Genomic DNA, 72,089 nt, shown 5'->3' with positions numbered 1-72,089 from the left:
AGTTAGTGGATTTATATGCAAAAAGTGAAAGGGAAAATAATAGTGAATGGAAGGATTTTGCAACATACTTGATGGTAGAAAATTGTTTTGATTTGGGATTTGATCAACGTGTGTGTACTTATTGTTGTTGCAAATTAAATCAAAACCAGATGCCTGCTAGAGCAGTTCATAATAATCTGGAATTGGTTGAGATTCCTTCTGAATTGAAGGATTTAAATACTTATGAATCTATTTTGATTCAAAGTATCCATCCCTTTCAGGCTATTGTAAGAATGGAGCCATAGACAGGGAAATTGCCTCCATCAGATTTACAGAGAGGATTAAAGGGAAGAGTTGTTTATTTGCCTCTAGATTTGAAGAAAAACATTAACACAATTGGAGTAGAAAAAGTGGAAGAGGAACCTCTGGTTATCTTAGTTAATGGGGTTCCGACAAAGAATAAGAAAATATGGCAAGATTTAGTAGATGTTAGGAAAGTTAAAAAGGCAACATTGTATTTGAAAAAAAATAATAAATACTATAAGAATGTATATGTTGCAGAAGAGGAAGTAAGTGAGGAAGAGGATAGCGATTTGTGTGCTGGTCAAATTGAGAAAGTAGAACCCTCTACTAGTGAAGAAATATATGAACATTATAGTGTTCATCCTTTGCATTCCAAAGAAGTCATGGGGAATGCTATTGAGTTGTTTCAAATTAAACAAGCCAAAGGGAGTCCCATTAGTGTTTGGGAGGAAAGTTTGGAAGCTCGGTGTTTCCCACAGCTTTTTCCAACAGGTCAGGGAGGAAGATATGATGAGCGACCTCATCAAATTCCTGCTTCTGAATACCGGACTTTGCGATTGTATGCAGGAGATGCTAGGTTTCGACAATGCATTCCCTATTTGTTTCATCTCCTGTTTGAAAGCGATCTGTCTGGACTGTCATATGCAGTGAACCACATCTTGAAAAGTGGTATACACATGCAAAACATCTCGGCAAGTGACTTTATGGATAAAGTCAATGTCCAAGACAGTATTTTGGATTCTCACCTGATTAATCTCATGGCGTGTCAGCATGGTACTAATGAGTACTGGTACCGTCGTCATGGTGATTTAAAATGTATGCTGAGGAACTTAGGTACTCCCACATGGTTCCTCACTCTGAGCTGTGCCGAGTATGGCTGGGAAGACTTACTTGAATTTCTACGAGAGGCAAATGCTAACGTAGATAACATCGAATTCAAGACACCCGGAGAACTGTGCTCTTTGGATCCAGTCAATGTATGTAGGTACTTCAATCATAGATTTGAAGCTATGATGTCTTTCATCATGAATAAGAAGAATCCACCTCTTGGAGAGGTGTTGGATTTCTTCTGGAGAAAGGAGTACCAAGCAAGAGGTGCTCCTCATATACATATGTTGCTGTGGATCAAGGATGCACCTAAATTTGGAACGGATCCAGAAGACTCAGTGATGAGTTTCATCCAACAGTATTCTACGTGTGCTGTTCCAAACGCAAAGGAGAAGAAAAGCCTAAGAGAAAAAGTTCTGCGTTTCCAAAGCCATCGATGTGGAAAGTACTGCCGTCGTAAATTCCGAAACAAGGACAAGTTCTACACCAAATGTCGTTTCGGCTTTCCACGACCGGTGATTTCTAAAGGAAGAGTAAACAGTTTGATGTCTTCGCTGCGACATAATGTCATGAAGAAATCACCTAAAAACACATACAATTTGAAGAGGAACGAAGAGTCCAAGTACATCAACGACTACAACCCGGTGATTTTGTCCATGTGGAATGCTAACATGGATATACAGTTTGTGGCTGATAACTGTATGGCTGTGGCTCGGTATGTGACGTCTTACATCACCAAAAAAGAGAAGACAGAATTGAAGGATATGTGGGAGGACATTTCCCATGAAAAGAGCCTCAGCAAGAAGTTGTACAGTTTCAGTCTGAAGATGTTGTCGCATCGAGAAATTGGAGCTTACGAATGCTCTGACCGGTTGTCTTCAGCAAGTCTCTATGCCAAGTCCAGGAGTATCGTTTGGGCGAGTCTTGGTCTTGCTGCAACGCGTAATCGAGTTCTGAAACCTGTGCGGGAAATTGAGTATTTGGCGGAAAAGGAGCCAAACAGTACCGACATTTTGAAGACCAACATGTTGGATACATATTATCCAAATAGAAGCAGTCACCTCGACAATGTTTGTCTGTATGAGGTTCTTCAAAATTACATATTCAAGAGGAACATCAAAGAAGATACTGAGAAAGGAGTGTATGCTGTAATAGGAAGTGAGGGATGTCTGGTCAAGCAAAGAAAATGCCACTTGGTAAACCACATATTCAAGAGGAACATCAAAGAAGATACTGAGAAAGGAGTGTATGCTGTAATAGGAAGTGAGGGATGTCTGGTCAAGCAAAGAAAATGCCACTTGGTAAACCATCGAAAATTGAGTGGCGAATCTCCTGAAAAAAAGGAGTTTTTCTATTTAGCACTTTTGCAACTTTTCAAGCCTTGGCGTGCAGAAGAGGAACTGCTTGGAGATTTCCTCTGTTACGAAGACTCTTTCAATGCCGCCAAGGAGACCATAGAATGTCCTGCTTTTCCCAAATATGTAGAAATGTTGAATGCGGAAATTGAGCAGGAAGCAACGATTGCAGCCGAGATTGCCAGAGACAGTTCTCAGGACAGTCAGAGTTCTGCTTCATTGAGTCAGGATCCACTAGGAGGACCTGTTATCGAAAATGAAGCTGCCACTGCCATGAATGAAGTGGAAAGAGCCATGGCACATGCTCAGGAGGATGCGGTTAACTTAGAAGAGTTGGAAAGACAACTCAACGTTGAGCAGAGGAAAATATATGACGAAGTTACCATGCAAATTGATCATGGATTAAGTCATGACAAGAAAGAGTGCTCATGTACGTCGTTGAAGCCTGTCCGACTGTACGTGAGTGGAGAAGCGGGAACTGGAAAAAGTTTCCTCATTAAAGCAATTTCATGCTATTTGCAGGAAAGGACAGAGTCATCGCTGTCTTGTGTTGTCACCGCTCCAACTGGACTGGCAGCACATAACATTAAAGGGATTACTTTACATCGTTTACTGATGCTGCCAGTGGAGCATGACAACAAATTACAATATCACAAGCTATCTGGAGATGCTTGTTTTGAAGTTTCAAGAATCTTGAGGAAAATGAAACTTCTTATCATTGACGAAGTAAGCATGGTTTCCAATGTCATGCTTGCCTTTGTGCATTTGAGGATGCAAGAAGTTCTCAAAACAGAGTATGATGTGTTATTTGGTGGCAAACACATCATTGTTTTCGGAGATCTTCTGCAGCTGACACCAGTGAAAGGGCAACCTGTGTTCAAAATGCTCACGCATGAAGATACCAGGAAGTGCCTAGGCAGCATTGGCAACGTCAATATATGGTTAAACTTCAATTATGCTGAACTGCATGAAAATATGCGTCAGGCGAAGGATGAAGTTTACAAGACTATTCTACAAGATGTTAGAATTGGAAAAGTGACCGAGCATGGGAAAGAAGCTTTACATGCACGATTACTGTCAAATTTATATCCAGAACAAGATGTTGTGCCTGAGAATATTTTTCAGAAAATTACTGATAAGAAATCTGGAATATGTTTGATGCCAACTCTTGCAGAATGTGCCAAATTCAACAACAAAATGTTGCATTTAGAAAAGCAAGAGATTGTGAAACTGGAAGCTATTGACAGAGTAGAGCATATGGGATCAACAATTATTTTGTCTGAGAATCTGAAAACAAAATTGGATTCATTAGAGAAGAGTATATCTAAAACTGCAGGTTTTGAAAAGACTCTGAATGTGTGCTTGAACTGCCGTATAATTTTAAGAAGGAATTTACATGTTGAAAGAGGTCTGGTAAATGGATCAATTGGTAATGTTGTTGATTTTGTAAAATACAGAAATAGAGATGGAATTGAATTTTTAAAAATTAAATTTGATGGCATTGAGGAAGTACAGCTAATTGGTCATTGCTCTGCTAGATTTTTGCTTGTAAAAGACTTATATGTTCGCCGTAAGCAGTTTCCTGTTTGCTTGGCATATGCGGTGACAATCCATAAATCGCAAGGTTTAAGTGTAGACTGTGCATTGGTGAATATTGGCAGTTCTGTGTTCAAGGAGGGTATGGCATACGTGGCATTGTCACGAGTTAGAACTTTATCGGGATTGTACTTGATTGAGTGTGATGTCACAAACATTTGTGCGGATCTAGATTGTGTTAAGGAATACAATAGGTTAAGAAGAGAGTATGCGTCACATTTGCCTCAGTATCCTTTGTTTGAGAAACGTGTGGTAGGCCGGAAACGAAGAAATGTGACCAATACTGGGGAGGTTGTAGCAAAAAGACGAAAAGTCGATGAACCTAAAATTACAAGCAGAAACAAAAAGGATTCTGTTGAAGATGTTTTTGGTTTTCAATTTGAAAACAGTTCTGGTGTCAACTGCTATGCTAATGTAGTGGTTAATGTTTTGTTTTCTCTAGAAAATGTAAAAGAAGAGATTGTGGTCAATTCTGATCAAAGATTTTGCAGTTTGTTAAATTCTGTGTTAGAGAAATGTAGCACTGATAGAAGAAACATAGAAAGTGTGTCTGAAATTCGAAATCTGTTAGACAGATGTTCAGGCCAAACACAATTCTCTCAAAATATTCAGCAAGATTGTCAGGAGTTTTTAATGTATATGCTTGATGTATTGCATGCTGAAGGTGTAGATGTAGATCAGCTGTTTGGGCTTTCTTATCAATGGCAGCATGACTGCGAGAACTGTATGGTATCAAGTACTACTAGTGTAGACTCAGAAAGATTTATATATTTAACTTTGCCAGACAGTAAATCAGTCTCCTTTAATAAGCTAGTAAAAGCAGCTGATCACAACATGGAGTGTAGCCAATGTAAATCTGAAATGATGTCCACATTATTTATACGAACATATGGCCAATATGTCATTTTAATGTTCCAACGATGTAGGCCTGATGGAACAAAATTGACAACTTTAATTAAAAATTTTGTAGCTTCGCAGTTGTCAATATCAGGAAGGACTTTTGTAACTGCAGCAATTATATATCATGACGGCCCTTCAATAACATCAGGACATTACACAGCTTATTTAAAGTCTAGAAATGGCTGGTCATTCTGCAACGATTCTGTTTTAATTTTCAAAAAAAAATTGCCGTATGACCTTAAAAACTCTTACCTGGTGTTTTTAAAACCAAAATTTTAGGGAAATAATCTTGGGATGTGCTCTGTGGAATTTCAAGAAGTTCTAATGTCTCCTACACAATTTGGCCTTGAGGATAAGTGTAGTTCAGAGACATAAGTTCTAACCATAAGACTGGACGTCATGGAGAAATAAATGCACTTTGAATGAGTTCAGAAAAACTATTTCTTTTTATAAGCTAATTGAAGCAGCCAATCAAAACATAGAGTAGAGGGAATGTAAGTCTGCAACGCTGTCTACTGTTTTACATTGCTTTGTGATTGAAAGTGATGTAGAGAATTAAATAATTGTAGTAGTCATAGAGTTAGTGTAAGTCTGCTTCATAGTAAGCAGTATCAGTGTCATAGGAAATGTAGAACATGACTGAGCAAGAAGGGGAAGATATTACTATTCCAGGATTGTGAAAATGATCTTCAACATTTTAATTCTGAAAGTTGCGGAAATGCCAAATGACGGGATTGGCTTACAAGAAATCCAAGAGTTATAAATGGGTCTGACAAGATTTGGCCTTGTGGAAACTTGTGGTAGAGAGCAAGAAGTCATTTATTGGATGTAACATGTTTTTAAAAACGATGGAGATTTTCTTTCAGAAAGTGGCGGGCTGAAAGTAATAACAGCACAAAAGAGTGTAAGCTGTTCATAGGACATCCTTTGACGTCATGGAAAGTAAGTTAACTTTAAGGAGTTCTGAATTCTGATTTCTTATGTTGTATGGGTTTTTTAAACACAATCATTTTGATTGTGTTTTTTTTCCCCGCTGTTATATGATGAATACCTTCAAGTCACTGTTTTTAGTGAATTTTGATACATTCTGAGAACAGCAAAAATAAACCATTTAACATGTATAATTAGTTCTGTACTGTTTGCATTTATGATGTATATGTAGAACTGTGTAGGAGGCATGGAGAAGGTGAGGCTTCTGTAAGTGTCAAAGTTGTTGCATGCAGTGCTGCACTTCTGCGTATTCTTTCATATGCTAGACTACATCTGCACAATGAGATACCTAAGCAAAGGAAACACAAGTGATGTGATTGTGAAATGAGCAAAATAAATTGCACGTATTTCAATTACATCACCTGTGTTTCCTATCATTACGAATCACATTGTGCAGATCAAGTTTAGGTCTGTCCAGGGAAACATAGGAGGTTTGGACTTTGTTCAAGAGTGCAGTGGACATGACTCACTTCATTGGTAGACCTTTACATGTATTATATCCTCTATTCTCTTCAACAACTCGAAATTTCATCTGCAACCCTGAGTAGGCCTCACCTCAAACAAACCTCTGGATAGGACACATCTTATTGGCATCCTGAAGCAATTATTTAAAATTTTAGTGTCTTGCGACACTTTTCTGAGACAACAGCAATGCAAAAGATGCACCATGTTTTAAGATAGGCCTCACTTCATCTGCATCAAGATACTGTTAGTTTAAAATGTATATCTTTAGGACTGTGTAGGGGGCCTGGAGAAGCAGAAGCTTCTGTAAGTGTCAAAGTTGTTGAAAAACTGTTTGTCCTTCAATCTTTTCCCTTGTCTTTTGTAATTTTTAAATACATGTTTTAATATTTTTGAAATGTTTGTTCTCTCTTTCACAGATTGAAAGTATAAAAACAAAAAGTGAGTAATTTAACGACAATTATAAGGTAAATGCTTTGTACTCTTTTCGTTACATTTCTATCACATTCACCTACTATTAGTTCCACTGCTTCATTTCTTTAACCCTCAGTTTCCTGCCTTTGCTACTTCCCTCATTCCTTTCTCTATTACCTACTTACTCAACTCCTTCCACTCTTTTTCTCAGTCCCTCTCTTCTCATAGTTCCTCACTCTTGTTCACTCACTCCGTCTCTATTACTCTTAGTGTCTTTGACTGATCACTCTATCACTACTTGTTCATAATGCTTTCTCTGTGTAGTTGAAGCACACTAAGGGGCATATTATGAATACAGCCAATAAAATTATTGCTCTTTTTATTGGCAGAAAACTGGTGCAAAAGTGGTTTTAGCGGCAGTTTTCTGCCGCTAAAAGCAGCTTTAGCGACACATTTCTGCCAATAAGAGCTGCAAAACTTGTATTGCCTATGTTGATGATATGGCTCTATGTTACTTACATTTCTTTGCTGTTTCAATTAATCTTTTTCTGTTATTTTTTGTTTTCTGTTTTCTATTTTTTCTCTCTGTTATTCCTCATGTTTTAATCTTATTTTGAACATTCACTCACATTCTCCAAGAAACTCTTCTTTGTTAATGTTATACTCTCTTTTTTTTTCTTTCACTTCGTTATCTATTTTGTTTTTTACAATTATACCCTCTTCCGTCTTTTCTTCGGTAAATAGATCTATTAAACAGTATCTCTTCTTTACTCCCTATAGCTGTCTTTCTTTTAACATCACTCTCTGTTTACTTTCCTTATACTTACTCTTTTTTTTTTTTTTAAATGTTTTGGGTTAGCTCCCGGTCCGCGTACCGGGAAGCTAACCCGGGAGCGAACCAAAAGAAATAGAGCTTGCCAGAGTGCTAAACATTCTAGCATTTTTTTTTGAAAGGGAAGGTAGTTCTGAAAAGAACTTTTTTTTTATATTTTAGTTGTTTTATATTTTTTTTTATTTTTTGAACATTTTTTGGGTTTTTTGTATTTTTTGAACGATTTTATATTTTTTTTGTTTTTTTTTTGGGGGGGGGGAAACAACAAAAAACAGGCGTTGAAAAGGGCTCAACAGGAGCAAAAAAAAAATTACTGGGGGCGGTTAGGGCAATCATGGTGTTCATACACCAGGTTTATAGCATTGATGCTCATGTTGCCACACGCTAACAACGCACGACAGTGCATACAAGAGTGTATCATGTGGCCAAAATTTTCTTGTATATTTGGCACAGTTTCCCGTGCCTCTTCTGATGTTAATGCAATTGGTAATCTTGGTCTGGCCACATGAGTTGGTCTTGGATTGTCCTGCATATCCCTTATTTCCGCCCGGCTGTAATTTAGTGGATGCTTCCTTGTCATGTGCCTGTGCATTGTGTGATTTCCGTAGCTATATTTCTTGTCCGTCCCTCTTGATAATTGTTCTTTGCATATGCGGCAGGTGACATACCTCGCATTGACTTTTTTTTGGCCACGAGGGATCGAATAAAACTGCCAGATGAAACTGGCTTTCTTTCTGGAAACCCGGGGCACCTCTTCTAAGAACTGTGGTTCTTCTCCCTCCTCATCCATTTCTTCATCTTCCTCCTCAGTGTTGGTAATGACCTGGGGAGGTGGTCCTCTCTTCCCATGAGGAGGTGGAGGTGGTGGTGGGGGTCCACCAGCTGAAGCTACCAATGAAGCCATTTCTCATATAGTAGTAAAGGTCTTCCTCTCACAATGATGAAAGTCAGAGTGAGGAAAGAAGGAGGGGTTTTCATCATTTGGGAAAAACAATACTTCTCAACCAATGAAAAGTGTTATTTTTAGGTCACCTGACCTAGTCTTACATCATTATGAAACCAAAAGTGAAATGAACCAATGAAAAGTGTTATTAACAAGTCACATGACCTGTTATGCTTACGTTACGCGCTCCGGTCCGCGCCCCGGATAGCTTCCGGGTCGCTGCGCTTCGCGCCTCGGTCCGCGCCCCGGTGCACTTCCGGGTGCGCTAACGCGGTACGTCACAAGACGCATTACGCGGCAACGCGATACGTCGCGTTTTCGCGACGCGCCGCGGATCGCTTCCGGGGAGCTGCGTTTCGCGCCTCGGTCCGCGCCCCGGGGCACTTCCGTGTGCGCTAACGCAGTACGTCATAAGACGCATTACGCGGCAACGCGATACCGTCACTATGTTGATTTCTTACCGGTTCGCGGACCGGGTCGCGGCTTTAAATTGAGCTAACGGGAAGCTTCCCGGTTCGCGGACCGGGAGCGAAACAAAAAAAATATTTAAAAAAAATTATTAATAAACATATAAAATATATTTTGGGATTTAAAGAAGAATACATTTTACAGCTATAGATATTAGCTTTTAAAAAACCAATGAAATTCACTGAAAAAACCATAGGTTATAGACCATATATAGTTAGGAATTAGCATTTACAAAACCTTGAAAATTCACTGAAAAAACCATAGGTTATACACCATATATAGTTAGGAATTAGCATTTAAAAAACCTTATTTTACTCACACAAAACCATTGAAATTCCATATATAGTTAGTTGTACTAACTATATATCGCGCACCCGCAATCCACTGCTGATCATGTCACATATTACATCATTCATGACATGGTCAGTGACATCACTGATGACATCACTGATGACATCTCAAATGACATCACTGATGACATCACTGATGACATCTCAAATGACATCACTGATGACATCACTGATGACATCACTGATGACATCTCAAATAACATCACTGATGACATCTCAAATGACATCACTGATGACATCACTGATGACATCTCATTTGACATTACTGATCACATCACTGATGACATCATTCATGTGATAATACGATGAACCTCTTCAGACTCTAATATAACCTTATATACACTCAGTGAAAACAGACACTCACAGACTGTCACTTATCCATGGAGTTACTCACACACCTAGTCAGTCATGCAAAGAATCAATCACACCTCCATTTCCTCAACTATACAGTTATACACACCTTACTTATTGAAACATATACTAACACATATTTACTCACTTATACAATCCTGGATACAAGTTCACAATGATCCATACAGCCACTCACACATTCACTGGCTCTTATGCACAGTTATTTATATATGTCAACTCTCACATGTACTGTGTTTTACATATGTACTTACTTTGACATGTAGCACTGAGATATCCATTCACTCACCAATACACTCATGCACACAGTCAACCGCCCATACAGATGTTTCCACATGCACTTTTGAACCCATACACCTAGTGAATCAACTGCTCACACATCTATGCAGAGAGTCATACACCTCCCAGCCACCCATAAACACTCTCAGTCTCCCATACAATTACTTGGGCAACCAATTAATGACCCATATAGTTAATCATATAGCTACTGATCAACACATGCAGCAGTTTACAGAACAACAGACATAATGATGCACAAATTAAGACAGTTTAGTCACTAACCCATGCACTCAGTGAGACACATTTAATCACTCACTCATACAGTCAGTCATGCACCTACTAAATCCTTTGTTCAGACACTTATACATCCACTCATTCTTCAATATGTAAGACATATTTTAACTTTACAGAAACATACAGTCACTGGATGTTGTCATCAGTGATGTCATCAGTGATGTCATTTGAGATGTCATCAGTGATGTCATCAGTGATGTCATTTGAGATGTCATCAGTGATGTCATCAGTGATGTCACTGACCATGTCATGAATGATGTAATATGTGACATGATCAGCAGTGGATTGCGGGTGCGCGATATATAGTTAGTACAACTAACTATATATGGAATTTCAATGGTTTTGTGTGAGTAAAATAAGGTTTTTTAAATGCTAATTCCTAACTATATATGGTGTATAACCTATGGTTTTTTCAGTGAATTTTCAAGGTTTTGTAAATGCTAATTCCTAACTATATATGGTCTCTAACCTATGGTTTTTTCAGTGAATATATATATATTCACTGAAAAAACCATAGGTTAGAGACATATATAGTTAGCTGGACATTTTATTGACATAAAACCAATGAAATTCCATATATAGTTAGTTGCACTAACTATATATCGCGCACCCGCAATCCACTGCTGATGATGTCACATATTACATCATTCATGACATGGTCAGTGACATCACTGATGACATCACTGATGACATCTCAAATGACATCACTGATGACATCACTGATGACATCTCAAATGACATCACTGATGACATCATCTAGTGTCTGTGTGTTTTTGTAAAGTTTAAATATGTTTTACATATTGAAGAATGAGTGGATGTATGGAAGACTGAGTGTGTGTGTGGCTGGCTGGGAGGTGTGTGACTCTGTGCATATCAATGTGTACTTGTATCAGTGATTGTATAAGAGAGTAAGTATGTGTTAGTATATGTGTGAAAAAGTATGGTGTTCTGTGTTTAACTGTATAGATGAGGAAATCGAAGTGTGATTGATTCTTCACAGGACTGACTAGGTGTATGAGTGCATATGATAGTGTTGTAATAATGAGTGACTGTATGTATGAGTGATTGTATGGGTGAATGAGTGAATGTGTGTGTAGATGTAGGAATCAGTGAGTGCGTATGTAGTAACTGGTATTGGTGTGTCATGATGTCATCAGTGATGTCATTTGAGATGTCATCAGTGATGTCATCAGTGATGTCATTTGAGATGTCATCAGTGATGTCATCAGTGATGTCACTGACCATGTCATGAATGATGTAATATGTGACATCATCAGCAGTGGATTGCGGGTGCGCGATATATAGTTAGTGCAACTAACTATATATGGAATTTCATTGGTTTTATGTCAATAAAATGTCCAGCTAACTATATATGGTCTCTAACCTATGGTTTTTTCAGTGAATTTTCAAGGTTTTGTAAATGCAAATTCCTAACTATATATGGTCTATAACCTATGGTTTTTTCAGTGAATTTCATTGGTTTTTTAAAAGCTAATATATATAGCTGTAAAATATATTCTTTATTACGTGACGTATCACGTAGCCACGTGAGACGCCTCATGACGCGTCGCATAACCGTGACGTATCGGCTCTGCAGCGCAAACAAAACCCGTAACGTAAGCGTGCCGGAGCACGCTTACAGATATATATATTTTTTTTTACCTTAATTAGACAAAATCCACACGTGCACATATCTTGAGGCATTGCAAAGGCACATCAAACAAACAGTCCCTACAATTTTGCCAAGTTTTCTGGAAATCTATTCCCTTCATTTTTTTTTACTGTTTCTCTTGGTTTTCCCCTTGTTACGCTTACCGGGACGCTACCCGGTACGCGAACTGGACGCTCCAAAAACACAAGATGGCGGACTCCCGTTACGCTGCCGGTTAGCTGCCCGGTTCGCGTACCGGGAAGCGCCTCTACCGCGAAAAATCGCGGGGGACTTTAATATTCCCCTCATCAATCCTAGGGGGTCAGGAGGGGTTTACCTTGCCCCCTTTCCTTCATTTCCCCCTTCTTTTTTCACCACATCTTGTCTCTCGATCCTACCGAGAGACAAGATGGCGGCCGCTCCGGACTGTTTAGAATGTTGACAGACACCGGAGAGCCAATCAGCTTCGCTTCGCGAAGTTCCGTTACGCGTCAGGTACGCGAACCGGGGCGCTAACCGGAGCGCTGTCACAGATATATATATTTTTATAAACGTTAATTTCTCAAAATCCACTAGAGCACATATATTGAGACATAGCAAAGGCACGTCGGGCAAACCATATCTACAATTTTGCCAAGTTTCATGTAAATCTATTCAGCCGTTCGAGCTAAAAGTGAGTCCAACCGCCCTATGGAAAAATGAATGGGAAAAACGCGTTTTGGGACCCCCCTTTTTTCTCGGCCCCTCCTTGACGAAACCCCCCCACATCAGAAACAAAATGTGCCATTTTCCTGAAAATTTCAGCCAATTCCGTCCACAAACGCCAAAGTTATTAGACATAGAATTTTCAGAAATCCCATAGAGAAAAAATCCTAACTATATATACCCACTGGCTATCGCCAGTAGGTAATATACATATATAAACGTATATAATCTGCATATCTATATAAATATAAATGCATGCATACATATACATATATGCATACATATGCATGTTATTTACATGAAAGTTTTAAAAACACTAATAAAAGCAAAGCTAAAAAGCCACCTCATTACAAACAGAATGGCTTTAACTTAAACGAGGGCGAGATCTATTGCATTTTCAATGCTTGTTTACTTTGGTTCTATCAAGAAGGCATTCAGATGTGTCACACATTTGCCATAAATTCTGAATGTTAGCACTCTAGTTGCTCATTAGATCACTGTAGTAAAGCTAGTGCTCACCAGGGAAGTCTGCTGCTAATCATGGTTTGCAGCCATTTTCCCGCATTTTTTATCCCGCAGACTTTCAGTCCGCATACCATTATCCCGCAAGGTCATTGACCTCGCATACCATTATCCCGCATTTTTTCAAAACGCATGTGCATTTATCGCGCATGCCTTTACAAAGAATTACGTTTTAAAGGCATGTATGGTAAATGCATTTGCGTTGTGAAAACCACGATGACGAGAGAGGTAAGTGGGTTTGTGTTAATTTTTTCGTGGGTTAGTGATTGTGTAGTGTAGTGTTGTGTAGTGTAGTGTTGTGTTAGTGTAGTGTAGAGTTGTGGTGGTTGTTTAGTGTAGGGTCATGCTGGGGGTAGTGTTTTAGGGTTTAGGGCAGTGTTGTAGTGTTTGCGTAGTGTAGGGTCATGCTGGGGTGTAGTGTTTTAGGGTTTAGGGTTGTGTTGTAGTGTTTGCGTAGTGTAGGGTCAAGCTGGGGGTAGTGTTTTAGGGTTTAGGGTAGTGTTGTAGTGTTTGCGTAGTGTAGGGTCATGCTGGGGGTAGTGTTTTAGGGTTTAGGGTAGTGTTGTAGTGTTTGCGTAGTGTAGGGTCATGCTGGGGGTAGTGTTTTAGGGTTTAGGGTAGTGTTGTAGTGTTTGCGTAGTGTAGGGTCATGCTGGGGGTAGTGTTTTAGGGTTTAGGGTAGTGTTGTAGTGTTTGCGTAGTGTAGGGTCATGCTGGGGTGTAGTGTTTTAGGGTTTTGGGTAGTGTTGTAGTGTTTGCGTAGTGTAGGGTCATGCTGGGGGTAGTGTTTTAGGGTTTAGGGTAGTGTTGTAGTGTTTGCGTAGTGTAGGGTCATGCTGGGGGTAGTGTTTTAGGGTTTAGAGTAGTGTTGTAGTGTTTGCGTAGTGTAGGGTCATGCTGGGGGTAGTGTTTTAGGGTTTAGGGTAGTGTTGTAGTGTTTGCGTAGTGTAGGGTCATGCTGGGGGTAGTGTTTTAGGGTTTAGGGTAGTGTTGTAGTGTTTGCGTAGTGTAGGGTCATGCTGGGGGTAGTGTTTTAGGGTTTAGGGTAGTGTTGTAGTGTTTGCGTAGTGTAGGGTCATGCTGGGGTGTAGTGTTTTAGGGTTTTGGGTAGTGTTGTAGTGTTTGCGTAGTGTAGGGTCATGCTGGGGGTAGTGTTTTAGGGTTTAGGGTAGTGTTGTAGTGTTTGCGTAGTGTAGGATCATGCTGGGGGTAGTGTTTTAGGGTTTAGGGTAGTGTTGTAGTGTTTGCGTAGTGTAGGGTCATGCTGGGGGTAGTGTTTTAGGGTTTAGGGTAGTGTTGTAGTGTTTGCGTAGTGTAGGGTCATGCTGGGGTGTAGTGTTTTAGGGTTTTGGGTAGTGTTGTAGTGTTTGCGTAGTGTAGGGTCATGCTGGGGGTAGTGTTTTAGGGTTTAGGGTAGTGTTGTAGTGTTTGCGTAGTGTAGGGTCATGCTGGGGTGTAGTGTTTTAGGGTTTAGGGTTGTGTTGTAGTGTATGCGTAGTGTAGGGTCATGCTGGGGGTAGTGTTTTAGGGTTTAGGGTAGTTTTGTAGTGTTTGCGTAGTGTAGGGTCATGCTGGGGGTAGTGTTTTAGGGTTTAGGGTTGTGTTGTAGTGTTTGTGTAGTGTAGGGTCATGCTGGGGGTAGTGTTTTAGGGTTTAGGGTAGTGTTGTAGTGTTTGTGTAGTGTAGGGTCATGCTGGGGGTAGTGTTTTAGGGTAGTGTTGTACTGTTTGTGTAGTGTAGGGTCATGCTGGGGGTAGTGTTTTAGGGTAGTGTTGTACTGTTTGTGTAGTGTAGGGTCATGCTGGGGGTAGTGTTTTAGGGTTTAGGGTAGTTTAGTTGTTTAGTGTATGCTAAAGGCATATTCGTTCTAAAAGTTTTCGTTATTTTAATTTGCGGCCTAATAGTACATGCGGGATTTTTTTTGCGGACTGATGGTATGCGGGATTTCGTCATATATTCGCTAATCATACTTTCTATGGCAAAATGAACCCCCTCATTTTGTTCCTTTTTAAATTAAATGTTTTAAGAGTTACCACTTTATTCCAATCAAGATGGCTTCAGGTGTGCCATACCTTTGTAATAAGTAGGACTGTTAGCACTCTAGTTGTTCTTTAGAACACTCTGGGACATTCTGTCATTGGGCTATAGTTGGGCTACATCTGGCTGATATTTGGGCTACATTTGTTTTTTTGTCTCTGGTGGCCATCTTTGGGCTACATTGGGCTACATTGGGCTACATTTGGGCTCCAACATATATATAGCCCAATGTAGCCCAATATATATTTTTCAAAGTTAATTTTCGTAAAAACCACTGGAGCCTATATCTTGAGACATAGCAAAGGCACATCGGGCTACCAGTCCCTACAATTTTGCCAAGTTTGGTGTAAATCCATTCAGCCGTTCGGGCTAAAAGTGAGGCCAACCGCCCTATGGAAAATTGCATGGGAAAAACACGTTTTGGGACCCCCCTTTTTTCTCGGCCCCCCCTTGACGAAACCCCCCCAAATTTTCAGGGGCTGCTCGGAAACAAAATGTTCCATTTTCCTGAAAATGTCAGCCAATTCTGTCCTCAAATGCCAAAGTTATTCGACATAGAATTTTCAAAAATCCCATAGGAAAAAAATCTTAACTATATATACCTACTGGCTATCGCCAGTAGGTAATAAATATATATATATATATATATATATCGAACAAACACTCCGACCACTTCTACCAAAGCCTCGGCGGCAAGGAAGGAGAAACAAACCTCTTTTTCCAGGTAAGTTGTTATTTATTCAACCATACAAATCCAAGTCAGCATTCGACAGATGACGCGTTTCGGGCTCGGGAGCCCTTGATCACATGGAGACTGGTTTGGTTGTAGCCATTTTTAAATGCTATGCCACATCCTGATCTAGTCACATGGTCCGATAAGTTTACATAGAACTAGAAAACAGACTCAAGAAATGACATATATTGCAATTGCTAATTTCTCATGCTTTTGTGCAATATTGTAACCTCTATCTACAATGATTCCATATATACGCATTTCACATTTTTACGGGCTTAATCCAATTCATAAGATTTACAAAATGTATAAAATTATTTTCCCACCCGATGGTAATGGCATCACTACTTTTATCTAACAAAAAAAGGATTATTATATACAGATACCATATCATTTTTTATGAATGCGGAGTCATGTTAAACTTTAACCGTTTTTCCTACCTTGATTTACATTAAAATCCCAATAGGCTCAAAATCACTGGATAAATCCACGTACAATAAATTGTGTAAAAAACACTGTCTGCTTAAATGCAAATAACCTACTCTATAGGGAAAATGATTCTAAGGATGTGCAAAATTGAGCATAGCAGCAAATACCATTATGTGCAAAATAGTGCTGAATATGATCTCAAAATGAGATAAAGTAGAAGTACCAAGGTAGAAAATAGAGCATAAAGCGAGATGACAGATATTTTTTTAAAACAAAAAATGCATCTTCATCAGTGATGTCATCAGTGATGTCATTTGAGATGTCATCAGTGATGTCACTGACCATGTCATGAAAGATGTAATATGTGACATCATCAGCAGTGGATATAACTAACTATATAGGAGCAATTTCAATGGTTTTGTTTGAGTGAAATGTCCAGCTAACTATAACACCCCTAAAACTTATAGTTTTTTGAGTGAATTTCAAAGGTTTTTTAAATGCTAATTCCTAACTATATAAGGCCCAAAACCTATGGTTTTTTCAGTGAATTTCAAAGGTTTTTTAAATGCTAATTCCTAACTATATAAGGCCTGAAACCTATGGTTTTGTCAGTGAATTTGCAAGGTTTTTTAAATGCTAATTCCTAACTATATAAGGCCTGAAACCTATGGGTTTTTCAGTGAATTTCGAAGGTTTTTTAAATGACAATTTTTAAATGTATTAATTGTTATTTCTTTATACTGATTTACTACATTTTTGCAGGCAGGTGTTCAGAGGACACACCCATTTTTTACATTACTCATGACATGGTCAGTGACATCACTCATGAGATCACTGATGACATCTCAAATGACATCCCTGATGACATCACTGATGACATTATCCTTGTGGCAGACCTCCTCTCACTGTAATATAACCTTTGATACACATGATCAAAAATAGAAACTAACATTTAAAAAAAAATGGAGATACCACTTCCAGTTAGAACACCTATTGGGTAATCCAAAAATCTACATACACATCCACTCATTCACAGTTCTATATAGTCACTCATAGATGTACTCACTCATCATATGTACTCATACACCTATATATCCTGTTATACACCGACACTCATCTATAGAGTTACTCACACACTTACTCACACATGCAAATAAACTATCAAATATCCATTTACTTGCATATACAGCTATACACCCACCTCTACACTAACTTCTACAGAATCGTAGACATACTTACTCTCTTAAACAATCACTTATAGAAGCACAAACTTATTTATACAGGAAGTCTTAGAATCTCTCACTCTCAGATATACTCACTTATATACATCAATACTCACATATACTAGTTTAAAACATATTTAGTTACTCATAAAGATATTATTGAGACAGTTACTCACTCACTAACAAACCCATCCAGAGACTCATCCACCCATACAGTCCTGCACACATACTGTCTTCAAAACACATACAAACAGTGAGTCAGTCATTCATGCATCTGTGCGCTAAGTAATACTCCCCACCGAACCGTACAAACACTCATTTTGGTACTCAAAAAAACAACTAATAACCCATATACACTCTCATGTAGCTACTCACCAACGCATGCAGCCACGTATATACAAAGTGAGACACTGATACAGATATTTAAATATTTAAAGATTACTCGCTAGTATACCTATTCACTAAGATATACTTAATAAGTCAGTTATACAATCAATGTTACAAAAAAAACATCCATTTAGACACTTATTCACCCATTTATTCTTCCATCGACCTTTAGATATACATATACAAAAAAAAATTATTTTTCAGAAAGACACACATTTACTGGATGATGTCATCAGTGATGTCATGAGTAATGTAATATGTGACGTCATCAGCAGTGCCTTGCGGGCGCGCAAGTTATAGTTAGCTGACCTAACTATAACGGAGGAATTTCAAAGGTTTTGTATGAAAGAAATGTTCAGCTAACTATAACGTGTGAAACCTATGGTTTTTTTCAATGAATTTGCATAGTTTTTAAATGCTAATTCCTAACTATAACGTGTGTGAAAACTAAGGTTTTTTCAATGAATTTGCAAGGTTTTTTAAATGCTAATTCCTAACTATAACGTGTGTGAAACCTATGGTTTTTTCAGTGAATATATATATATATATATACATATAGTTTTTTCTTGCCGTTTTCACTGAGCCCAGTGTAAACAAAAGGAGGGCGCACTACTGCAGGCGAATTCCAGTTATTATTTTATTCTTCAGTTATTTTTCCAACAAGCGAACAACCTACGCGTTTCGGTATTCCTATACCTTGGCCACGGTTGGTTAGTTCTCTAAACTTTGTGTTTTTTGTAATTTCAAAATGAGTTACATCATTTCCTCTTTCAAACTCACAAGGTAACACCAAGCATTCTGGGACATGTAGTTACCAGAAAGTTAAAATTAAACCTTTAAGACATTACGAAAGTATATATGGAATTGGTTCCAAATGCAAATAAACAAATAGGAGGTTATTTATATACATATTTACAGGTTCCTATTTACAGTCTGTTCTTCAGTCATTTTTTTTAATGTTTAATCCATAACCAGCAGTTTTTTTCGGTGTGTTATGTTACAGCTTTGTTGATCAAAGGGTTTCTTTATGGATGTTTTTTTGTGAATTTTGCTTTTTTATTTTTCGGTCATGGCTATTCCAGCACAACAACAATTTAGATGTCTGTACAATGAAGTTCAATTTTCAAAAGCCACCTCCTATTTACGGGAACCTTTATTTTCTCTTCTGTAATGACACATTGGACATCATGGGAGCTATTTACAAGTGAATGTACATTTCTTCCGAAAAATTCATGCCGTGAGGGGACATAATTCTGAAATTGAGTATATGGCGAGACTCTTTCTGCCTCAATATTCGTTCTCTGTTTCCTCCTCGTTCGTTTTGAGGAACAGTCTCTATACCACTGAACTTCAGACATTTCCAATCCCCTTTATGGAATGTTTCCACATGTTTTGCAACAGCGCTGTTTTTATCCTTGTTTATCTTCGCTCTTACATGTCTTTTTTGAGTTCACAAATTGTGATGCCCACGTATTTTTATTTGCATGGGCATTCAATTATGTACACAGTGTACTGGCTACTTTTACAGGTGATGAGTTGTTGGATCCGCCAAATTCTTCCATCTGCCATAGTTATTGCCTTTGTAGGGTGGGCGATTTGGCACACTTTGCAACCATGGCATTTGGCAAAGCCAGTTGTTTTCCGCCACAAGTCCTTTTTTTTATTTGTTTTTAGATAGCTATGCACTAATTTGTCTTTGAGGTTAGTGGCTCTGCGGTATGTGATGTTTGGATGGTTTCCCATTTGTTTGCCCATTGGGTGATCCAACTTCTAAATCTTCCAATTTTTTCTCATGATCTGTGAGATTTCTTTTGCCTCTTGCATGTAGTCCAAAATCAGGTGGATTGGTTCTTCTGCTGAGGGTTTTGCAATGGGTGTTTTCGGTACCAAGCAATCCTGTCTTGATTGTTCATTTGCCCTCGACCAACATTTATCCACAGTTTTACCATTGTATTTTCTGTTCAGAAATCTGTTCTTTGTTTTCTCACTATGCTATTTCCATTCCTCCTCCTCACTACAAATACGCCTCAAGCGGAGGAATTCCCCATAAGGGATGCTGGCAATCAGAGCTGGTTGGTGAAAACTTGTCGCTTCTAGGGTGGAATTGGTGGCTGTTTTTCTATGAAGTGTGGATTCAATTTTCATATTCTTTATGTAGATCTCTGTATTCAGGAATATTATTTTCTCATTACTGTTGTAAGTACATTTCAAGTTATCCACACTTGAATTTAGAATCTCAAAATATTCCTCAAATTCCCCCACACTTCCATTCCACACTATGAATAAATAATCAATGAACCGTGTCTATTTGATGATTTTGTCCACGAATTTGCTGTACATTGGGTTCCATGCCATCTCTCTTTCCCACCAGCCCATTACAAGGCAGGCGTAACTGGGACTGAAGGAAAACCCCATCACAGCTCCATTGCGTTGCCCAAAAAATTAATTTCCAAACATGAAACAATTTTGGGTCAGGCATAGTGAGATCATTTCCATTATCATTGTATTGTGCTTACTGTAATGTATATTTCTTTCTTTCAGAAAGTATGAAATGGCTTTCTCACCCAGACTGTTGGTGTAGAGTTTGATGACATCCATTGTGATGAGTTGGAAGTTTGACTGCCACGGAATCTCCTGTATTATTCTCAGTAAATCACTGGTATCCTTTATGTATGAACTTAGCTTTGCGACATAAGGGATTAGAAAATAGTCAATGTAGTTTGCCAGTGGTTCGAGGAGAGAATTGTTTGCCGATAGAATTGGGTGTCCTGGAGGTGTTCTTGAGTTTTTATGAAGCTTTGGTAGGAAGTAGATGGTTGCAGTAACCGGGTAATCCACTGTTAGATATTTTGCTTCTTCAGTATCTACTAAGTTTTGTCATGACCATGTTCTGATTTGTATATCAATTTGCCTTTTGATATTCATTGTTGGATCTCTTTGTAATTTCTCATAGAAATTTGTGTCCTCCAGCTGACAATGTGCTTCCAAAATGGAGGCATTGCGATCCCAAATTACAATGTACCTGCCTTTATCGTTAACTTTTATGTCGATTTCTTTGTCATCCATTAATTTTGTGAGTGCTTCACGCTCATCTCTTGTTAAATTGTCTTTGTATTTGGATCTCTATAAGTTGTATAGATCTTGCACAACGGCCTCTTGGAAAACATCTATATTTTATTTCCTGGAGGGAATTGGGGATAGAATTTTGAATGTGAATGTTTTTCACTAAGGCCAACTCCTTATTGTGAGCATGCTGCATCTAAGGATAATTCCTATCCTTCCTCTGCATTTAAATTCAACAACAGTAAATAATCATCTGATTCTTTTGCAAGTATGGACGAGGTAGGTTCCTTTGTCATTTTTGTTGGTTTTGGTTTATCCTTGTTTTCTAAATAGAACTTCTTTAATTTGATTTTCCGCACATAAAGATAAAGATCAATTCTGGTTTGGGCTAGGTACATTCCTTTTTGGGGGCAATAGTTTATGCCTCTTTTTAAAAGTGATGTTTCGGCCTCAGTTATTTCTCATTTAGATAGATGTACAATTTGCAGCTCATCTATTTCCGATTTTTCTTCTGTTTCATGCTTCTCGTTTGAGCCCCTTCTCTTTCCGGCGACTCATCTCCGCCTTTGTCCTCTCCTTCTCGGTTTTGTCGGTACCAGTTTCTTCCATGCCCTTTGCCTCGTTGTTGAAACTGCGGCGTTCTGCTTTGTTCCCACTGGCGTTGTTGCAGAACAAGTTGCATATCCCCTAAAAAATTGAGCTTGTGTTTTCTGCTATATTTTCTTGCTCATCGCTACTTTGGTTTGTTGAGGCAAGTGAGGAAAAACTGCTTGAGGAACCCCCCAAGTAACCCATAAAAGGTGATTTTTTGAAAAGGACAAACTTTCTAGCAAAAGTAAAAATGAGGCCTTGGGCATAATCTTTTTCATCCCTGATGAATTTATTGTGTTTACGTTGCCTGACCACTTCCTCATGTTTTTCTATTTGTGTTTCCAAATCTTCTTTGAATTTGGTCATTTCTGCATTTAATTTTTGTATCGATAGGTCTTTTTCTACCTTTTTTAATTCCTCTTTAATTTTTTGTAAAGCGATATCTATATGTTTTGTTAGTATTTTGATTAGATCCAAAGATGAGTTAAGAGTGTATTCTCCCCATTCCTGTAAGAGTTCATTAGATGCATCCTGTTGATTTGGCATTAGCTTAATTCTTTATCCCCTTGGTAGACGGCGCACTTCCAGATATTTATATATATATATATATATATTTTTCCAAGAAGTCTGCTCCAGAAAAGAAGACTAGGCGGCACTCGAGGTTCATGGTGTCAGCCTTTTATTTTAAAACCATGGGCATGACGCGTTTCGGGGTTTACTTCCTTTTTCAAATGCCCCCCTGGTTTAGTTCGCCGCTGTTGCTCACAATTCCCCTCATTTTAAGTATGTGTCCTTCCCACCATCTCAAGTAGTGTGGGTAGCCTGCAAAACACGGCCTGGATCCGCCTCTATTCTCACCATTGGACAACATTTCCCAGCATGCAATGTCTTTCACAAGCTGGCGGCGGCCCCAGTTCTCGGTGTAATTTTGCCAGGTAGGTAACCGATGTGCTGTGAAGTCAGGCGGGGATTGTGGCAATTATTCTGGGCATCACTGTTTACAGTCACGACTCTCTCTCCCTCCTCGCACAAAATTCCTTTGTGGAGCAGAAAACACCAATGAAGTAGAAGTGTAGTCCCATTCACGTATGGACTGCGCATCCGCAGCAACATCCGATCCAGACTTCATGCGGGGCAGTTAGAGGGTCTTCCTTGTAGCGACCCCCTTGACACTTGCGGGAGGTGCCTTCCTTACGTGCTTACCACAAACACGTTATGTTTTTCCAAGAAGTCTGCTCCAGAAAAGAAGACTAGGCGGCACTCGAGGTTCGTGGTGTCAGCCTTTTATTTTAAAACCATGGGCATGACGCGTTTCGGGGTTTACTTCCTTTTTCAAATGCCCCCCTGGTTTAGTTCGCCGCTGTTGCTCACAATTCCCCTCATTTTAAGTATATGTCCTTCCCACCATCTCAAGTAGTGTGGGTAGCCTGCAAAACACGGCCTGGATCCGCCTCTATTCTCACCATTGGACAACATTTCCCAGCATGCAATGTCTTTCACAAGTTGGCGGCGGCCCCAGTTCTCGGTGTAATTTTGCCAGGTAGGTAACCGATGTGCTGTGAAGTCAGGCGGGCATTGTGGCAATTATTCTGGGCATCACTGTTTACAGTCACGACTCTCTCTCCCTCCTCGCACAAAACTCCTTTGGGGAGCAGAAAACACCAATGAAGTAGAAGTGTAGTCCCATTCACGTATGGACTGCGCATCCGCAGCAACATCCGATCCAGACTTCATGCGGGGCAGTTAGAGGGTCTTCCTTGTAGCGACCCCCTTGACACTTGCGGGAGGTGCCTTCCTTACGTGCTTACCACAAACACGTTATGTTTTTCCAAGAAGTCTGCTCCAGAAAAGAAGACTAGGCGGCACTCGAGGTTCGTGGTGTCGTCCTTTTATTTTAAAACCATGGGCATGACGCGTTTCGGGGTTTACTTCCTTTTTCAAATGCCCCCCTGGTTTAGTTCGCCGCTGTTGCTCACAATTCCCCTCATTTTAAGTATGTGTCCTTCCCACCATCTCAAGTAGTGTGGGTAGCCTGCAAAACACGGCCTGGATCCGCCTCTATTCTCACCATTGGACAACATTTCCCAGCATGCAATGTCTTTCACAAGCTCACAGGTGCACATACCAGGGAGCGCACCCGGCGCGCTACGGGAGTGCGCGAGCGGAAAGCTGATTGGCTGTCGGGTGTCTGTCAACATTCTAAACAGTCCGGAGAGTCCGCCATTTTGTGTCTCGGTAGAATCGAGACACAAGAGGTGAAAAGGAAAGGGGGAAATAATGAAAAGGGGGCAGAGTAGACACCCCCTGACCCCCTAGGTTTTCTGAGGGGGGTCTAGAAGGACCATGAAGAGAAAAACCCCTTTTTTTTGTTGAAATTTTCGCAGGGTAAGCGCTGGCTGCGCTCTCCGGTACATTCACCCTGAGCGCACCACGGGGAAAAACAGTGTAAAAAAATAGAGGAAAAAATAATGTAGAGTGTTTAGAGGTAAGTTAGCTCTGAAAAGAGCTGTTGTGTTAAGTGGGTGTTTTTTGTACCTACAAGTAGGTACCAATGCAGAGTCTTATATTCAAGAGGAAAACTCTTTTCCCCTCATCTGTAAAATGCACGCCATCTCTCCTATAGATGTCTTGCATGTTGTAACGCAAGTTGTTGTGGTAAATGGAACCCATACCATAGTCTCTGAGGTAAGCAGAAACAGATTTATTCACATGTTTCCTTGCTTTCTCAATCTGTGGACAAAATTGGTTGGACCAGTTCCATTTTTGCCTTTGGCATATATTAGAAAAAACCAAGGCAGTTTTTGGAAAAAGTGACATCAATTGCCCAAAGATGTCCTTTAAAAGCATTTCCAGACCTACACCAGTCAAAGTGCCTAAGTCATTTCCACCACAGTGCACTATTAAAAGGTCAGGGTGTGGTAAATGCATAAAGGATTTTACCAATGGTATCAATTGGTGACTCCTCAATCCTCTCTGTCCAATCCATACAATGTCCACATTTGGTAAATCAAGATTGTAAATACCTCTGTTAGCTGCGTATTTTTGACTCCAGTGGACATAGCTATGACCCACAAACCAGACTTTTGTTATTGTGAAGGTAGATGTGCTTCAAGTCAGATGAGTTGTGGAAATGAAATGGCAGTTTGATTATGAGAAAAAGTGGTTGTGAATCAGTGCAGTTGAATAACCATAAATGATTGGAGCTTTGTTAAAAGTCTCCACTGAAAATTAGGGTGCATGCTTTTTTTTGTAAGAAGTCATTTCAATGGTTGAGAAAAAGTCATTTAAAGAAACATTGCATTTCATTAGCTAGTAGTTTGAGAGGTCAAACAGCCTTGAAGGATTGTTTTGCAACGTAGTATGATGAACCTGTGAACTGTGTGCTGGTTTAAGAGGGAGTTACCATGGTTACAGGGTAAATGAGCACTGGGGGGATGGGTGAATGTTATGTGAGTTTCAAAGGCTTTCAATGTACAACCAATTAAAATGTGCAGTTTGGTTTTGAATTTGTGTGGGAACAATTTTTATTGGCTATGTACAAGAATATGGGTCTGAAATGAGAAAGAATCTGTGCCATTAATGAAAGGCTCCAGTGAAGGTAGCATTATTCAGAGATTCTGCTTAAGAATATCTGTTGACTGTGACTAACACTGTTTTACATCTTCCAAAGCATTTTTAAAGGTGAGTAATGATTGTTTTAAAAAAGATAGAGAGCTTAAAGATTTTTGACAAGTATCATAGTGAATGTCTGTGTGAATTAAGGAATTATATTTTTAACTTTTCCCATAATGTTAGCTGTGTGTTTATAAGGTAGTCTTCTTCATAAATTGTTTTTTATGTTTGGATTCAATGTTGGTTTAGAAATTGTGTAAGGGTTTCATTGGACTTGTAAATATGCTCCTTTTTTTGAAGCGCCTTCTGCAACCTTTAGCATGGGTGGAAGTAGTGAATGTATGGAGAGGGATAGGAATAGCAGATAGAAAACCATATGAAATGGTGTGGGAGATGCGTAAAGTATTTCAGTAATGGTATCAATTGAGATGGAATAAAAGATAAAGAGGGGCATATTTACAAGACTCTTGCGCAATGTTTCACATTGGTACAAGCAGAAAATGCATGCAGAATAATAAAATTGGCACCCAAAAAAGGGAGAAAACCGACCGTTCACTGCCACTCGGGATCAGGGGGAGAGGTAGTTCGCTCGTATCATTGTTATAAATTTAGAGGAGAAGCCAAAGGCGGCCAGGGTATGGAACAGGATCCCCCAGTCCACCCTGTCGAACGCCTTCTCGGCGTCTAGGCCCACCAGAACCGCCGGAATTTTAAACTTATTGGCTTTCTCAATGAGGTGTACTACCCGCTGTGTATTATCATGGGTCTGGCGCCCTTTGATAAACCCGGAATGATCTGGGTCTATGAGGGCCGGCATAAGATCATTGAGCCGTTGGGCGATGATAGAGGAGTAGAGCTTCGCGTCTAAGTTCAGGAGGGCAATCGGCCTGTAGGAAGCGCATTTACTGGGGTCTTTACCGGGTTTGGGGATGATGGATATAAGTGCATCCGCCATTGTGCGGGAGGATTCACCCTCCTCCGCCATGCGGTTAATTAGTTGGACTAGGTGCGGGTATAAATCAGAAGCAAATGTTTTATAGAAGATGGCCCTATACCCATCCGCCCCCGGAGCTTTGTGGGTTTTTTAAGCTTTAATGGCAGCTAGCACATCCTCCCTGGAGAAGGGGGCGGAAAGCACCTCGTTCCATTCTGCTGATACCTGAGGCAGTGTCAGTCCTTGCAGATATTCTGCTTGGGCAGTAGCCTCCAGGTGGTCCCCTGTATATGGGTCTTGTAGAAGGCCTCAAAGAGCTCCGCCTTCGTCTCGTCTTGATGCGTCATTCCACCCTGGGCATCTTGAATTCCCCCTATGTACTCCCGCTCCCTCTTGTCCCGTAGCTGCCTGGCCAGGTGTCTCCCCACCTTATTGCCCTGGGAGAAGGAGCGTCACCGCAATTTCAATAGGGTATATTCGGCCCTGTTATCATAGTGGGCTCGGAGTTTACCCCTGACGGCCGTTAGTTGCCTGAGACCCAACGTTGAGGGATTCTCCTTATGTGCCTTTTCCAGGGAGGAGAGCTCCTCCTCCAGCTGCTCCCGCTCCCGACCACGCTGCCGATTAAGGGCGGCGTTCAGGGCTATGCAGTGTCCACGAAGGTACGCCTTAAAGGCATCCCATGTGGTGAAGACCGAGGTGTCCTTTGGGTCGTTGAGGGTGAAAAACTCATTGATAAGTCCTCGTAAGGAGGTGCATGATGGTTTGTCCCGAACCAGGGAAGCTGGGAAGTACCACTTGGAGCTGTCTTTGCTCTTCACACCCCATTGGAGCTCCACTGCTAGCAGACTGTGGTCAGAAAGCGATAAAGGGAAGACATTGGCCTCCCGTAGGTCCCCACGAAGCGACTGGCTCAGGAAGAAGTGATCAATCCGGGAATAGGAGCGGTGGACATGGGAGAAGAAGATGAAATCCTTAGACTGGGGGTATAGAAGGCGCCAAGCATCAAAAAGGCCCAGGTCGGAAAGCTGTTGCCTTGTGTCGGGGGAAAACGTGCCCATGTCTGATCTCTGGGAGTGTGTGCTATCTAAGTACTTCTGCCATACCATATTAAAGTCCCCCATAGCAATCAGTGGCCCTTCCACAAAATCAAAAATGGCCCTCAGTAGTGTAAGTAGAAAGGCGTTTTGCCCTGTGTTAGGTGCGTACAGTACAAGAAATGTGCAGAGTCTACCCCTCAGGAGGCCCTTAACCATGATCCAGCGACCCTCCCTATCACTTTGTACACCCACAAGCTGAAATTGCAGGGTCGAGCGAAACATAAGGGCCACCCCCCTTTGCTTCGTGGCAGCGGAGGATCTATAGATTAATGGGAACATTTTGTGCTTAAGGCGTGAGTCCTCCTTTTTAGCCAGGTGAGTCTCCTGAAGGCCCACTATATCCAGATGGTGATCAATAATATACTTCTAGGTCTTTTGGCGCTTTTGGGGAGAAATCAGCCCTCTAACATTCCATGTTCCTAAGGTTAAAGGCAGCATCGGAAATTCCTACGAGAGAGCTCTGCAAAGGCTGTTTGCCCACTCCCCCCCTGGTGGGTGGCCAAATGGGTGACTCCCCCATCCCTCTTCCAGGATCCGAATGTAGCATGCGACCAAATGTTCGTGTCAAGACTAACCCGTCCCGCAGGATCTCCCCGCCTCGAGCTCCCCCCCGGCCCACCTCCCTCACAGGCAAGTTCCACGGATTCCTATCTATAAGCCTACCCGCGCTACCACCACTGCCCCCCTCAACCCACCCCACCCACACCCCCAACACCCCTAGAAAAAAAACACAATATACAGAACAAAGGAGGAAAAGTCTTAAGGGCAGGGGGACATGGCACCAGTCACTGTTCTTCCAGTTCGTGTTACCGGACTCCCTCATGATCATGGAGAGACAGCACGAGTGTTACCTCAGAGTGGTGGCCCCCTCCAGTAACCTGCAAATGACCCTCTCAGGTTCATGGGACCGCCTCACCCTGGTCCGTCGCAGCGTCAGTGACCTGGGCCCCCAAAGTGACCACTGCACCTCGCTCCTGCATCCTTGCTGACAGGTCTGGCCCTCCTGTCCACGCTGGCTTGCCCACTCTCTGCCACTCTGCTGAGCGTCGTCATCGCGTGCCTGGGGATCCGCTGTTCCTGGACGGTGGGTCCTGACGTTCCAAGCCCAGAAGATCCATTGCCACCTCTAAAGAGCGCACCTGGACCAATTTATTCTGCCAGCGGAAGATGAGATGAAAGGGGTGCCCCCAAGAGTAGGGCACTTTTTGTTCCTGGAGATAAGTGGTCAGAGGCTTGAAGTCCCTGCGCTTTTGCAGTGTGGAAGCCGCCAAACCCTGGTACAGCAGGGGATTATGGTCTCGGAAGTGGAGAGGAGCTCGATCTCACGCTTTCCTAAGGATCCGTTCCTTTAGCTGGAAATCATGAACACACACCAGGATGTCGGGGGCGGCGCCTGAGGCCCACGCGGTAGACCAACTCGGTGCACTTGGTCAATTTGTATGGTTTGGATATCCTCCTCCTCAAGAATGTGTTTGAATAGCGCCTTGACGTACTCCCTCAAGTCTGCCCCCTCGCCTTTCCAGGGAACTGAGCGAATGCGAATGTTGTTGCGACGTGACCTATTTTCCAAGTCCTTTGTATGGGCCTGCAGGTCGAGGTTTTGCTCCGTCAGGCGAATCACGTCTTGCTGCAACTGGTGAATGTCCTCTGCTGCACCTACGTCATGTTCTTCCAGCGTTGCGACCCGCTCCCCTACTCCGTCCACATCTCTCCTTACTTCGCACAAGTCTGATGCCAGTTGTGAGCGCAGCTCTGACATGTCCTCTTTAATTGCCGCAAAGAGTTCTATTATGAAGGCCTTGGTCGCGGGTTCTTCATTATCACCCTTTTTGGGGGATTTGTCGTGAGCAGGCGAGGCGGGCTGCGCGGCTCCTTTCGGGATCCCCTCCTTACCAGGCTTGTCCTTTTTCAACTTTTGGATTCCATGGCTGCCGGGGCGCACCCCAGAGATCTGTCCAACAGTAGGCACTCTCACCCAAGGTCAGAGGTGGAGCGCCAGCACCCCGATACAGGCCACAAGGTATCTCAGCTGTTCGCCCACCAATCGCAGGTCACCAGAGACTCGAGGGGCCCCTGGTCAGAGTCGCCCTCACTGTGGGTCAACAACCAGGCCCAGGAGCTCACCGCGCCACTCCAGTGGTCCTCTGCGCAGCGACACTGTTGTTCTATTCGGGGGCCCCCATGCAAGGGCTATAGGCTGGACGACCGATAATGGCGATCCGTGCCCTTCCCCCGCTCGCTAGTCAAGGTCCAAGCCAGGCTCCACCGGGCCTCAAGCCCACCACATCCTTGCTCCAAGGCGTGGGCCTCCGTGCAGGCGGCGTAGGCCGAACCACGTGATGAATCAACCAGTACTCTGCAATTGGTGCTCTCAGGATGTTCCTGCCTCAAGGTGTCCAGCCCGGTCCCCCGAGTGCTCCCCCAGGACAGGAGGGTAATGGAATGGCCGCCTCACCCACTGCAGATGGCTGCCCAGCGACCAGGTAGGTCCTGCTAGTCCTAGGGGCCAGCTCCACAAGGCCAGGGATTCCACCGCCTCACTCCGGAGTCCGAGGCAGGCTCCGCGTAGCAGCTCCGGGGGGCAGGTGCTGTGGATGCACTGGGAGAGCAGCGGGGTTCCAAGATTCCCTCCCCCGCCGGGAGCTCCGGCGTAGATCTCCGCACCAGCCACTTGGAAAGGCGGGCTCTGTACCTGGCCGGCGCCTACACTGGCCCAGAAGCCCCGACCTCGAGTTGCTGCAGTGGCTGCGTCGCGGCAGCTCAGTCTGGGCGCCCGTCCGCCGCTCAACTCCTCCTGAGCCGCCCATTCACTGTGGGCTCACCTTCCTGCTTTCCGCACCGCTAGATATCAGGCACCCTGCAAACTACCTCCGGCGCAGGTCACAGGCTCCTCCGATCATGACAGTGCCCACAGTCGGCGTTCCAGGGTGCACGTCGTCAGGCTATGTCGCAGCCTAAGCCGGGCTCGAACTGCCGCAATGTAGGCCGCACTGGGAAGCTCCTCACACCGTGTCTCACCGAGCAATACGGGACCTCTGGACACTCCAGGCAGACTCCAGGGTGTCGGCGATGCGGGCCACGGAATGCTAAAGTCCCAAGAGGGAGCTTAAACAAAGCTATTTCCCGCGTGGCACCGGAGAGACCTGAAAGCACGTCTCACTCCGTCGCCATCTTGGCCACGCCGCCCCCAGCCTTGCTTTTTTTAAGGTAGAAACTAATGGATTCTATATCTTCCGATTTTGTAAAAGAATGTCACAAATAGCATAACTGTGCTCACTAGAGCCTTCAATCTTACCTGCGGACAGCCGGGTCCACAACTTCAAATCAGCTTTCCTTCTACATTAAGGACAGCATTGAATCCAGCCTTGCTTTACTTAAGGCGGAGACAATTTTACTCTGTAGTCAGATTCTGTTAACTGTACAAAATAGGATTCATCAATGTTTGTGTCAATTAGTACCTTCGATCTACACTGCGGACAGCCGGGTTCACAACTTCAATTCAGGTTTCCTTCTACATTAAGGACAGCATTGAATTCAGTCTTGCTTTACTTAAAGCAGAGACAATTGTACTCTATCCTCAGATTCTGTTAACTGTACAAAATAGCATTCATCAATGTTTGTGTCAACAACTGCCTTCAATCTACACTGTGGACACCATGGTTCATAACTTGAATTCAGCTTTGCAACTAAATTTGTCTTCTATATCTGTGCTGACAACTACCTTCAATCTATTCTGCGGTCAGTAGAGTTCAAAACTTGATAGCAGGAGCTCCAATACTACAGAAAACATTCAATACAGCCTTGCTTTACTTAAGGCAGAGACAATTGTACTCTTTCCTCAGATTCTGTTAACTGTACAAAATAGCATACAACAATGTTTGTGTCGATTAGTACCTTCGATCTACATTACGGACAGCAGGGTTCACAACTTCAATTCAGTTTCCCATGTAAATTTCTCCTCACTATGTGTGCTGAGAAGTGCCTTCAACCAATTCTGCGCTCAGTAGAGTTCACAACTAATTACCAACAGCTCCAGCACTACAGAAAACATTCAATACAATCTTGATTTAATTAAAACACAGACAATTGCACAATATCCTCAGATTTTCTTAAAGATTGAACACTAGGAAATTCAGCCTTCATTTATTTAATGCAGACACGACTCTACTAAATGTGATTCACATTTTGTTTAAATAAGTGACAAAAACCATTTGTCTATGTCTTTTAACAACTGCCTTCCATCTACACTGCACAGGTAACATACAAGCTCACCGCCAAAGATACTACTTACTCAGCGCACCATAAATCATCACAAACAAGAGTGAACACTTTTATGTCACAGTGAGACATACTGTCCCTTTTAAATGGAATTGATGCAGAATTCAATCAACAAAAGATATTACTTCAATTACTCTGCCTCACCCAGACCACACATCATCACAGGGTACGTTCAAGCTCAGCTCCAAAGGTATTACTAACTCAGTGCACCACAAATCATCACCATGTACTGTATTGAATGAGATGACTTATTTAGAAAAAAATATATCATACTTTTTGAAGATATACTTCAACTTACTTCTGTGAATGGACAAGCAATATTTATTAGAAAACTTGATTTTAAAGATTTTGCTACCAATGCGTGCTGCTTGGACCACACATCATCACACACTCCACAGAACTTTGTTGCTTTACATGCACACTTGCTTCCTTTCTTGGCTGGGATTATCAATTATTCCTCAATTGCATATTCTGATTGAACGTCAAGGCCCTTTATCGAACCTTTTTGTCTTTTCTACTACCCCAGAAGAAGGTTAATACTCCAAAACTAATCTGTAAAATTTAGCAAACACCTCTTTCAAGGGATGATCCATACAAAAAATACTCCTTTGGCACACCAAGTATAGTGGGACATGTAAAAACTTGCACCCCAACAACTTCGCTTGAGCTGCAACACAGAGATTGCAGGACAACCCACTTGCTGCTGCACCAAGCACATCAACTGCTGCAACAACATCTTCGGCAAGCAGTCCATACTCACATATTGATCTTGATTTTGGAAAACTTTAATTTCTATGCATTTATTGCGATGAACTTTTCTGTTACGGAAATAGTCTGTCAACCTCATCAAAAATAAGAAACAGGAGCATCACTCTCCTCAAAATCAGCCACTACACATTTATCAAGCTTTTTTGTTCGGAGAACTACCCCGTACAAAGGCAGTGGGAAATGTGCACACATGCTGCCTTTCTTGGCTGGGGTTATCAATTATTCTTTAATTTCATATTCTGATTCAAAGTCAAGGCCCTTTATTAAGCCTTTTTGTTGTAGAAGTTTCCACACATGCTGCCTTTCTTCACTAGAGTTATCAATTATTATTTTTCAAATTGAAATTCAAAGTGCAGGCCGTTTATTGAGCCTTCTTGGTAACTACTACCCGTGAATGGCAGTGGGTAATTTGCACACTTGCGTCCTTTCTTGCGTCCTTTCTACCGCACACTGTGTGTACTTTGTGCACTAGCTTGCCTCCTTTGATGTGGTACCTGTTTCTCAGGCTCCCACTGCGGAATCCGACGCCCTGTTGGTGTAATGGACTGAAAAACCAAACACCCACTTTCCTTACCCACTTTCCTTACAAGGAAGTGGGTAGCTTGCAGGTCTTCAGCCTTTCTTATTTTTCACCTTATTCATCTTCCACTCAATCAACACATCATCCACACATACACAAACCTACTTGCTGCCTTTCTTGGCTGTGGTTATCAACTATTCTTCAATTTCACATTCTGATTCAAACTCAAGGCCCTTTATCGAGCCTTTTTGATGTAGCTACTACCCCGGCCGAACGCAGTGAAAAATGTGCACACTTGCTGCCATTCTTGGCTGGGGTTATCAATTATTCTTGAATTTCATGAACTTGTTTTATATCAGTTATAGGTTTAGTACAATAACAAAATTAGTCTTGTAAGTCCAAAAGAACACTGAATGGCAGTCTACACTGCAGACAGCACAGGTCACAATTTGAACTATTATGTCCCTGAAACATACATATTTTGACAATGTATTCCATACATGTTATATCTCTCATTTCAATCGTGATTACAGACGATACAGTCCACCCTTAAATGTACACTGCGGACAGCCGGGTTCACAACTTCAATTCAGCTTTCCTTCTACATTAAGGACAGCATTGAATCCAGCCTTGCTTTACTTAAGGCAGAGGCAATTGTACTCTGTCCTCAGATACGGTTAACTGTACAAAATAGCATTCATCAATCTTTGTATCGATTAGCACCTACGATCTACATTACAGACAGCGGGGTTTACAACTTCAATTCAGCTTTCAATGTAAATTTCTCTTCACTATGTGTCCTGAGAAGTGCCTTCAATCAATTCTCCGCTCAGTACAGTTCACAACTAGATACCAAGAGCGCTAGCACTACAGAAAACATTCAATACAATCTTGATTTACTTAAAACACAGACAATTGGTGTAGAAAATGTAGAGGATGAACATTTAGGGCCATATGTAGGTGGCCAAATACCGGTCGGTAATGGCCGATTTCGGCAGTTACCGACCGGTATTTGTAGTTTCAGATGTAGGGGGCCAGAAAATCGAATCGGTAACTTTACAGAATCTGTAAATTACCGAATCGGTAAATGTACAGTATCGGTAATATGGGATGTAGGTGGCACTGGAAACAGTGCCACAGGCCCTTAGGAATTCGTCATTTACCATGAAATACTATTGCATGGTAAATAACGAATTCCTGTGTTCATGCACATCTGTGCCATTAGGGCATGTATGTGTGCCACATGGCACACAAGCCAGAATCAGGGGTGCAACAGGGTGTCAAAGTGACACCCTGTCCCCCTTGACAAATCGGTAATTTTATCGAACCGGTATTTACCGATTCGGTAATTGCCATTGATTCCTATGGGCCTAACGACCCATTTTTCAATGTGGCGTTGTAGCTCAGTCCTGTCAATTTCTGCATATTTAACTAATATTTCAACTAATCTCCTTGATGAGTCCAGATTACATTGGGCCCATTCTTTAATAATTTCTGGGTTAGGTTGCTAGTAACTAGCTGCAGTTAATATGCGCAATCCTCTCAGAATTCTCCGCACGTCCAAGTATCATTGAAGTGATTTGTGTTCCCACCATTTTCCCTGTTCTGCGCGCTTCTTTTTTTCCAGCGCTTTCATTTTGTTTCTCAAATCATCGTTAATTTTGGTGACATTAGTCCCCGGTTGTTGGAACACATTACTAGCAGGGGGTTACTTGTCAAACATTTCTGAGGCTGCAGCCTCACGGTCTTTAAGCGTGTCAGCCGACATTTTGCAGATGTTGCGGTAATTTGGTTTAGCGTGTCCCAGGTTCCCAGAAGTATTAAATAATCCTCTCGTCCTGTACGCTATGCGCACACAAATCACCCCTAATGCCTTTGAATCCTACCTTTCACGTCCTGCCAGCAACCTGAGAGTCCTCCGACACTGCGAGTGCAGTGGACGATCTTGGCGGCCCAATCCTGGCTGCGGGGTGGCTGACTGTTGAAAATTCCTTATATATATGGAGAGAGAGAGAGAGAGAGATGTGTGGACTCCCTGGGGACAGATTGTGACCATAAGCAGGGGGCTGACCGTTTGTCAAGTTTATTTGGACATTTGATGCACTAAATAAACGTCATTAAGCAATAAGTCTTGCCTGCGGAGTCTGTTTCCCAGTACTGCGGCGCTCTCTGTGAAGGTTGCATCACTGGGATCCTGGTGTGACATATATTTATATATATATATATATATATATATATATATATATATATATATATATATATATATATATAATTAGGGAAGTTCATAATTATGAATGAATTGTACTTACCCATGTAATGTATTCAATTGCAAGTATTTTTTCTGTGTCTATGCGAATCTCACGTCACGTGGTGTTAATCAAATCAGTTACTAGCACTTTAAATATGAGCAAAGGTATGAAGGACGTTGTCATGTGAGCATGGCTCCAAGGAGCCGAAACGTCATGCGGCATACTCTGCTTGAATAAATAATTTGCACCAAACTGGTCCGTGTCCTGAGAATTTTTGCCGTCCTACCTGACGTTGATGTGGCAATTCGGAATATATATGTATGTATGTATATGTATATGTATATATATATATATTCACTGAAAAAACCATAGGTTATAGACCATATATAGTTAGGAATTTGCATTTACAAAACCTTGAAAATTCACTGAAAAAACCATAGGTTAGAGACCATATATAGTTAGCTGGACATTTTATTGACATAAAACCAATGAAATTCCATATATAGTTAGTTGCACTAACTATATATCGCGCACCCGCAATCCACTGCGGATGATGTCACATATTACATCATTCATGACATGGTCAGTGACATCACTGATGACATCACTGATGACATCTCAAATGACATCACTGATGACATCACTGATGACATCATCTAGTGTCTGTGTGTTTTTGTAAAGTTTAAATATGTTTTACATATTGAAGAATGAGTGGATGTATGGAAGACTGAGTGTGTGTGTGGCTGGCTGGGAGGTGTGTGACTCTGTGCATATCAATGTGTACTTGTATCAGTGATTGTATAAGAGAGTAAGTATATGTGTGAAAAAGTATGGTGTTATGTGTTTAACTGTATAGATGAGGAAATCGAAGTGTGATTGATTCTTCACAGGACTGACTAGGTGTATGAGTGCATATGATAGTGTTGTAATAATGAGTGACTGTATGTATGAGTGATTGTATGGGTGAATGAGTGAATGTGTGTGTAGACGTAGGAATCAGTGAGTGCGTATGTAGTAACTGGTATTGGTGTGTCATGATGTCATCAGTGATGTCATTTGAGATGTCATCAGTGATGTCATTTGAGATGTCATCAGTGATGTCATCAGTGATGTCACTGAAGTATGGTGTTCTGTGTTTAACTGTATAGATGAGGAAATGGAAGTGTGATTGATTCTTTACAGGACTGACTAGGTGTGTGAGTAACTCCATGGATGAGTGGCAGTGTGTGAGTGTCTGCATAGGTGTATGAGTGCATATGATAGTGTTGTAATAATGAGTGACTGTATGTATGAGTGATTGTATGGGTGAATGAGTGAATGTGTGTGTAGACGTAGGAATCAGTGAGTGCGTATGTAGTAACTGGTATTGGTGTGTCATGATGTCATCAGTGATGTCATTTGAGATGTCATCAGTGATGTCATCAGTGATGTCATTTGAGATGTCATCAGTGATGTCATCAGTGATGTCACTGACCATGTCATGAATGATGTAATATGTGACATCATCAGCAGTGGATTGCGGGTGCGCGATATATAGTTAGTGCAACTAACTATATATGGAATTTCATTGGTTTTATGTCAATAAAATGTCCAGCTAACTATATATGGTCTCTAACCTATGGTTTTTTCAGTGAATTTTCAAGGTTTTGTAAATGCAAATTCCTAACTATATATGGTCTATAACCTATGGTTTTTTCAGTGAATTTCATTGGTTTTTTAAAAGCTAATATCTATAGCTGTAAAATATATTCTTTATTACGTGACGTATCACGTAGCCACGTGAGACGCCTCATGACGCGTTGCATAACCGTGACGTATCGGCTCTGCAGCGCAAACAAAACCCGTAACGTAAGCGTGCCGGAGCACGCTTACAGATATATATATTTTTTTTAACCTTAATTAGACAAAATCCACACGTGCACATATCTTGAGGCCTTGCAAAGGCACATCAAACAAACAGTCCCTACAATTTTGCCAAGTGTGCTGGAAATCTATTCCCTTAATTTTTTTTTACTGTTTCTCTTGGTTTTCCCCTTGTTACGCTTACCGGGACGCTACCCGGTACGCGAACCGGACGCTCCAAAAACACAAGATGGCGGACTCCCGTTACGCTGCCGGTTAGCTGCCCGGTTCGTGTACCGAGAAGCGCCTCTACCGCGAAAAATCGCAACAATTTTTTTATTTTTTTTGCCCCACGGGGGACTTTAATATCCCCCTCATCAATCCTAGGGGGTCAGGAGGGGTTTACCTTGCCCCCTTTCCTTCATTTCCCCCATCTTTTTTCACCACATCTTGTCTCTCGAACCTACCGAGAGACAAGATGGCGGCCGCTCTGGACTGTTTACAATGTTGACAGCTACGCTGCCGGTTAGCTGCCCGGTTAGCTGCCCGGTGAGCTGCCCGGTTCGCGTACCGGGACGCGCCTCTACGGCGTAAAATCGCAAAAAAATATATATTTTTTCTTTTTGCCCCGCGGGGCACTTTAATATCCCCCTCATCAATCCTAGGGGGTCAGGAGGGGTCTACCTTGCCCCCTTTCCTTCATTTCCCCCTTCGTTTGTCACCACATCTTGTCTCTCGATCCTACCGAGAGACAAGATGGCGGCCGCTCCGGACTGTTTAGAATGTTGACAGACACCGGAGAGCCAATCAGCTTCGCTTCGCGAAGTTCCGTTACGCGTCAGGTACGCGAACCGGGGCGCTAACCGGAGCGCTGTCACAGATATATATATTTTTTTAAACGTTAATTTCTCAAAATCCACTGGAGCACATATATTGAGACATAGCAAAGGCACGTAGGGCAAACCATATCTACAATTTTGCCAAGTTTCATGTAAATCCATTCAGCCATTCGAGCTAAAAGTGAGTCCAACCGCCCTATGGAAAAATGAATGGGAAAAACGCGTTTTGGGACCCCCCTTTTTTCTTGGCCCCCCCTTGACAAAACCCCCCCAAATTTTCAGGGGCTGCTCATAAACAAAATGTGCCATTTTCCTGAAAATTTCAACCAATTCCGTCCACAAACGCCAAAGTTATTAGACATAGAATTTTCAAAAATCCCATAGAGAAAAAATCCTAACTATATATACCCACTGGCTATCGCCAGTAGGTAATATACATATATAAACATATATAATCTGCATATCTATATAAATATAAATGCATGCATACATATACATATATGCATACATATGCATGTTATTTACATGAAAGTTTTAAAAACACTAATAAAAGCAAAGCTAAAAAGCCACCTCATTACAAACAGAATGGCTTTAACTTAAACGAGGGCGAGATCTATTGCATTTTCAATGCTTGTTTACTTTGGTTCTATCAAGAAGGCATTCAGATGTGTCACACATTTGCCATAAATTCTGAATGTTAGCACTCTAGTTGCTCATTAGATCACTGTAGTAAAGCTAGTGCTCACCAGGGAAGTCTGCTGCTAATCATGGTTTGCAGCCATTTTCCCGCATTTTTTATCCCGCGGACTTTCAGTCCGCATACCATTATCCCGCAAGGTCATTGACCTCGCATACCATTATCCCGCATTTTTTCAAAACGCATGTGCATTTATCACGCATGCCTTTACAAGGAATTACGTTTTAAAGGCATGTATGGTAATTGCATTTGCGTTGTGAAAACCACGATGACGAGAGAGGTAAGTGGGTTTGTGTTCATTTTTTCGTGGGTTAGTTATTGTGTAGTGTAGTGTTGTGTAGTGTAGTGTTGTGGTAGTGTAGAGTTGTGGTGGTTGTTTAGTGTAGGGTCATGCTGGGGGTAGTGTTTAGGGTTTAGGGTTGTGTTGTAGTGTTTGCGTAGTGTAGGGTCATGCTGGGGGTAGTGTTTTAGGGTTTAGGGTTGTGTTGTAGTGTTTGCGTAGTGTAGGGTCATGCTGGGGCTAGTGTTTTAGGGCTTTGGGTAGTGGTGTAGTGTTTGCGTAGTGTAGGGTCATGCTGGGGCTAGTGTTTTAGGGTTTAGGGTAGTGTTGTAGTGTTTGCGTAGTGTAGGGTCATGCTGGGGGTAGTGTTTTAGGGTTTAGGGTTGTGTTGTAGTGTTTGCGTAGTGTAGGGTCATGCTGGGGGTAGTGTTTTAGGGTTAAGGGTAGTGTTGTAGTGTTTGCATAGTGTAGGGTCATGCTGGGGTGTAGTGTTTTAGGGTTTAGGGTTGTGTTGTAGTGTTTGCGTAGTGTAGGGTCATGCTGGGGGTAGTGTTTTAGCGTTTTGGGTAGTGTTGTAGTGTTTGGGTAGTGTAGGGTCATGCTGGGGGGTAGTGTTTTAGGGTTTTGGGTAGTGTTGTAGTGTTTGCGTAGTGTAGGGTCATGCTGGGGGTAGTGTTTTAGGGTTTTGGGTAGTGTTGTAGTGTTTGCGTAGTGTAGGGTCATGCTGGGGGTAGTGTTTTAGGGTTTAGGGTAGTGTTGTAGTGTTTGCGTAGTGTAGGGTCATGCTGGTGGTAGTGCTTTAGGGTTTAGGGTAGTGTTGTAGTGTTTGCGCAGTGTAGGGTCATGCTGGGGTGTAGTGTTTTAGGGTTTTGGGTTGTGTTGTAGTGTTTGCGCAGTGTAGGGTCATGCTGGGGGTAGTGTTTTAGGGTTTAGGGTAGTGTTGTAGTGTTTGCGTAGTGTAGGGTCATGCTGGGGGTAGTGTTTTAGGGTTTAGGGTAGTGTTGTAGTGTTTGCGCAGTGTAGGGTCATGCTGGGGTGTAGTGTTTTAGGGTTTAGGGTAGTGTTGTAGTGTTTGCGCAGTGTAGGGTCATGCTGGGGGTAGTGTTTTAGGGTTTAGGGTTGTGTTGTAGTGTTTGCGTAGTGTAGGGTCATGCTGGGGGTAGTGTTTTAGGGTTTAGGGTAGTGTTGTAGTGTTTGTGTAGTGTAGGGTCATGCTGGGGGTAGTGTTTTAGGGTTTAGGGTAGTGTTGTAGTGTTTGCGTAGTGTAGGGTCATGCTGGGGGTAGTGTTTTAGGGTTTAGGGTTGTGTTGTAGTGTTTGCGTAGTGTAGGGTCATGCTGGGGGTAGTGTTTTAGGGTTTAGGGTAGTGTTGTAGTGTTTGCGTAGTGTAGGGTCATGCAGGGGTGTAGTGTTTTAGGGTTTTGGGTAGTGTTGTAGTGTTTGCGTAGTGTAGGGTCATGCTGAGGGTAGTGTTTTAGGGTTTAGGGTAGTGTTGTAGTGTTTGCGTAGTGTAGGGTCATGCTGGGGGTAGTGTTTTAGGGTTTAGGGTAGTGTTGTAGTGTTTGTGCAGTGTAGGGTCATGCTGGGGGTAGTGTTTTAGGGTTTAGGGTAGTTTAGTTGTTTAGTGTATGCTAAAGGCATATTCGTTCTAAAAGTTTTCGTTATTTTAATTTGCGGCCTAATAGTACATGCAGGATTTTTTTTGCGGACTGATGGTATGCGGGATTTCGTCATATATTCGCTAATCATACTTTCTATGGCAAAATGAACCCCCTCATTTTGCTCCTTTTTAAATTAAATGTTTTAAGAGTTACCACTTTATTCCAATCAAGATGGCTTCAGGTGTGCCATACCTTTGTAATAAGTAGGACTGTTAGCACTCTAGTTGTTCTTTAGAACACTCTGGGACATTCTGTCATTGGGCTATAGTTGGGCTACATCTGGCTGATATTTGGGCTACATTTGTTTTTTTTTGTCTCCGGTGGCCATCTTTGGGCTACATTGGGCTACATTGGGCTACATTGGGCTACATTTGGGCTCCAACATATATATAGCCCAATGTAGCCCAATATATATTTTTCAAAGTTAATTTTCGTAAAAACCACTGGAGCATATATCTTGAGACATAGCAAAGGCACATCGGGCTACCAGTCCCTACAATTTTGCCAAGTTTGGTGTAAATCCACTCAGCCGTTCGGGCTAAAAGTGAGGCCAACCACCCTATGGAAAATTGCATGGGAAAAGCACGTTTTGGGACCCTCCTTTTTTCTCGGCCCCCCCTTGACGAAACCCCCCCAAATTTTCAGGGGCTGCTCAGAAACGAAATGTTCCATTTTCCTGAAAATTTCAGCCAATTCTGTCCTTAAACGCCAAAGTTATTCGACATAGAATTTTCAAAAATCCCATTGGAAAAAAATCCTAACTATATATACCTACTGGCGATAGCCATTTCCAATGGGATTTTTGAAAATTCTATGTCGAATAACTTTGGCGTTTGAGGACAGAATTGGCTGAAATTTTCAGGAAAATTGAACATTTCGTTTCTGAGCAGCCCCTGAAAGTTTGGGGGAGTTTCGTCAAGGGGGGGCCGAGAAAAAAGGGGGGTCCCAAAACGTGTTTTTCCCATGCAATTTTCCATAGGGATGTTGGCCTCACTTTTAGCCTGAACGGCTGAATGGATTTACACCAAACTTGGCAAAATTGTAGGGACTGGTAGCCCGATGTGCCTTTACTATGTCTCAAGATATAGGCTCCAGTGGTTTTTTCGAAAATTAACTTTGAAAAATATATATTGGGCTACATTGGGCTATATATATGTTGGAGCCCAAATGTAGCCCAATGTAGCCCAATGTAGCCCAATGTAGCCCAATGTAACCCAAAGATGGCCACCAGAGACAAAAAAAAACAAATGTAGCCCAAATATCAGCCAGATGTAGCCCAACTATAGCCCAATGACAGAATGTCCCAGAGTGTTCTAAAGAACAACTAGAGTGCTAACAGTCCTACTTATTACAAAGGTATGGCACACCTGAAGCCATCTTGATTGGAATAAAGTGGTAACTCTTAAAACATTTAATTTAAAAAGGAACAAAATGAGGGGGTTCATTTTGCCATAGAAAGTATGATTAGCGAATATATGACGAAATCCCGCATACCAACAGTCCGCAAAAAAAAACCTGCATGTACTATTAGGCCACAAATTAAAATAACGAAAACCTTTAGAACGAATATGCCTTTAGCATACACTAAACAACTTAACTACCCTAAACCCTAAAACACTACCCCCAGCATGACCCTACACTACACAAACAGTACAACACTACCCTAAACCCTAAAACACTACCCCCAGCATGACCCTACACTACACAAACACTACAACACTACCCTAAACCCTAAAACACTACCCCCAGCATGACCCTACACTACGCAAACACTACAACACTACCCAAAACCCTAAAACACTACACCCCAGCATGACCCTACACTACGCAAACACTACAACACTACCCTAAACCCTAAAACACTACCCCCAGCATGACCCTACACTACACAAACACTACAACACAACCCTAAACCCTAAAACACTGCCCCCAGCATGACCCTACACTACGCAAACACTACAACACAACCCTAAACCCTAAAACACTACCCCCAGCATGACCCTACACTACGCAAACACTACAACACTACCCTAAACCCTAAAACACTACCCCCAGCATGACCCTACACTACGCAAACACTACAACACTACCCAAAACCCTAAAACACTACACCCCAGCATGACCCTACACTACGCAAACACTACAACACTACCCTAAACCCTAAAACACTACCCCCAGCATGACCCTACACTACGCAAACACTACAACACTACCCAAAACCCTAAAACACTACACCCCAGCATGACCCTACACTACGCAAACACTACAACACTACCCTAAACCCTAAAACACTACCCCCAGCATGACCCTACACTACGCAAACACTACAACACTACCCTAAACCCTAAAACACTACCCCCAGCATGACCCTACACTACGCAAACACTACAACACTACCCTAAACCCTAAAACACTACCCCCAGCATGACCCTACACTACGCAAACACTACAACACTACCCTAAACCCTAAAACACTACCCCCAGCATGACCCTACACTACGCAAACACTACAGCACTACCCTAAACCCTAAAACACTACCCCCAGCATGACCCTACACTACGCAAACACTACAACACTACCCAAAACCCTAAAACACTACCCCCCAGCATGACCCTACACTACGCAAACACTACAACACTACCCAAAACCCTAAAACACTACCCCCAGCATGACCCTACACTACGCAAACACTACAACACTACCCAAAACCCTAAAACACTACACCCCAGCATGACCCTACACTACGCAAACACTACAACACTACCCAAAACCCTAAAACACTACCCCCAGCATGACCCTACACTACGCAAACACTACAACACAACCCTAAACCCTAAAACACTACCCCCAGCATGACCCTACACTAAACAACCACCACAACTCTACACTACACTAACACAACACTACACTACACAACACTACACTACACTACACAATCACTAACCCACGAAAAAATTAACACAAACCCACTTACCTCTCTCGTCATCGTGGTTTTCACAACGCAAATGCATTTACCATACATGCCTTTAAAACGTAATTCTTTGTAAAGGCATGCGCGATAAATGCACATGCGTTTTGAAAAAATGCGGGATAATGGTATGCGAGGTCAATGACCTTGCGGGATAATGGTATGCGGACTGAAAGTCTGCGGGATAAAAAATGCGGGAAAATGGCTGCAAACCATGATTAGCAGCAAACTTCCCTGGTGAGCACTAGCTTTACTACAGTGATCTAATGAGCAACTAGAGTGCTAACATTCAGAATTTATGGCAAATGTGTGACACATCTGAATGCCTTCTTGATAGAACCAAAGTAAACAAGCATTGAAAATGCAATAGATCTCGCCCTCGTTTAAGTTAAAGCCATTCTGTTTGTAATGAGGTGGCTTTTTAGCTTTGCTTTTATTAGTGTTTTTAAAACTTTCATGTAAATAACATGCATATGTATGCATATATGTATATGTATGCATGCATTTATATTTATATAGATATGCAGATTATATATGTTTATATATGTATATTACCTACTGGCGATAGCCAGTGGGTATATATAGTTAGGATTTTTTCTCTATGGGATTTCTGAAAATTCTATGTCTAATAACTTTGGCGTTTGTGGACGGAATTGGCTGAAATTTTCAGATAAGTGGCACATTTTGTTTCTGAGCAGCCCCTAAAAATTTGGGGGGGTTTCGTCAAGGGGGGGCCGAGAAAAAAGGGGGGTCCCAAAACGCGTTTTTCCCATTCATTTTTCCATAGGGCGGTTGGACTCACTTTTAGCTCGAACGGCTGAATAGATTTACATGAAACTTGGCAAAATTGTAGATATGGTTTGCCCGACGTGCCTTTGCTATGTCTCAATATATGTGCTCCAGTGGATTTTGAGAAATTATTGTTTAAAAATATATATATATCTGTGACAGCGCTCCGGTTAGCGCCCCGGTTCGCGTACCTGACGCGTAACGGAACTTCGCGAAGCGAAGCTGATTGGCTCTCCGGTGTCTGTCAACATTCTAAACAGTCCGGAGCGGCCGCCATCTTGTCTCTCGGTACGATCGAGAGACAAGATGTGGTGAAAAACGAAGGGGGAAATGAAGGAAAGGGGGCAAGGTAGACCACTCCTGACCCCCTAGGATTGATGAGGGGGATATTAAAGTGCCCGGCGGAGCAAAAAATAAAAATGTTGTTTTTTTTGCGATTTTACGCCGTAGAGGCGCGTCCCGGTACGCGAACCGGGCAGCTCACCGGGCAGCTCACCGGGCAGCTAACCGGGCAGCTAACCGGCAGCGTAGCTGTCAACATTGTAAACAGTCCCGAGCGGCCGCCATCTTGTCTCTCGGTAGGTTCGAGAGACAAGATGTGGTGAAAAAAGAAGGGGGAAATGAAGGAAAGGGGGCAAGGTAAACCCCTCCTGACCCCCTAGGATTGATGAGGGGGATATTAAAGTCCCCTGCGATTTTTCGCGGTAGAGGCGCTTCCCGGTACGCGAACCGGGCAGCTAACCGGCAGCGTAACGGGAGTCCGCCATCTTGTGTTTTTGGAGCGTCCGGTTCGCGTACCGGGTAGCGTCCCGGTAAGCGTAACAAGGGGAAAACCAAGAGAAACAGTAAAAAATAAATTAAGGGAATAGATTTCCAGAAAACTTGGCAAAATTGTAGGGACTGTTTGTTTGATGTGACTTTGCAAGGCCTCAAGATATGTGCACGTGTGGATTTTGTCTAATTAAGGTTAAAAAATATATATATATCTGTAAGCGTGCTCCGGCACGCTTACGTTACGGGTTTTGTTTGCGCTGCAGAGCCGATACGTCACGGTTATGCGACGCTTCATGAGGCGTCTCACGTGGCTACGTGATACGTCACGTAATAAAGAATATATTTTACAGCTATAGATATTAGCTTTTAAAAAACCAATGAAATTCACTGAAAAAACCATAGGTTATAGACCATATATAGTTAGGAATTTGCATTTACAAAACCTTGAAAATTCACTGAAAAAACCATAGGTTAGAGACCATATATAGTTAGCTGGACATTTTATTGACATAAAACCAATGAAATTCCATATATAGTTAGTTGCACTAACTGTATATCGCGCACCCGCAATCCACTGCTGATGATGTCACATATTACATCATTCATGACATGGTCAGTGACATCACTGATGACATCACGGATGACATCTCAAATGACATCACTGATGACATCACTGATGACATCTCAAATGACATCACTGATGACATCATGACACACCAATACCAGTTACTACATACGCACTCACTGATTCCTACGTCTACACACACATTCACTCATTCACCCATACAATCACTCATACATACAGTCACTCATTATTACAACACTATCATATGCACTCATACACCTATGCAGACACTCACACACTGCCACTCATCCATGGAGTTACTCACACACCTAGTCAGTCCTGTAAAGAATCAATCACACTTCCATTTCCTCATCTATACAGTTGAACACAGAACACCATACTTCAGTGACATCACTGATGACATCACTGATGACATCTCAAATGACATCACTGATGACATCTCAAATGACATCACTGATGACATCATGACACACCAATACCAGTTACTACATACGCACTCACTGATTCCTACGTCTACACACACATTCACTCATTCACCCATACAATCACTCATACATACAGTCACTCATTATTACAACACTATCATATGCACTCATACACCTAGTCAGTCCTGTGAAGAATCAATCACACTTCGATTTCCTCATCTATACAGTTAAACACAGAACACCATACTTTTCACACATATACTAACACATACTTACTCTCTTATACAATCACTGATACAAGTACACATTGATATGCACAGAGTCACACACCTCCCAGCCAGCCACACACACACTCAGTCTTCCATACATCCACTCATTCTTCAATATGTAAAACATATTTAAACTTTACAAAAACACACAGACACTAGATGATGTCATCAGTGATGTCATTTGAGATGTCATCAGTGATGTCATCAGTGATGTCATTTGAGATGTCATCAGTGATGTCATCAGTGATGTCACTGACCATGTCATGAATGATGTAATATGTGACATCATCAGCAGTGGATTGCGGGTGCGCGATATATAGTTAGTGCAACTAACTATATATGGAATTTCATTGGTTTTATGTCAATAACATGTCCAGCTAACTATATATGGTCTCTAACCTATGGTTTTTTCAGTGAATTTTCAAGGTTTTGTAAATGCAAATTCCTAACTATATATGGTCTCTAACCTATGGTTTTTTCAGTGAATTTTCAAGGTTTTGTAAATGCAAATTCCTAACTATATATGGTCTATAACCTATGGTTTTTTCAGTGAATATATATATATATATATATATATATATATATATATATATTACCTACTGGCGGTCGCCAGTAGGTATATATAGTTAGGATTTTTTCTCTATGGGTTTTTTGAAAATTCTATGTCTAATAACTTTGGCGTTTGTGGACGGAATTGGCTGAAATTTTCAGGAAAATGGCACATTTTGTTTCTGAGCAGCCCCTGAAAATTGGGGGGGGTTTCGTCCAGGGGGGGTCGAGAAAAAAGGGGGGTCCCAAAACGTGTTTTTAACATTGAGTTTTCCATAGGGCGGTTGGCCTCACTTTTAGCCCGAACGGCTGAATGGATTTGCACGAAACTTGGCAAAATTGTAGGGACTGGTAGCCCGATGTGCCTTTTGTAGGTCTCAATATATGTGCTCCAGTGGATTTTGAGAAATTAACGTTTAAAAAAAGATATATATCTGTAACAGCGGACTGGGCAGCGGCCCAGGACGCGTACTTTTCGCGCAACGGAGCTTTGTGAAGCGAAGCTGATTGGTTCTCCGGCGTCTGTCAACATTCCAAACAGTCCGTAGCGGCCGCCATCTTGTCTCTCGGTAGGATCGAGAGACAAGAGGAGGTCAAAACAAAGGGGGAAATAACTATAAGGGGGCATAGTAGATCCTCGCTGACCCCCTAGGTTTGATGTGGAGGTTTTAAAAGGGCCCCGCGGGGCAAAAAAAAATAATAATAATAATAATCGAACGGCTGAATGGATTTGCACGAAACTTGGCAAAATTGTAGGGACTGGTAGCCCGATGTGCCTTTGCTAGGTCTCAATATATGTGCTTCAGTGGATTTTGAGAAATTAACGTTCAAAAAAAGATTTATATCTGTAACAGCGCACCGCTTCGCGTACTTTTCGCGTTACGGAGCTTTGCGAAGCGAAGCTGATTGGCTCTCCGGTGTCTGTAAACATTCCAAACAGTACGTAGCGGCCGCCATCTTGTCTCTCGGTAGGATCGAGAGACAAGAGGAGGCCAAAGCGAAGGGGCAAATGACCATAAGGGGGCATAGTAGATCCTCGCTGACCCCCTAGGTTTGATGTGGAGGTTTTAAAAGGGCCCCGCGGGGCAAAAAAAAAAATAATAATAATAATCGAACGGCTGATGACCATAAGGGGGCATAGTAGATCCTCGCTGACCCCCTAGGTTTGATGTGGAGGTTTTAAAAGGGCCCCGCGGGGCAAAAAAAAATAATAATAATAATAATCGAACGGCTGAATGGATTTGCACGAAACTTGGTAAAATATTAGGGACTGGTAGCCCGATGTGCCTTTGCTATGTCTCAATATATGTGCTTCAGTGCATTTTGAGAAATTAACGTTCAAAAACAAGATATATATCTGTAACAGCGCTCCGCTTCGCGGAGATAAAATTATATGTGTATTACCTAGCTGTTGCTAACACCAGTTAGCGACGGCTAGTAGGAGATAGCGACCATCTTGGGTCCCACTTTGCATGTGAGTGATATTTATCACTAATGACATGCAAAGTGGGCATGCCAAGATGTTAGCGACTGGAAACAGTCGCTAACATCGCTATCTCCTATTATCAACTTTTGGAAATATTCGAGATAAGCGCGAATATCTCCAAAAAGTAACAGCTGCCCTGAGCAGTTCTTAGCCATGTTATCCAATGGGAGGTGGATAACATGGCTAAGAGCATTAGCTCGGTAATGCATGAATATCGCGGAGTTTTCAGCGACATTAATGCATTGCGCTCGTTTTTTATCGTATTTGCGATAAACCTTGATAATAGCAAGGTTTATCTGCGATAATTTCTGACGGTAAAAAAATCTTTGCAATGCATCGTTAGGGATAAATATCGCTTAACTTTGGTAATATGCCCCAACGTCTGTTAACGTTCGATTCGAAGGAAATCAGGAATTGTTGAAAAACATTGTGTGCGCCATCTTGTCTTTTTTCAAATGCCACACTTTTGTCGTGCACGGCAGCCATTTTAGATGCCTTGACCAGATCCACTCTGTGAACGCTGTCGATCCTTACCATGGCTCCCCACCCTCGCAAGCATCTCCCCCAGGCAGTGGTCACCCCCGCTCTCTGTTTTATGCATGGGTAATAAACCTCCCCCCATCTGCGCTGTTCTTCCCTGAGAATCACACCCTGTGCCCGCCCGACACCTCCCTTTCGCCCTATTCACTACCGCACCCTCTGACACTCCTTTTCCTCTGTGTCCGATTGTCCAGGCCGGTCCTAGGCTATCAGCTAGCCCTGCAGATGTAGTTTATGGCCACAGCTGTAAAGAATCACCCGTCTTCAAAGGAGTTATAGTAGATCAAGGCCCACACTCGATGAGATCCGTCACAGCAGAAGCGTTGCTATTATCTGAAAACCATCCTGTATTGTGATTGGGGAGGGGACCGAGCGTGAAGCGGAAGATTCCAGGGATGACTCTTTGTACATCAAAGTTTTTACAATTATGTGTCACATTAAAAATATATAGCACTCCGACAAAGTAGTAAGATTATAAAACTTTAATAATTTATAAATATATACAAGAAAACAAAAATAGTAATAACATATAAACATTTTTAGAGAAAAACAACGAAGTAGCGGTCGGCTGTGCGAATAGTCCCAACGCAGCACAACGTCCAGATTTCCGGCGTGGGGCGTCGCGGGGGGTGGGTGATCAGTAGCAAACTGTTGTGCGAATAGTTCCAAGGCAGCAGAACGCGCCGAAATCTAGATGACACAAAAGTGATGTCTAGTAAGTTGCCACCCAGCAAATAACGGCGTGGGGCGTCGCGGGGGGTGGGTCATCAGTAGCAAACTGTTGTGCGAATAGTTCCAAGGCAGCAGAACGATGGCACCAAGGTGATGTCCAGTAAGTTGCCGCACTGGTTTTGGTATCCTACAATGCTGCTCCGAATAACGGCGTGGGGCGCCCCGGGGGAGGCGGCGTGAACGGGCCTCTCCAGGTGGAGTGTCATCTGTTGTAGTGGGGCGCCCCTTTACCGTTTCAGTTGCCATTCCGTCCGCTTTTGGTCCACTGTGTCAAAATCCGCCATTCAGCTGAGTTGCGCCCACTCTTGCGGTGCAGCGATAGGCGGCTGCCACAGGACTCTCAAAATGGCGGCAGGCTGTTTCCTTTTTGGGCCTGGTCCACTGAAATGGCCCTGGGACACCTTGGAAATCGGACGCTTGTCTGCTAGGTCTTGGACCCCATTCTCGAAAGCGTCCCCTCCGCCTTGAGAATTCATCAAAAGTTTTGGGGGCCCCGACTCCTGCAGGCTTCTGGTGGGGAGCGGCTGCCATGATTGCTCGCGGAATGACCACGACGGAGCTACGAGATGGTGGTGCTCTCATGGTGACGCCAGCTTCAGTCTGAAACATCCAGAAACAAGGTGGGGCTTTCATCGTTTGGGGGGAAAAAAAAGTTTTCATCCAATGAAAAGTGTTGTTTTTAGGTCATATGATCAAGCCTTCCATCATTAGGAAACCAAAAGTAAAATGAACCAATGAAAAGTTTTATAAAGAAGTCACATGACCTGTTATGCGGCATAGGGTATAAAATGTGGAGAAAATACGTTGGCACGTGAGGCGGTGTCAGTAGCGGACCGATGTGCGAATAGGCCGAAGGCAACACAACGCGCCAAGATCCGGATGGCATCGAGGTGGTGTCATAGTTGAGAGTTCTGAGCAGCGGTTGTAACACTGTCTGAAGCTTATTTGCAGCTGCTGCAGCTTCACTACGCGCGAAGATCCGGATGGCACCGAGGTGGTGTGTAGGAAGTTGCCGCACTGGTGTGGCCATCCTACAATGCTGAAAGTCGGCGTGGGGCGCCCCGTTGGCCTGTGAGTTTGCGTCAGTAGCGGACCGATGTGCGAATAGGCCGAAGGCAGCACAACGCGCCAAGATCCGGATGGCACCGAGGTGGTGTCTAGTAAGTTGTCGCACTTCTGTGGCCATCCTACAATGTTGAAAGTCGGCGTGGGGCGCCCCGTTGGCCTGTGAGATGGTGTCAGTAGCGGACTGATGTGTGAATGGGGCTAAAGGCAGCGCAACAATATTTTCTACTATATTTCCGGTGTAGAAGAGACCACAAGGCGCTGAGATGCCAAGATCCGGATGGCACCGAGGTGGTGTCTTGCAAGTTGTGGTACTGGTGTGGCCATCCTACAATGCTGAAAGTCGGCGTGGGGCGCCCCGTTGGCCTGTGAGATGGCGTCAGTAGCGGACCGATGTGCGAATAGGCCGAAGGCAGCACAACAATATTTTCTGACTGACACCACAAGGCGCTGAGATGCCAAGATCCGGATGGCACCGAGGTGATGTCTAAGTTGCGGACTGGTGTGCGAATGGGGCCAAAGGCAGCGTAACAATATTTTTTGTATGGAAGATACCACTAGGCGTTGAGATGCCAAGATTCGGATGGCACTGAGGTGATGTCTAGCAAGTTGGTGTGGTCATCCTACAATGCTGAAACTCGGCGTGGGTCACCCCATTAGCCTGTGAGATGGCGTCAGTAGCGGACCGATGTGCGAATAGGCCGAAGGCAGCACAACGCGCCAAGATCCGGATGTCACCGTGGTGGTTTCATAGTTGAGAGGCACTTCATCTGCAGTGGGGCGCCGAGATCCGGATGGCACCGAGGTGATGTCTAGCAAGTTGCTGTACTTGTGTGGTCATCCTACAATGCTGAAACTCGGCGTGGGTCGCCCCATTAGCCTGTGAGATAGCAGTTCTTTGGATTTGCGAATAGGCCGAAGGCAGCACAACAATATTTTCTGACTGACACCACAAGGCGCTGAGATGCCAAGATCCGGATGGCACCGAGGTGATGTCTAAGTTGCGGACTGGTGTGCGAATGGGGTCAAAGGCAGCGTAACAATATTTTTTGTATGGAAGATACCACTAGGCGTTGAGATGCCAAGATTCGGATGGCACTGAGGTGATGTCTAGCAAGTTGCTGTGGTCATCCTACAATGCTGAAACTCGGCGTGGGTCACCCCATTAGCCTGTGAGATGGCGTCAGTAGCGGACCGATGTGCGAATAGGCCGAAGGCAGCACAACGCGCCAAGATCCGGATGTCACCGTGGTGGTTTCATAGTTGAGAGGCACTTCATCTGCAGTGGGGCGCCGAGATCCGGATGGCACCGAGGTGATGTCTAGCAAGTTGCTGTACTTGTGTGGTCATCCTACAATGCTGAAACTCGGCGTGGGTCGCCCCATTAGCCTGTGAGATAGCAGTTCTTTGGATTTGGGCCTGGCTCGTCTGCTGTAGTGGGGCGCCCCTTTACCGTTTCAGTTGCCATTCAGCTGAGTTTCGGCTGCTCTTGATGCTACAGCGACAGGCGGCTGCAACAGGACTCTCAAAATGGCGGCCTGTTCTTTGGATTTGGGCCTGGTCCACTAAAATGGCCCTGGGACACCTTAGAACTCGGACGCTCGATTTTTTTTTCCTTTCCTGTACATGCAAAAAAAGGTAAATGCCCGGTACGTTACACGCTTCATCTGCCACGATGAACTCTCTAGAGGAACCGAAAAAAAATATAGTTGTGGTAACTATACCATGCATCGTCATATGGAGAGGTGGCAACAATTAATTATAGTGCTGCATAAAAGAGAGATTTGGAGGAGAACCCCTGACCTGCTAGTACATTCATCAAAGAAGTGGCACTGAGAGCTTCAGAGGCAAGGGAAACGGTCCCAAATATTTAGAAGAACTTTGGAAAGATTAAAATGACATGTTTAGATTGTGGCAAATTTATTTCATGTGGACATCTGAGTGTTACTCTAATAAATACAGCATATGAACATCATCATAGTCGATGGTTGGTAGAGACATTTTGACTATATCCTGGACCTGCCCGTCCTCGCCCAAAATGGCGCCAGAATAAATGGGACTCGTAACTCCTTGTTGTGTACTGGTTGCAGAACCTTGAAATCACGAGATACGTATGCAGTTTTGAAGCACATGGCGGGCGGGGACGAGAATTGATTGAATATTTCGACATCCCTATTGATATTAAGTTCTGATGTGTTATTGATTACTGTACTGTTGAAAGTTCGAATTAACGTCACCCATGGTACTTGCCCGCAAATGTATATCTAGATAATTTTATTGTAACTGGCCCTGTCGTATTTTAATTATAAAATGTACGTCCACCGATTCCGTAACTGTTAGACACCTTAGTTCTTGCAACCTAATGGCCCGCCCGTTACGTTCCTCTACAGTGTAAATGTCTATTCATCATATACGATTACAGTTTGCTCCGTGGCCGGCCCACGTGGTTATAGGCTCGTATTTGTATAATGAAATTTTCACAATAAAGGTTTTTAAAAGAAAACATGGTAGTAGTATATACATTGGTAAAGTTTTTAATAATAGTCACTGTTTTAGAATCATTAAAAGGCAAGTGAAATAAAGCAGACCAATTACATGAAGGGTAAAAGGTATAATACGAAGGAACGCAGTAAAGATAAATGGTCAAGGGCTGTTGTGTTTTCTATTCCTGCAACATAAAGTGATCGATAAGAATCTCATATTCAGGCGTATCGGCGACTAAGACAGCAGGTCGACCCTCTTTTGCTCAACGGCTCCGTCATGGGACGAAGAAACGCTCTTTTTCTCGAAAAAAGAATATATTTTACTTGCAGGACAGTTGTAAAATTTCCGGGAAAGTACATTAGCCTGGAACATTATAACATATATTTAAGAAAAAATAATGTTCGGAAGTAATGAAAAGCGTAATTTTTAGGTCATATGATCAAGCCTTTCATCATTACAATAAGAAAAGTAAAATGAACCAATGAAAAGTTTTATTAACAAGTCACATGACTTGTTATGCTTACGTTACGCGCTGCGCGCCCCGGATGACTTCCGGATGCGCTAACGCGGCGCGTCATATGACGCATTACGCGACAACGCAGGTACAGAATATAGTCAAAATGTCTCCACCAACCAGCGGTCGGAACACAACCCCTTTCAGCAGGCTAAATAGTTCTGTTAAATGACAACAGAAGGGACAGGCAACAAGAACCATCAGTCAAAGAGGGGAGGGCTAGTTCTTCTCTACCGGGTTACATTGGGGCGCTACCGGAACTGATCGAATTGGTAGTCTACAGTGTTTCTGGATGTTTCAGACTGAAGCTGGGGTTAGCATGAGAGCAGCACCATTTCGTAGCTCCGTCGTGGTCATTCCGCAACCAATCATGGCAGCCGTTCTTTATCGTTATTTTGGGCGGGGTGGGTGGCGGAGCCGAGCTGTTTTGCAGCCATCATTGTGTGGAGTTCAGTTCATCTCACTAGTTTTGTATTTGTCATGAGGGGTTGTTCCTAATGTTTCTATTTTTGCGAGGTCAAAAAGAGATCCCATTAGTGGCCTACTGATTTTGCTCGATTCTTTTTCTTTTTTTTTACACGATTTTTCGTTATCTGCAAAGACTAAACAGAGTATTGCGACTCTGTGTTTGTTTGTAAATAGAGAATGAACCAAAGAGAACTAATTCTAAAACAGTAAATACTTGGATAACAATGAATCAAATGGAGAGAGAAGCAGGCACGACGGATTACAATGGGGGCAAAGACCTGCGTTAACTACCTTTCACTATCTGCAAAGAGAGAGTACTCCTAATAGAAATGAGGGGGGGGGGCACCATTCAAAGCAGATCAGTGTGCATAAACACGAAAATGTTTTCACTTACCACGTACTTGACATTCGACAGCTTATGATATTTGCTATTAAAAAACCATTGAAATTCACTGAAAAAACCATAGGTTATAGACCATATATAGTTAGGAATTAGCATTTACAAAACCTTGAAAATTCACTGAAAAAACCATAGGTTATAGACCATATATAGTTAGGAATTAGCATTTAAAAAACCTTATTTTACTCACACAAAACCATTGAAATTCCATATATAGTTAGTTGCACTAACTATATATCGCGCACCTGCAATCCACTGCTGATGATGTCACATATTACATCATTCATGACATGGTCAGTGACATCACTGATGACATCACTGATGACATCTCAAATGACATCACTGATGACATCACTGATGACAACATCCAGTGACTGTATGTTTCTGTAAAGTTAAAATATGTCTTACATATTGAAGAATGAGTGGATGTATAAGTGTCTGGATGAAGGATTTAGTAGGTGCGTGACTGACTGTATGAGTGAGTGATTAAATGTGTCTCACTGAATGCATGGGTTAGTGACTAAACTGTCTTAATTTGTGCATCATTATGTCTGTTGTGATGTAAACTGCTGCATGTGTTGATCATTAGCTATACGAGAGGCTATATGTGTTATTGATTGGTTGCCCAAGTATTTGTATGGGAGATTGAGTTTGTGTGGGGGTGGCTGGGAGGTGTGTGACTCTGTGCATAGATGTGTGAGCAGTTGATTCACTAGGTGTATGAGTTCAAGAGTGCATGTGGAAACAGCTACATGGGCAGTTGACTGTGTGCATGAGTGTATTGATGAGTGAATGGATATCTCAATGCTACATGTCATAGTAAGTACATATGTAAAACACAGTACATGTGAGAGTTGGCATATATAAATAACTGTGCATGAGAGCCACTGAATGTGTGAGTGGTTGTATGGATCATTGTGAACTTGTATCAGGGATTGTATAAGAGAGTAAATATGTGTTAGTATATGTTTGAATAAGTAAGGTGTGTATAACTGTATAGTTGAAGAAATGGAGGTGAGATTGTTTCTTTGCATGACTGACTAGGTGTGTGAGTAACTCCATGGATGAGTGACAGTGTGTGAGTGTCTGTATACACTGAGTGCATCTAAGGTTATATTAGAGTCTGAAGAGGTTTATCGTATTAGCACAAGAATGATGTCAAATGAGATGTCATCAGTGATGTCATCAGTGATGTCATTTGAGATGTCATCAGTGATGTCATCAGTGATGTCACTGACCATGTCATGAATGATGTAATATGTGACATCATCAGCAGTGGATTGCAGGTGCGCGATATATAGTTAGTGCAACTAACTATATATGGAATTTCAATGGTTTTGTGTGAGTAAAATAAGGTTTTTTAAATGCTAATTCCTAACTATATATGGTCTATAACCTATGGTTTTTTCAGTGAATTTTCAAGGTTTTGTAAATGCTAATTCCTAACTATATATGGTCTATAACCTATGGTTTTTTCAGTGAATATATATATATATATATATATTACCTACTGGCGGTCGCCAGTAGGTATATATAGTTAGGATTTTTTCCCTATGGGATTTTTGAAAATTCTATGTCTAATAACTTTGGCGTTTGTGGACGGAATTGGCTGAAATTTTCGTCAAGGGGGGACCGAGAAAAAAGGGGGGTCCCAAAACGTGTTTTTAACATTGAGTTTTCCATGGGCGGTTGGCCTCACTTTTAGCCCGAACGGCTGAATGGATTTGCATGAAACTTGGCAAAATTGTAGGGACTGGTAGCCCGATGTGCCTTTTCTAGGTCTCAATATATGTGCTCCAGTGGATTTTGAGAAATTAACGTTTAAAAAAAGATATATATCTGTAAGCGCGCTCCGGGCAGCGCTCCGGTCCGCGGACCTTAAGCGTACCGGAACTTCGCGTAGCTAAGCTGATTGGCTCTCCGGTGTCTGTCAACATTCTAAACAGTCCGGAGCGGCCGCCATCTTGTCTCTCGGTAGGATTGAGAGACAAGAGGAGGCCAAAACAAAGGCGAAAATGACCATAAGGGGGCATACTAGATCCTCCCTGACCCCCTAGGTTTAATGTGGAGGTTTTAAAAGGGCCCCGCGGGGCAAAAAAACCAAAAACATTTTTTTGTTTTTTTTTGCGTGGGGAGCGCCCGGTCCGCGAACCGGGAAGCGTTCTGGGCAGCGTACTGCAATGAAAAATGAATGATAGACTTTTCAAATGCTGTATGTTAATTGATTGTTGTTTTTGTTGATTATTTTTTATTTTTTTTATTTTTTAAGCATTTTTTTTTATTGTGATTGTGTTTCATAATTTATTAAACTTTCTAACATTTCATTGTCAGAAATTTCATAATTATCATGGAATATACATTGTAGTCTCTGAGGGTGTAAAATGTCCTCATTTGCAAGGAGGTTATCTACTGCTTGTACACATTGCAGTAGTTCATTGTCCCAAGTTTCATCGAAAAATTCAATGTCAATTTGATCAATTGTATCAATCAATTCTTGGCTGCTCTCTTGCAGGTCCATTTCAAAAGAAACTTGGTTTTCACCTTCCATTTTGCCTGAAATTTGGATTAAAAAAATATATATTAGTAGAGATAGGGCAATGTTGGGAATACTTTTAGATAGGCATTTTTTATCAGTGAATTTATCTTTGGGCAGTGTATAGTATCAGAGTGGAAGTAGGAATATAAAAAAGTGTATGTGATTTAACGTAAGTAAATTCATAATTATACAAGAGAAGCCTAACTCCATCCATAACTATAACAGAGAAGTATCTCTAAATCTATAACTACTACAGAGGGATAGTATATATCTATCAGAAAAAGTTTACCATATTAACTTATAGTGCACAATATACTTCAGTTTTAAAAATAAAAACTTACCTTTAGAAAGAAGTTGAAGGAATTAGTGAAAATACTATTGAAATGTACAGCAAGAAGTAGTAGTCAAAATGGCTGTGTTTTCTTCTCTTCCTTTATATATATATTCAGGTATATAACCAATGAAATGTCAGGTAAAAAAAGTAGAAAATGAAAGTAACATTTTCATTGGTTGTCAATTCCAACACTTCAGATGTGTTTTGTGAAGTAATTTACCTCAGGGTATTTAGAGAGGTCTACAGGCTAAATGACTAAATGGAATTCCAATCAAATTTGTGAAAATGGTAGGGATTGGTATGTAGTATGAGCTAATCTATATTTGGTGAAATTGTCTCCAGTGGCTTTTCTGTGAACTACTTTCCCACCTTTTTTGATGGTGCGCTTCCCAGGGAGCGACCCGGTACGCGTACCGTTGAGCGCCCCGGTCCGCGAACCTTAAGCGTTCCGGGAGTCCACCATTTTGTGTTTCGGTCGAATTAAGATACAAGATGGAGGGCAAATAATGTTCAGAATGGGTAGAAGGGGGCACGGTAGAGTTATCTTGACCCCCTAGGTTTTCTGAGGGTGGCTGAGGAGGCTTATATGTGCGAGAAAAAAAACATTTTTAAAAAAAAATTTGCGAGGTTAGCTCCCGGTTCGCGTACCGGGTAGCGCCCCAGGGAGCGTACTTTGTTGAAAATTAGTGAAAAATGTTAGAGTAAAATAATAATTGTGAGTGATCAGATGTAGGGTAGCTCTGAGAAGAGCTTTTGGGTTTATGGTACATTTAGGTACTTATAAGTAGGTACCAATGCACATTCTTAAATTCAGAGTGAAAACTCTGTTGCCCTCATCTGAGAAGGGAACTCCATCTCCTCTGTAGATATCTTGCATGTAGTAACGCAAGTTATTGTTGTACAGGGAGCCCATTCCATGGTCTCTCATGTAAGCTGAAACAGATTTGTTTACATGCTTCCTCGACTTCTCAATTTGTGGACAAAATTGGTTTGACCACCTCCATTTCTGTCTTTGGCATATATTTGAATATACCAAGGCAGTCTGAGGAAAAAGTGCCATTAATTGCTCAAAGGTGTCCTTTAAAAGCATTTCCAGACCTACACCAGTCAAAGTGCCCAAGTCATTACCTCCACAGTGCACAATTAACAGGTCAGGTTTGGGCAAATGCATAAAGGTTTTCACCAATGGTATCAATTGGTGACATTTTAATCCTCTGTGGCCAAACCACTTAATTTCCACATCTTGTAAATTGAGGTTAGGTAATTTCCTGTTTTCAACGTACCTTTGAGCCCAGTGAATATAACTATGTCCAACAATCCAGACAGAAAACATGGTGAGAGAAGGTTCTCCTGCAGTCAGATGAAGTGTGGCAATGAAATGGCAGTTGAAAAAATGAGAGTTTAAAATGAAAAAAACTGTGGAGTTTCTGTGTTCATGAAGCAGTAACAGTGATTGGTGGATTTTGATTGCTGAAAACAGAAAGTTAGGGTGCACGGATGTGTTCTTTGAAAGATGTATTTTGAATGGTCAATAAAAAGTCATTAAATGAAAGAATGCACTGGATATGCAGGTGCACTGAGAGTTCAGAGTTCAATTGCAACAAAGTTGTGTGAACTTGCAAACACCAGAAGTCTTCCAAGAGGTGGTTGCCATGCAGAAAAGGCAGAAAGGGCAGAGGGGGGAAGGGTTTTCATTTGAAAAAAAGTGAGGGAAGAGTTTTGATTGGGTGACATGAGAGATATGTGTGAAGAATTACAGCATTTCTGTGCTTTTGATAGCTGCAGACTCTGGAGTGCATACCTTTTGCTCTGCTGAAGACAAATTGGTGTGTTTCTGAGACTGTTTTCAAACTCAAAGTATTTGCTAAGGTGAGAAAATATTTCTTTAATTTAGATAGAGAATAGTGTGCTTTTAGGAGAAAATTATGAATTATGTGGCGCAAATTGCTTGTAAATATGCTCCCACATGTGCATGGAAAATTTAGATTTTGAATGTTTGTGTTACATAGCCATGTTAAAAGTGATACAAACATGCTGCAAAGGCAATCAAAAAACGCTTTTATGTGTCTTAAGGACATTTTAAGTAATTTTCCCATGTGCAGTGTTTTGAAATTATGATTTGAAAATCGTTTTTGGGGAAAAGGAATTGTTTTTAAATTTATGACAAGGACATAATGGTGTATGCTTCTTTATATGGCAATTGACTGTCCCTGATGTTATTTTTCCCATTTTAATGTAAGACCTTTCTCTGTGGCGCAAGTTGCTTGTAAATATGCTCCGACCTGTGCATGGGAAATTTAGATTTTAAATGTTTGTGTTACATAGCCATGTTAAAAGTGACCCAACCATGCTGGAAAGGCAATAAAAAAACACTTTCATGTGTCTTAAGGACATTTTAAGTAATTTCCCTGTGGGCAGTGTTTTCAAATTATGAATTGAAAATCGTTTTTGAGGTAAAGGAATGTTGTTAAAATTTATGTGCGCCATATGTCCACAAATTTCGTTTTCAGGGGTGCAGCAGGGTGTTCTTGAGACACCCCTGCACCTTTGGAAAAATTCCTAATTTGCGATGAGCTAATTGCTAATCGCAAATTGCACCTTCATTCTTATGGGCCTCCTGCTCCATGGAAATGAATGGGTAATTTGCAATTAGCAATTTGCTCATCGCAAATTAGGAATGGTAAAGAATCGCTATTTATTCCTTAAAATTCGCTATTTTGGAAATGCAAAATAGTTATATGATACATATGGCGGTTGATGTCTCACAAGATAAGAAGCTTAGGGATACATTTATGATGACTGGCGCAATGAAGTGGACATCACTTACTTCATTGGTAGAGCTTTACATGTATTATGTCCTCTGTATTCTTCATCAAGCGTAACTTTAATCTGCAATCCTGAGTAGGCCTCACCTTAAACAAACCTCTGGATAGGCCACACCTTATCGTCATCCTGAATTAATCATTTAAAATGCTAGGGACAGATTTATGATAGGTGTATGCCTCTTTTGCGCCACTTACAAAACACTGTCCACGGGGAAATGACTTAAAATGTCCTTAAGACACATGAATGTGTTTTTTTAAAGCGTTTGCAATTTTTTGGGGTGACTTTTAACATGGCTATGTGACTCAAACAGTCAAAATCTAAATTCACCATGCACAGGTGGGAGCATATTTACAAGGAATGTGCTCCATGGGGAAAGGTCTTATAATGTAATATGGGAAAAATGACATCAGAGACACTGAAATGCCTTATAGAGAAGCATACACCATTATGTCCTTGTCATAAATTTGCAAACCATTACTTTTCCCCAAAAACGATTTTCAAATCATAATTTGAAAACACTGCACATGTGGAAATTACTTAAAATGTCCTTAATTCAAAATTTGCTATTCCTTATTTTGCGATTGCACTGAAGGATTTGCAAATTTTGCGATTCCTTAAATGCAATGTATCAAACAAAAAATATGTAAAAAATGATATTAAGGATTTGGAAACTACCACCAACTTCTAGTTTGTGGTAATTTGCGAATTCTTTTCAAAAAGCATTTTTTTCCAAAAAACAAAAGGTGCCATATGACGCCTATACATGTCCTTAGGGCATGTATGTGTGCCATATGCCCCCAAATTTCTTTTTCAGGGGTGTAGCAGGGTGTTCTTGAGATACCCCTGCACGCTTGAAAAAATTCCTATTTTGTGATGAGCTAATTGCTAATCGCAAATTGCAACCTTCATTCCTATGAGCCTCCTAGCCCATGGAAGTGAATGGGTAACTTGCAATTAGCAATTTGCTCATTGCAAATTAGGAATGGTAAAGAATTGCTATTTATTCCTTAAAATTTGCTATTTAGGAAATGCAAAATAGTTTGATGGTACATATGGTGGTTCATCTGTAACAAGATAAGAAGCTTAGGGATACATTTATGATGACTGGCGCAATAAAGTGGACATTACTTTCTTCATTGGTAGGCCTTTACATGTATTATCTCCTCTGTATTCTTCATCAAGCGTAACTTTAATCTGCAATCCTGAGTAGGCCTCACCTTAAACAAACCTCTGGATAGGCCACACCTTATTGTCATCCTGGATTAATCTTTTAAAATGCTAGGGACAGATTTATGATAGGTGTATGCCTCTTTTGTGCCACTGTGCGTCACTTTTATGATGCAGCGGCGGTGCAAAAGATTTGCTATGAGGCGACAACATTACAAATTGATGCATTTAGGCAGATATGTCATGGTGTAAAAAAAACTTACCACATGAAACCGATGCAGCAGTGATGCAAAAGATGCACCATGTTGCAAGACAGGCCTCACTTGGGGCCATATGTATCAAGCTAATTAGCATTCGCAAAGATCAAAATTCTACGAATTTCGGCCTTTGCGAATGTTAATTAGACAAATGGTATGTATCAAACAAGTTTGATGCAAAATAAGGAGTAGCAAAATTTGCTATTCCTTATTTTGCAATTGCACTGAAGGATTTGCTAATTTTGTGACTACTTAAATGCAATGTATCAAACAAAAAATATGTAAAAAATGACATTAAGGATTTGGAAACTATTGTGGTAAATTGGTGGTAATTTGTGAATTCTTTTCAAAAAGCTTTTTTTCAAAAAAACAAAAGGTGCCATATGACGCCAACACATGCCCTTAGGGCATGTATGTGTGCCATATGCCCCCAAATTTCTTTTTCAGGGGTGCAGCAGGGTGTTCTTGAGACACCCCTGCACCCTTGGAAAAATTCCTAATTTGCTCATTGCAAATTAGGAATGGTAAAGAATTGCTATTTATTCCTTAAAATTCGCTATTTAGGAAATGCAAAATAGTTTCATGCTACATATGGCGGTTCATCTGTAACAAGATAAGAAGCTTAGGGATAGATTTATGATGACTGGTGCATCACCAGGGATGTGTCAGTCATCCTGCGCCGCTGTTCCGCCACCCATGGTGTGCTGCATTTAGAATACGGGGCATCATGGGGCAAAAATGGCACAGATGCGTGACGTATCTGTGCTGTAAAGGTAGTGATTGCTGGAGTTGTATCGCAAGTGCGATGCAGCTCAAGCAAGGCTCAGGGGTGCCCCATCTCCACAATGTTGCGTCAAGACCTATGCCTGCTTAAAGCAGGCGCAGGGTTTTGACGAAGCTTTCTCCTATCTGATTGTAAATACGGCACACCATGGGTGGCAGAGTAGTGGTGCACGTTAACTGGTGCATGCCTGGGGATGTGCCATTTAACATAAATCTGCCCCTTTACATTTAAGTATGTGCAGGACACACAGAGTCGGTGAGGCTTATCCAAGGTTAAGAAGAGATGAGTCCTGTTCACTGAAAATTTAGACATAGTCTTCACCTGCTCAGCATTGCTGGACATGGCTAAATAATAGCTGCAAAATATTACTCTTGTTAAACAATTTTACTATTATAATCTCTGAGATTTGTCTCTTACTCTGCAACATCTCATTGTTGTTATCTTTCTTTAAAGATAAAGACAACCTCAACATGAGCGACAATCTGCAATCAGTTGATTTTGACCTCATCATTGAACTTGTAATTGAAACATCAGTGGATGTTGATCCCTTGGATGATTTAAATCCTGAGGATGAAGAAGAGCGTGATGAGGATGCAGATTTGTCCGAATTATATGACATAGGATGGGAAGCTGACCTGCTTGAGCCTATGGAAATATAAACATTTATTTTTAAAATTTATAATTAATAAAAAGTAAAAAGGTAAACCGTTTAATTTAAAAATAAAGACACCTTCAAAAGCAGGTTATGTGTAGTGTCTTCAATAAAATATTAAAATATGCTCATAAAATTAGATCAGATTCACATATAAAATAGCACAGGTAACATAAATATAAATGTCATTTCTTTTCTGCTATTTCTGTATTGTAAATTTGCAAGGACTAAAAAATCTTCTATTTAAAATGTCAAGTAGTGTGTTAAGTTTTTGATCACTGTTATTGTTTTACTGTTTGGTAATAATGGTTAATAAAATTTTTTATTATATTTTACCACAGATTCAACAGCAGATCATTTCAAGATTTCACCATGCCAACAATAGAAAGACAGAGAAAGGCTGCAAAACGTCAAAGACAGCAGGTGAAAGAAAATAAGCAGCAGTCCTCTAACAAAAAGATTTGTCAAGTCACGAAGAAAGCACCGGGTAAGAGCACAAAATATTTCATAAGAAATATGTGTAGTAAAAAAAATATTACTACAGAAAATGTTTCAGTCCATAAAACGAGAAGGAATTCAAATGGAAAGGAAAGGCCAATCAAAAATGTTACTGCTAGAGCAAGAGATAACTCTGTGCATGATAGTAGAAGGAAACAACAGTTTAGGGAGATTCGTAAACGAATGTTCCGCAACAGGATAATTGGCAATTTGTTAAAAAATATTAAGAAAGGTCAACAGAAACTGGTTTTTTATAAGAGAAAAAAAAAAGTTGAGAAAGTTATTGATCAGGCATTTGAAATTAAACGTAAGTTATTTATTTTGATAATCAATAGAATTAGGAAGCTAAACAAGGCAATTTATGATTTCAAAAGAAATAGTAGATGGAAGAGAATAGTTAATCGTAGTAATTTTTGGGAAGTTTTTTCTGGAGAATGGATGCATAGTTCAAGCTGTGAGGCATTTTTTAATAAGGAGAGTTATTTCCATTATAATGATTTGGTGCATGCAGTTGACACCAGTGGTCGTGCTTATGAAGTGAAAGATGGTTGTCCAGTTGAAAAAGAAAAACTTGTGACAACAGAGGCAGAAGAGGTGTTAGGTAATGAGGTTTTAGGAAGACGTGCTAAGGGTCCTGTGTACACCTGGAAGTGTAGTAGTATTTGCAGTGTGCGACAGGATTCCATCAATTTGCTTTGTGATTTTGTACGGTCATTTAATAAGAAAAGTTTGAAGCAGAAAATAAGGTTGTTGCAAGAATTAGATCCTTGCAGAGTAAGAGAAGTGACAGGTTTGCATGGTCATTCACTGGCTTGTCTTTCCAGGAGAGTATGCCAGAGTGTTTTTCATCATTTCAGGATGCTAGCAGTGCATCATAATAAAGTGAGGAAATTAGTTAGAATGTTGTATTATGCTAAGAGTCCAGCAATTATGCTTAAACAATTATGCGCTGCTCTTTTGCATGGTTCTGAAATAGATGTGAAGAATATATGTGAAGAAATTGAGTTTTGTTACTTTGGAAGTAAAGAGGAGAATGTTGAAATTGAGCAAGAAGAAGAGGGTCATGTGGAAGATAGTGTACAGGTTTCCAGTACAGATAATTTCCAGAGGGAAATTGCGACGTTTGAGGTGAAATCAAGTGAGAGGCCTAATTTCACTTGTGTGTGTTGTCGACGCACTTATTATAAGAATCAGACTAAGTTAGTGGATTTATATGCAAAAAGTGAAAGGGAAGATAATAGTGAATGGAAGGATTTCGCAACATACTTGATGGTAGAAAATTGTTTTGATTTGGGATTGGATCAACGTGTGTGTACTTATTGTTGTTGCAAATTAAATCAAAACCAGATGCCTGCTAGAGCAGTTCATAATAATCTGGAATTGGTTGAGATTCCTTCTGAATTGAAGGATTTAAATACTGATGAATCTATTTTGATTCAAAGTATCCATCCCTTTCAGGCTATTGTAAGAATGGAGCCAAAGACAGGGAAATTGCCTCCATCAGATTTACAGAGAGGATTAAAGGGAAGAGTTGTTTATTTGCCTCTAGATTTGAAGAAAAACATTAACACAATTGGAGTAGAAAAAGTGGAAGAGGAACCTCTGGTTATCTTAGTTAATGGGGTTCCGACAAAGAATAAGAAAATATGGCAAGATTTAGTAGATGTTAGGAAAGTTAAGAAGGCAACATTGTATTTGAAAAAAAATAATAAATACTATAAGAATGTATATGTTGCAGAAGAGGAAGTAAGTGAGGAAGAGGATAGCGATTTGTGTGCTGGTCAAATTGAGAAAGTAGAACCCTCTACTAGTGAAGAAATATATGAACATTATAGTGTTCATCCTTTGCATTCCAAGGAAGTCATGGGGAATGCTATTGAGTTGTTTCAAATGAAACAAGCCAAAGGGAGTCCCATTAGTGTTTGGGAGGAAAGTTTGGAAGCTCGGTGTTTCCCACAGCTTTTTCCAACAGGTCAGGGAGGAAGATATGATGAGCGACCTCATCAAATTCCTGCTTCTGAATACCGGACTTTGCGATTGTATGCAGGAGATGCTAGGTTTCGACAATGCATTCCCTATTTGTTTCATCTCCTGTTTGAAAGCGATCTGTCTGGACTGTCATATGCAGTGAACCACATCTTGAAAAGTGGTATACACATGCAAAACATCTCGGCAAGTGACTTTGTGGATAAAGTCAATGTCCAAGACAGTATTTTGGATTCTCACCTGATTAATCTCTTGGCGTGTCAGCGTGGTACAAATGAGTACTGGTACCGTCGTCATGGTGATTTAAAATGTATGCTGAGGAACTTAGGTACTCCCACATGGTTCCTCACTCTGAGCTGTGCCGAGTATGGCTGGGAAGACTTACTTGAATTTCTACGAGAGGCAAATGTTAACGTAGATAACATCGAATTCAAGACACCCGGAGAACTGTGCTCTTTGGATCCAGTCAATGTATGTAGGTACTTCAATCATAGATTTGAAGCTATGATGTCTTTCATCATGAATAAGAAGAATCCACCTCTTGGAGAGGTGTTGGATTTCTTCTGGAGAAAGGAGTACCAAGCAAGAGGTGCTCCTCATATACATATGTTGCTGTGGATCAAGGATGCACCTAAATTTGGAACGGATCCAGAAGACTCAGTGATGAGTTTCATCCAACAGTATTCTACGTGTGCTGTTCCAAACGCAAAGGAGAAGAAAAGCCTAAGAGAAAAAGTTCTGCGTTTCCAAAGCCATCGATGTGGAAAGTACTGCCGTCGTAAATTCCTAAACAAGGACAAGTTCTACACCAAATGTCGTTTCGGTTTTCCACGACCGGTGATTTCTAAAGGAAGAGTAAACAGTTTGATGTCTTCGCTGCGACATAATGTCATGAAGAAATCACCTAAAAACACATACAATTTGAAGAGGAACGAAGAGTCCAAGTACATCAACGACTACAACCCGGTGATTTTGTCCATGTGGAATGCTAACATGGATATACAGTTTGTGGCTGATAACTGTATGGCTGTGGCTCGGTATGTGACGTCTTACATCACCAAAAAAGAGAAGACAGAATTGAAGGATATGTGGGAGGACATTTCCCATGAAAAGAGCCTCAGCAAGAAGTTGTACAGTTTCAGTCTGAAGATGTTGTCGCATCGAGAAATTGGAGCTTACGAATGCTCTGACCGGTTGTCTTCAGCAAGTCTCTATGCCAAGTCCAGGAGTATCGTTTGGGCGAGTCTTGGTCTTGCTGCAACGCGTAATCGAGTTCTGAAACCTGTGCGGGAAATTGAGTATTTGGCGGAAAAGGAGCCAAACAGTACCGACATTTTGAAGACCAACATGTTGGATACATATTATCCAAATAGAAGCAGTCACCTCGACAATGTTTGTCTGTATGAGGTTCTTCAAAATTACATATTCAAGAGGAACATCAAAGAAGATACTGAGAAAGGAGTGTATGCTGTAATAGGAAGTGAGGGATGTCTGGTCAAGCAAAGAAAATGCCACTTGGTAAACCATCGAAAATTGAGTGGCGAATCTCCTGAAAAAAAGGAGTTTTTCTATTTAGCACTTTTGCAACTTTTCAAGCCTTGGCGTGCAGAAGAGGAACTGCTTGGAGATTTCCTCTGTTACGAAGACTCTTTCAATGCCGCCAAGGAGACCATAGAATGTCCTGCTTTTCCCAAATATGTAGAAATGTTGAATGCGGAAATTGAGCAGGAAGCAACGATTGCAGCCGAGATTGCCAGAGACAGTTCTCAGGACAGTCAGAGTTCTGCTTCATTGAGTCAGGATCCACTAGGAGGACCTGTTATCGAAAATGAAGCTGCCACTGCCATGAATGAAGTGGAAAGAGCCATGGCACATGCTCAGGAGGATGCGGTTAACTTAGAAGAGTTGGAAAGACAACTCAACGTTGAGCAGAGGAAAATATATGACGAAGTTACCATGCAAATTGATCATGGATTAAGTCATGACAAGAAAGAGTGCTCATGTACGTCGTTGAAGCCTGTCCGACTGTACGTGAGTGGAGAAGCGGGAACTGGAAAAAGTTTCCTCATTAAAGCAATTTCATGCTATTTGCAGGAAAGGACAGAGTCATCGCTGTCTTGTGTTGTCACCGCTCCAACTGGACTGGCAGCACATAACATTAAAGGGATTACTTTACATCGTTTACTGATGCTGCCAGTGGAGCATGACAACAAATTACAATATCACAAGCTATCTGGAGATGCTTGTTTTGAAGTTTCAAGAATCTTGAGGAAAATGAAACTTCTTATCATTGACGAAGTAAGCATGGTTTCCAATGTCATGCTTGCCTTTGTGCATTTGAGGATGCAAGAAGTTCTCAAAACAGAGTATGATGTGTTATTTGGTGGCAAACACATGATTGTTTTCGGAGATCTTCTGCAGCTGACACCAGTGAAAGGGCAACCTGTGTTCAAAATGCTCACGCATGAAGATACCAGGAAGTGCCTAGGCAGCATTGGCAACGTCAATATATGGTTAAACTTCAATTATGCTGAACTGCATGAAAATATGCGTCAGGCGAAGGATGAAGTTTACAAGACTATTCTACAAGATGTTAGAATTGGAAAAGTGACCGAGCATGGGAAAGAAGCTTTACATGCACGATTACTGTCAAATTTATATCCAGAACAAGATGTTGTGCCTGAGAATATTTTTCAGAAAATTACTGATAAGAAATCTGGAATATGTTTGATGCCAACTCTTGCAGAATGTGCCAAATTCAACAACAAAATGTTGCATTTAGAAAAGCAAGAGATTGTGAAACTGGAAGCTATTGACAGAGTAGAGCATATGGGATCAACAATTATTTTGTCTGAGAATCTGAAAACAAAATTGGATTCATTAGAGAAGAGTATATCTAAAACTGCAGGTTTTGAAAAGACTCTGAATGTGTGCTTGAACTGCCGTATAATTTTAAGAAGGAATTTACATGTTGAAAGAGGTCTGGTAAATGGATCAATGGGTAATGTTGTTGATTTTGTAAAATACAGAAATAGAGATGGAATTGAATTTTTAAAAATTAAATTTGATGGCATTGAGGAAGTACAGCTAATTGGTCGTTGCTCTGCTAGATTTTTGCTTGTAAAAGACTTATATGTTCGCCGTAAGCAGTTTCCTGTTTGCTTGGCATATGCGGTGACAATCCATAAATCGCAAGGTTTAAGTGTAGACAGTGCATTGGTGAATATTGGCAGTTCTGTGTTCAAGGAGGGTATGGCATATGTGGCATTGTCACGAGTTAGAACTTTATCGGGATTGTACTTGATTGAGTGTGATGTCACAAACATTTGTGCTGATCTAGATTGTGTTAAGGAATACAATAGGTTAAGAAGAGAGTATGCGCCACATTTGCCTCAGTATCCTTTGTTTGAGAAACGTGTGGTAGGCCGGAAACGAAGAAATGTGACCAATACTGGGGAGGTTGTAGCAAAAAGACGAAAAGTCGATGAACCTAAAATTACAAGCAGAAACAAAAAGGATTCTGTTGAAGATGTTGTTGGTTTTCAATTTGAAAACAGTTCTGGTGTCAACTGCTATGCTAATGTAGTGGTTAATGTTTTGTTTTCTCTAGAAAATGTAAAAGAAGAGATTGTGGTCAATTCTGATCAAAGATTTTGCAGTTTGTTAAATTCTGTGTTAGAGAAATGTAGCACTGATAGAAGAAACATAGAAAGTGTGTCTGAAATTCGAAATCTGTTAGACAGATGTTCAGGCCAAACACAATTCTCTCAAAATATTCAGCAAGATTGTCAGGAGTTTTTAATGTATATGCTTGATGTATTACATGCTGAAGGTGTAGATGTAGATCAGCTGTTTGGGCTTTCTTATCAATGGCAGCATGACTGCGAGAACTGTATGGTATCAAGTACTACTAGTGTAGACTCAGCAAGATTTATATATTTAACTTTGCCAGACAGTAAATCAGTCTCCTTTAATAAGCTAGTAAAAGCAGCTGATCACAACATGGAGTGTAGCCAATGTAAATCTGAAATGATGTCCACATTATTTATACGAACATATGGCCAGTATGTCATTTTAATGTTCCAACGATGTAGGCCTGATGGAACAAAATTGACAACTTTAATTAAAAATTTTGTAGCTTCGCAGTTGTCAATATCAGGAAGGACTTTTGTAACTGCAGCAATTATATATCATGACGGCCCTTCAATAACATCAGGACATTACACAGCTTATTTAAAGTCTAGAAATGGCTGGTCATTCTGCAATGATTCTGTTTTAATTTTCAAAAAAAAATTGCCGTATGACCTTAAAAACTCTTACCTGGTGTTTTTAAAACCAAAATTTTAGGGAAATAATCTCGGGATGTGCTCTGTGGAATTTCAAGAAGTTCTAATGGCTCCTACACAATTTGGCCTTGAGGATAAGTGTAGTTCAGAGACATAACTTCTAACCATAGGACTGGACGTCATGGAGAAATACGTGCACTTTGAATGAGTTCAGAAAAACTGTTTCTTTTTATAAGCTAATTGAAGCAGCCAATCAAAACATGGAGTAGAGGGAATGTAAGTCTGCAATGCTGTCTACTGTTTTACATTGCTTTGTGATTAAAAGTGATGTAGAGAATTAAATAATTGTAGTAGTCATAGAGGTAGTGTAAGTCTGCTTCATAGTAAGCAGTATCAGTGTCATAGGAAATGTAGAACATGACTGAGCAAGAAGGGGAAGATATTACTATTCCAGGATTGTGAAAATGATCTTCAACATTTTAATTCTGAAAGTTGCGGAAATGCCAAATGACGGGATTGGCTTACAAGAAATCCAAGAGTTATAAATGGCTCTGACCAGATTTGGCCTCGTGGAAACTTGTGGTAGAGAGCAAGAAGTCATTTATTGCATGTAACGTGTTTTTAAAAACGATGGAGATTTTCTTTCAGAAAGTGGCGGGCTGAAAGTAATAACAGCACAAAAGAGTGTAAGCTGTTCATAGGACATCCTTGGACGTCATGGAAAGTAAGTTAACTTTAAGGAGTTCTGAATTTTGATTTCTTATGTTGTATGGGTTTTTTAAACACAATCATTTTGATTGTGTTTTTTTTCCCCGCTGTTATATGATGAATACCTTCAAGTCACTGTTTTTAGTGAATTTTGATACATTCTGAGAACAGCAAAAATAAACCATTTAACATGTATAATTAATTCTGTACTGTTTGCATTTATGATGTATATGTAGAACTGTGTAGGAGGCATGGAGAAGGTGAGGCTTCTGTAAGTGTCAAAGTTGTTGCATGCAGTGCTGCACTTCTGCGTATTCTTTCATATGCTGGACTACATCTGCACAATGAGATACCTAAGCAAAGGAAACACAAGTGATGTGATTGTGAAATGAGCAAAATAAATTGCACGTATTTCATTTACATCACCTGTGTTTCCTATCATTACGAATCACATTGTGCAGATCAAGTTTAGGTCTGTCCAGGGAAACATAGGAGGTTTGGACTTTGTTGAAGAGTGCAGTGGACATGACTCACTTCATTGGTAGACCTTCACATGTATTATCTCCTCTGTACTCTTCAACAAGTGTAAATCTCATCTGCAACCCTGAGTAGGCCTCACCTCAAACAAACCTCTGGATAGTAGACATCTTATTGGCATCCTGAAGCAATTATTTAAAATTTTAGTGTCTTGCGACACTTTTCTGAAACAACAGCAATGCAAAAGATGCACCATGTTTTAAGATAGGCCTCACTTCATCTGCATCAAGATACTGTTAGTTTAAAATGTATATCTTTAGGACTGTGTAGGGGGCCTGGAGAAGCAGAAGCTTCTGTAAGTGTCAAAGTTGTTGAAAAACTGTTTGTCCTTCAATCTTTTCCCTTGTCTTTTCTAATTTTTAAATACATGTTTTAATATTTTTCAAATGTTTGTTCTCTCTTTCACAGATTGAAAGTATAAAAACAAAAAGTGAGTAATTTAACGACAATTATAAGGTAAATGTTTTGTATTCTTTTCGTTACATTTCTATCACATTCACCTACTATTAGTTCCACAGCTTCATTTCTTTAACCCTCAGTTTCCTGCCTTTGCTACTTTCCTCCTTCCTTTCTCTATTACCTACTTACTCAATTCCTTCCACTCTTTTCCTCAGTCCCTCTCTTCTCATAGTTCCTCACTCTTGTTCACTCACTCCGTCTCTATTACTCTTAGTGTCTTTGACTGATCACTCTATCACTACTTGTTCATAATGCTTTCTCTGTGTAGTTGAAGCACACTAAGGGGAATATTATGAACACAGCCAATAAAATTATTGCTCTTTTTATTGGCAGAAAACTGGTGCAAAAGTGGTTTTAGCGGCAGTTTTCTGCCACAAAAGCAGCTTTAGCGACACATTTCTGCCAATAAAAGCTGCAAAACTTTTATTGCCTATGTTGATGATATGGCTCTATGTTACTTACATTTCTTTGCTGTTTCAATTAATCTTTTTCTGTTATTTTTTGTTTTCTGTTTTCTATTTTTTCTC

Source organism: Lissotriton helveticus, chromosome 4_1 (genome assembly GCF_964261635.1).
Source record: "Lissotriton helveticus chromosome 4_1, aLisHel1.1, whole genome shotgun sequence".
Taxonomy (NCBI): Eukaryota; Metazoa; Chordata; class Amphibia; order Caudata; family Salamandridae; genus Lissotriton; species Lissotriton helveticus.
The sequence above is the reverse complement of the archived record's forward strand: the minus strand, read 5'-3'. Positions refer to the sequence as shown.